This window comes from Spinacia oleracea, chromosome 4 (genome assembly GCF_020520425.1).
Source record: "Spinacia oleracea cultivar Varoflay chromosome 4, BTI_SOV_V1, whole genome shotgun sequence".
Taxonomy (NCBI): domain Eukaryota; kingdom Viridiplantae; phylum Streptophyta; class Magnoliopsida; order Caryophyllales; family Amaranthaceae; genus Spinacia; species Spinacia oleracea.
In genome coordinates, this window is record NC_079490.1 from 66576547 (window position 1) to 66648635 (window position 72089).

At 37.1% G+C, this 72089-nt stretch overlaps 2 protein-coding genes across 5 annotated transcripts; both read right to left on the reverse strand.

Moving 5' to 3' along the window:
* Positions 1–11291: 11291 nt before the first annotated feature.
* Positions 11292–36342, reverse strand: LOC110796193 (protein STRUBBELIG-RECEPTOR FAMILY 3). Of its 4 annotated transcripts, none has more exons than XM_022001220.2 (17): positions 36010–36342; positions 35425–35618; positions 34380–34509; positions 34214–34285; positions 33815–33880; positions 33569–33640; positions 33407–33478; positions 33250–33321; positions 33101–33166; positions 32940–33005; positions 31882–32387; positions 31351–31766; positions 30063–30334; positions 29598–29736; positions 13324–13460; positions 13075–13231; positions 11292–11996 (listed from the first exon to the last, which is right to left on the reverse strand). In XM_022001220.2, exons 2-17 carry the CDS (start codon positions 35543–35545, stop codon positions 11898–11900), a joined length of 2463 nt encoding a protein of 820 aa, XP_021856912.1. In that variant the 5' UTR covers positions 35546–35618; positions 36010–36342; the 3' UTR covers positions 11292–11897. The 4 variants fall into 4 exon arrangements, with proteins under 4 accessions (XP_021856912.1, XP_021856910.1, XP_021856913.1 ...); XM_022001218.2 differs by having other exon boundaries at positions 35425–35624; positions 36010–36341; XM_022001221.2 differs by lacking the exon at positions 33407–33478 and having other exon boundaries at positions 35425–35624.
* Positions 36343–53197: 16855 nt separating this feature from the next.
* On the reverse strand, positions 53198–56818 carry LOC110800029 (uncharacterized). The gene is made up of 9 exons (XM_056841811.1): positions 56549–56818; positions 56191–56442; positions 55973–56075; positions 55735–55852; positions 55486–55656; positions 55283–55390; positions 53803–53869; positions 53608–53709; positions 53198–53500 (listed from the first exon to the last, which is right to left on the reverse strand). Exons 1-9 carry the CDS (start codon positions 56816–56818, stop codon positions 53414–53416), a joined length of 1278 nt encoding a protein of 425 aa, XP_056697789.1. The 3' UTR covers positions 53198–53413.
* Positions 56819–72089: the final 15271 nt, after the last annotated feature.

Consider the following 72089-nt stretch of genomic DNA (forward strand, 5'->3'; position numbering starts at 1 on the left):
TGGTTCCACGCATTTTTCAATGAAGAACCATCAAGCCAGCAGATAGGTGATCTACCCAAGTTCAGTGAAGAACTTTAAACAACCCTGTTTTATTGCTTCTTAGGCAATAATTACTTTTACTTCAACTGCATAGGTTGCTAGTGATGCTTTGTTTGGATTTACCTATCCAAGCAGTTCATAGATATGTGGAAGACTCTCCAACTATATCTTAGAACATAGAAATTAATATTTTAATTTCCCACGCAACAACTCATGGTCTCCAATCCATGTTGCCATTTCAAAACACGATGCTCTATAGCTCGTCCTTATCAATGGTTAACTCCAAAGGGTCTTGCTTGATCCTTTGTCAGTGTTTATGCGTGTAGCATCAATATTTAGCGCATCTTTATTTCCTTGAATCAAGAACTATTCCTATGTACCTTTTCAGGTACCATAAGTATTCTTGGTCTCAATCTAGTTGATCTTCACTTAGATCAATAGAGATTGGTATATGTTCGTCATGCCTAAAGTCATACGATACGTTTTTGGCGATCCTCATATTATATCATACATGATAAATTCTTTTGCAGAATAATTCCCAATTGAATTCTATTCATGTAACTTTAGCTCATTCAATTTTAGTAGATACTGAATCCAGCTAAATTCTTTGACATATAATATAGGTTAAGAATCTCATTTAGACTCTTTGATGTTTAACTTAGTAAATGCTTATACATAGTTCAAACATTCTTTACTTAGATTTATTCACATGGGTCGAATATCTCCAATGGAGACTTTCGTGTTTGATTTAGTAAATGCCATTACTTAATCCAAAACAATATCATAAGATTTTTGTAAATAGATCTTAATACCCAGTATGTACTAAGTTTCGCCATGGTCCATCATTGATGAATTATTTCAAATCTAAGTCATTAGCATTTGAATGTTATTTCACAATAGAGAGATATGTGTGTAATACACATAGGACCAATTAAGTTTTAAGTACTCCCACTAAACTTCTTATATATCTATAAGAATCATGTACATTTTATGAAACTAAAATACTTATTAGCTTCACTAAAATACAGTTCCAACTCCCAATTGCTTGCTTAAATTTGTACTTAGATTTCGTAAGCTAGCTTTCTTTTCAAGCATTTATTTGGATCCACAAATTCTATGACATACCATGTACATATTGTATTCCATCATTTGATTGAGGAATACGTTTTGTCATCCAATTGCCATATGTACCAATATGCAATCATTGCTTGAATTATAGACTTAAGCATTACGATTTTGCATGAGGTTTCAACACAATCCATGCCATGAATTTGCTTGTAACCTTTAGCAACTAATCTAGCTTTGTGTGTGAACACAATTCCATGTTTGATGGTTTTTATCCTTAAAACAAACTTGCAACCAATAGGTGTGAAACTATTCTTGCAAATCAACAAAATTTCAATTTTGTCATCAAAACATTGAGTATGTTTTATGGCCTCTAACCATTTAAAATATTTGAGTCTATATATGGCCTCTAACCATTTTAGGGAATCTGGGTTTCGTCATAGCTTTCTTACAAGTCACAAACTCATTAATCTACATGATAATAGTTTGACTGCAAGTTGTAGGTTTCTTCACTATTTAATAGAAGAATCTCATAGTTTCATTGACCTGATCTCTATGTTTCTTCACTATCTAATAGAAGAATCTCATAGTTTCAGTGACTTGAATTCTATGCCTACTTGGGTATAGAACATCAAACAATAGAATATCAATAGCCACTTGAAAGTCCTTTGAATATTCTGTTCTCCTTGAAGCACTTGTAAAGTCTTCTAAGAGATGTCTATTCTCTAAAGCCACTTCTAAAGTCCTTAAAGAATAAGTTCGGATTTTCTAAAGCACTTCGAAAAGCCTCCGGAATGTCCGTTTATGTTTGTTGTTCGCCTCGAAAACTTTCGAGGTCTATTTTCTCCCACTTGTCATTTTGGAAACGAATCTCCAAAAGGACATTATTTCGAGCAAACAAACATTATGTTCTCAAAATTCGTGGTAGAAACAATACCCTTGTGCCTCATTTGAATAAATCATAATGAAACATATATCTATACTTGGGCCTTAGTTTGTCGAAATGACAAACACTAAGCTCCCACTGAGTTTTGCAACTCTCTAGATATATTTTATGAAAAGTTATTCTGAAATTACTTTTCAATAGCTTTGACGAATTTGGTTTAGTTTGGTGGTAGTTGAGCATTTTGTTTTAGAAATTATAGGAAAATTCTTTATGATTCATCTTTGATCGAATCAAGTACTAATTGACTTCGATTATTCCAACTAAGATATGCCATATCTTATGGACTAGATTGTGAAATTACAACACACAATCACTGATGATCATATTTGGTCTCAAGTAATCATCAACATGATCTAACCTAGATCTTTATGATTTCTTGCCAATTGGATTTTATACTTCTGAATCTTTGAACTAGCCAAACAGATTCAACTTATATCACATTTGAGTAAATAAACCTATATTCACTCAAATCCATGTGAAATAATAAAGTCATAAAATCTTTCTTTAGCTTTGAACTCTATCGTCTAGGCGTTCTAACAATAGTTCATATCTTTTGTTACTTTCAACAAGTAAGACTGGTTGTCTTAAAATGATCTAGAAATCAATCAACTTTCAAAAGTCTATTAAAATAGAGCTTTTGAATGTTAATTTGTTGATATGGTCTAAGCAACAATGCCAAAGATTAGTGGAACTCAAATCAAGGGGTCGATTTGAACCTAGTAAAGTTCTTTAAAGAGTTGTTTGTTTTAATCAAGCATATTGACTCAACCTGTAATTGACCATTTCATTCAAATAAACAAACAAACATTGTTTTTGTTTTTCTTGAATGTGAGTCTTTCTGTGTTTGAAAACAGAAATTTAGGTATGTTGATTATGGAACAAAATAGCCATTAAGTTCCAGCCTTTGAAAGGACTTAAAACAAACTTAGATGACCCTACAATTAATGTAGCAATGCCATGCTTCATTTCCCACTTGTAGGTCATTAGTGTATCCTAGCTTCCATTGTTTGAGTTATTACCGAAGTAAGAACCTCAAGCGGTATATGATACCAAGGAAGTTTGATTGCTAGGTCACTTCTCTTTAAACATAAATTTATAGGTAGAAACGGAATCGTAAATTCCTTTCATTTGTTCCTTTGTTTTCCTATTTCTTGTACCCTTTCTTATAGTCTTAAGAATTGAATTCTTTAGTGTTGACTTTTATACTTTGTTAGACATGTCCAATGTCACCAACAAGGTTCTTTTCCATTTTAATTTATGTTGAATATTCTGTTTCAACTAGATGATCTTACAAGAAGCTTCTAAAGTTCTCTAAGCATCGATCTATTCGAATGTCTAGGGACTAGACTCATTCGAGAATTAAATGGACAAAGATATTAGGTTGTTAACCATTGGTAATAGCTGAGCGTATTAAACTCAATGCTTTATGATCTCAAAACTACAGTGTATTTTGAATTCACAAGCACCAATTGGTTTGCCATTCGATTTTGATATTCGAAAACAACCATAAAAGTTGATATAAGAAACGTACATTTTAAATTGCTCACTTTCTCTCATTTCCGTGAATCGTTCTTGGATTCACTACCAATCGAGGAAATTTACTGTTACCTTTCTAAAAGGATTTATTGCAGTGCAAGATATTTAATTATAAACAATAATTAAAACATACATTGAAGCATGCAAAGTCTAAACATTTATCATGAATAATAACTTGAAATTAAAGCAACCATGCAATTCAAACAAGTTATTAGCATTTTATTCGATTTTATTGTTCCGGCAGGTGTGAATAAAATGATTCCAAGATCCTAAAATCATTGAAGAACTAAGCACAGTTTGTCGACTTAATCCTAGAACATCTTAGGTAAGCAAAAGCCTTTTGCTAATAGTCTAGAAACTATTCTTGGTTGATAGGTACGTCTAAGAACTTATTAGGTAAACCTATCGAATTTGCCACGACATAAAAGGACTCCTTACTTATATCGTTGAGTTTCACCAAAACTAACATGTACTCACAATTATTTGTGTACCTTGCCCCTTTAGGACCAATAAGTAACACCTCGCTGAGCGAAAACTATTACTAGATTGATGTAAAGGATATCCAAGCAAGTGTATATTTTGGCATGGCACCTTTTAACTCAATTTTTAAGTTTGGAACTTAAGGCTCTTACTATGTTGGTTAGATTTTAAGTGAACTAAAATCCTTAATCATGCAACATAATCAAGCCACAATCTTATGCATAATTAAGACATATTTAAAGCAATAAATAACTTAAAGCATGCATAAGATAAATGTGATCTAGTATGGCCCGACTTCATCTTGAAGCTTTAACTTCAAAGTCCGTCTTGAAAATCTCCGTGGGAGGCACCATTTTCTTCAAATAGGATAAGCTATAACTAATTACAACTATTTGATGGTACGTAGACCATATTTGAATTGAAAAATAACTTTGGTACTTTAGACCAATTACATTCAAATTAATGGTACGCAGACCATATTTTCTATCCTATTTGGGCCATACTAGTCACTTCATAACCTGCAAAACAGTACATATACAATATATACCATTCACCCATTCATTATCATGAATGGCCCACATAGCTGGTTAGTAAAACACATTATGCATCACGTAAACATTTGCAGCAATTAATCAAGGGCACCAATAATCTACCAATTATTCAGTCCTTATTAATTCTAATCGAGTTGTTTTAACCTTAAGGATTTGTAGACCTAATCAAGAGTTTATGACTAAAAAGCGCTCCCACTCAAACCAATAAATTCATATGCTTTACTAATTTTAAACATAAAATTGTATTTCTAGTCTAACCGGAAACATACAAATTTAATTAAAATTTAAAGCTCATATAAATTTATAATTGAATCCAAAAATTTAATTTAATTTCAGTCGCATTTAAATTAATTCATCATTTTAATTTTAGTAAAATAATTAGAATAAATTCCATTTATTATAATTATAATATTCAAAATTAAAATCCAAGAAATTAATTCAAATCATTAATTTTAAAATTAATTAAAATTACTCGAACTGAAATTTTCAAATTAAACATTCAAAACGATCTAATCGTAACGCAAACACCCTACGCGTTGCACGCCCATGGGCCGTACGCACACAGCCATTGCTGGCCATGTGCGCGCAGCCCATGCGCTCGTCGCATAGCTGCTGCTGTCCTATCGCAAGCCTCCGCACAGCGCCCCATCGCACGCGAGCTATCGCTCGCAGTGCGCGCGCGCGAGATCGCTCGCTGGGCGCGCTGGCTCGCTCGCTGTGCGCGCGAGCCATCGCTCGCTGGGGCGCGACATCGCTCGCTGGGCGGGCGACATCGCGCGCTGTGCGCGCGAGCCATCGCTCGCTGGCGCGAGCCATCGCTCGCTGGTGCGCGACATCGCTCGCTGGGCGCGCGACATCGCGCGCTGTGCGCGCGAGTGATGCTGGGCGCAACGCTCGTGGCACGCGAGCTTGCGCTCGCTGCGCGCGAGGCTGCGCGCTCTTGTGCGAGGCAGCGCGCGTTGTGGCGCAGCTCGCTTGCTGCCCACACGCGACTGCCTTGGCTCGCCCTTCGCCCATGCCCATTCGTTCATTGCTCGTGGCACACGACACAAGGCAGGGCTGCTGCCTTGTGCTCGTGCACTACGCTCTTGCTCATTGCATTCATGCCGCACGGGCGACGAGCTCCCTTGCTCGTCGTCGCATGCCCGCATTATACAACACCCCTTAAGGGTAACACGAAGCGTCCATTGCTTCGTGCGTGCAAGTTATATGAACGAATCGCATAAAAAATTTAAAATTTATATTTAAAATTAATGACAAATTAATAAATATTATTAATTTCATAATTTTAGGGCGAAAAAATCGAAAATTTATTATCCAATTGATTTCCGATTGATGTGGATTCAAGTCTAGGTCATAAAAATTTAAAATTTATCGTAAATTTACAATTTTTATGGTGGTTTTTAATCATAGGTTTCTAATTAAATTATAATTAATTATGAAAATCAAATTAATTCTAAATTATTCTAATTTTCAACAAATTAATCATAATTACAAATTAGATTGCATAATTAACAAGACTAGGCATTCAAACTTGTTAAACATATGCAGTAGGTCAATCAAAAATTCAAGATTTATCAACAAGAATCGCAAATATTTAATTTAACATCTTAAATTTACGAAATTTTGCATTCGAAAAACTAAAACCTTCGAAAAGTCATAGTTAGGCTTCGAATTTGAGAATTCTGGGTTCGGCAGAAAAATACTATTTTTGTCAAAATTTTAGAATGCCTTTTACATGCGGAATTGACACAAAAATCACTCAATTCGGATGAGTAATGAAGAAACTGCCGAAAAACTGCGTACGTATAATTAAATAAACGCAATTTGCAATTAATTAACAATTACGAAAATTAATCACCCCTTTTAATTCTTGCAAATTTGTAATATTTAACCATGTTCATGCAATTTAGATTATGAAAATAATAAGGGGCTCTGATACCACTGTTAGGTTATGATACATATGACACTACATAGATCATGCGGAAACAACCATTAACCCAGGACAACATATTATTTACACATAATCATATAGCATAATTTAGATGCATACTCTTTGTTGCGTGCCCTCCCTAGCTGCGCCCGAACCGAACAAGAACAAGTCTTTTAGGACTCCAAGTGTCGTCCCTCCGTAGATAGTCCACAGCACGTCCGGATCCGCCTTAAGATTGACCAACTAGAATCGCCCTTAAGGTACTAGAAAATTTCGGCACTTTTGAGCAAGATGTGTTTTAATTTTCTCTCAAAAACTCACTTTTGAATACTTTGAAAACTTGTGTATAAATTATGACCCCTAGGCCTTTATTTATAGAGTTATGGAAAAGGAATCGTAATCCTAGTAGGATACGAATTAATTGGAATTAGAATCCTACATGAATTCTATTTAATTAATTTATCCAATTAGGAATAGAAATTTAATCATACACTGACTCTTGTAGATTCAGGAATCACGCATGAGCACAAACTCACACACACACGGCAGCCACAAGGGCTGCCCATGCGCGTGCGAGCAGCAGCCCGCGCAGCACGGCCCACGCAGCCGTGGCCTCTTGGCGCGCGCTGGGCCTGCCTTGCGGTAGGCCTGGGCGCTGCTTTGGCTGGGCTTGTGGCGCGCATGCTTGCTGGGCGATGGCCCCGGCTTCGTGCTGGGCCTTCGTCCGGCAAGCCTCGTCCGATGCTAATTCGTACGATACGCTTCCGATTAAATTTCCAGTTCCGGAATTTATTTCCGATACGAACAATATTTAATATTTCCGATTCCGGAATTAATTTCCGTTTCGAACAAATATTTAATATTTCCGTTTCCGGAATTATTTTCCGATTCCGGTAATATTTCCGATTCTGACAATATTTCCGTTTCCGGCAATATTTCCGATTCTGGTAATATTTCCATTTCCAATAATATTTTCCGATACGTACCATGTTTCCGTTTCCGGCAACATCTACGACTTGGATAATATTCATATTTCCGATACGATCCATATTTCCGTTTCCGGCAATATCATCGTTTCCGGAGTATTCATTTCTTGCCTGTGACGATCTTAGCTCCCACTGAAACCAAGATCCGTCGGTTCCGAATATTCATAGATGGAGTATTTAATGCCATTAAATACTTGATCCGTTTACGTACTATTTGTGTGACCCTACGGGTTCAGTCAAGAGTAAGCTGTGGATTAATATCATTAATTCCACTTGAACTGAAGCGGCCTCTAGCTAGGCATTCAGCTCACTTGATCTCACTGAATTATTAACTTGTTAATTAATACTGAACCGCATTTATTAGACTTAACATAGAATGCATACTTGGACCAAGGGCATTATTTCCTTCAATTTATAGCGGTATGGAAAGGGAATCGAAATCCTATTCAGATACAAATTAATTAAACCTAGAATCCTACAAGAACTCTAATTTAATTAATTTATCAAATAGAATTAGGAATTTAATCATTAACCGAACTCTGCATGTTTTAGGAAACGTGCACGAACACAAACACTTGCACACACACGCACGGCAGCCACGATGGGCCCCATGCGTGCGCGCGAGCAGCAGCCCACTCAGCGCCCGCGCGCGCTGCGCGCTGCGCGTGCTGCGCGCTGCGCGTGCTGTGCGCGCTGTGCGCGCTGCGCGCTGCGCGCAGCCTGCTGGGCCTGGCCTTGCGCTGGGCCTGGCATGGCTGTTTGTGCGGCGCGCTTGGCTTGCTGGGCGATGGCCTGGCTTCGTGCTGGGCCTCGTCCGGCAGGCCTCGTCCGATGCTTATTCGTACGATGCGCTTCCGATTAAATTTTCCGATTCCGGAATTCATTTCCGATACGAACAATATTTAATATTTCCGATTCCGGAATTAATTTCCGTTTCGAACAAATATTTAATATTTCCGTTTCCGGAATTATTTTCCGATTCCGGTAATATTTCCGATTCTGACAATATTTCCGTTTCCGGCAATATTTCCGATTCTGGCAATATTTCCATTTCCGATAATATTTTCCGACACGTACCATGTTTCCGTTTCCGGCAACATCTACGACTTGGATAATATTTATATTTCCGATACGATCCATATTTCCGTTTCCGGCAATATCATCGTTTCCGGAGTATTCATTCCTTGCCTGTGACGATCTTAGCTCCCACTGAAACCAAGATCCGTCGGTTCCGAATATTCATAGATGGAGTATTTAATGCCATTAAATACTTGATCCGTTTACGTACTATTTGTGTGACCCTACGGGTTCAGTCAAGAGTAAGCTGTGGATTAATATCATTAATTCCACTTGAACTGAAGCGGCCTCTAGCTAGGCATTCAGCTCACTTGATCTCACTGAATTATTAACTTGTTAATTAATACTGAACCGCATTTATTAGACTTAACATAGAATGCATACTTGGACCAAGGGCATTATTTCCTTCACGCGTCCCCTTTTTCTGAAATACAAGTTAAAACGTGGCGTGCTAGTAGCTTTATGTTTTAATTTCAATTATCTTGCAAATTTTTTATTATCAATGTTTAGCCAATGTATTTTGAAAGCCATGATAATGAAAGTTTCTTTTGTTTCAGTCGCCCTAGATTTCAAACATCCATGGATATGTAAGAGGCTAACCTAAACGCGGGTTAATCGGACTATCAACAAATCCCAAAAAATCACCCCACTAAATAAAAGATGGGGGTTACCATCCTTAAAGTTAGAAGTTACTGATGGATACTTATAAATAAACCTCTAATTTATAAGTGATATTCCTAAGAAATAACCTCTAGAGATCACAAAGACATGGAGTTACTCAAAGGGATACGAGGCAAACGAATTGTATTTATCCCTGACCCTTCCAATGATCAAAAATTCGTAGAGATCAAAGGAAGCATTAAGTTCCCAGGCATATGTATCAACCACCATAAGTCCAAGGATATTCCAAAAGGCTACGAAGAGGAATTCGTGCAAGATTACCAAAGTGCTAGGTTTTATGTGTTCCAAAAACATTTGGGGGAAGTTCGAACGGTCGAATCAACTGACGATCAAGGTGTTGGACCAAGCGCTACAATACTGGGGCAACACCTTGATATTTTAAACACCCATATATTCACGCGAATGAACGACTGCGACAAAGACACAACCATCAGGGTATGCAAAGCTTGGGGTACAGAGTTGGTCAAATTTTGATACCTATCTCGCCCAATGCACGCGCTCATCAGGCGAACCGTTGTGGAAAGACACCCAATCTATAACATCGTCTACGTCCGCAACGAGAAAGACAAACTCGATGTCGTGCACTATGAATGCGCCTTCCAGCTACGGGACCAGTAGATAGAAAAACAAATGATCCCATGGGCAATGGCAATTGATCAACGGCCAAGAAGGTGAAATCGATCAGTTTGGACCACGAAGAAACAACAAGACTGTCAAGGTCACAGACTATGGAGATTTACTCAGAAGATTATAAGGCTCCTTCAACAATCATCCAGCAAAACTCAAACAGAGTCAAAGAGTCATCGTTGGTATACACCCAAATCGAGATGTAACTCTAAAAAAAATTCTCATAATTAGGTGTGGGAATCACATAACCCATATTCTGTTTGAGTCGAATTACTTTATTCACTAAGGGGGTAATTTGGATAAGTACGTTATGCTCCTTATCAAATTAGGGGGCATTTGTTGTATACATTTTTAGAGAAATTCTTAATAAGGGTATATGGTGGATTAAAAGCCCTAAAGTAACAAAGGGTCAGCGTTCAATCCCAGCCCAGTCAAGGTACAGGTCCAAGATCAAGAGGGAAGCGACCCAAGAAGGAGAAAACCCAATGGGAACGCGAAGCCCAAGAGAAGTATAACACCAGCGCCAGTTATAAAGAAGTTAAGGATGGCAGAAGATTCAAGGCTGACGTGGCCACGACTGAGTAACCTCCCCCTCTCTCTCGCCGTTCAAGCAGTTACAAGTTTAATCGTCCTCTCTCCTGCAAACCGTTGTTAACATCTCCATCAAGGGTATAAATAAGTTCAGAAACAACAATCAAAAGACATCAATTAACACACAAACAAGCATTTCTTAATTTCTTAGCTTTCCATAGCTTTTAGGCCTAGCGCTTAGCGAAGTCCCAGACTTAGTAGCATAGCAATAGTACGTCGCAATTTCCCTCATATATTGAAGCATTTTCGGTATTTAAGTTGTGAATTTTCTAAACATTCTACCATGGAGGTACGTTTCTTCATGATTTGATGTTTTTCCAGTTTTTATTATATATCAATCAACGATATTTGCTTAAACTTTGCGTGTTTTTTCACTTTTTTCACTTAAGCCTTTCATTACGCATTATCTCTGCCATAAAAAATTCTCGCGATTGGTGATTTCTTACAAATTATTCGTTCACGAGTGAGGTATCTACATAATAAGATCAACCGTCGTTTAAAGACAGTACGTCTAGATACCTTTATTCGCCCTACACAATAAGGTATTATTGCTTGTTCACGTACATCGTCAACTTATTTATTCTATAATATTTGCGATCATTTTTTTCCATCTTATCCCATTCCTCATAACAATTACATCATTTCTCTTTCACTTTACCCACTATTACCCATCAATTTATTACATCTCTCTTACTTTTTCCAACTTTTTTTTTTCCTTTCGCTCCACTCCTCGAAACAAGAGTCTACCGTAAATGGACACAACAAAAAAACAGAGGGAATATAACAAATCACTGTAGATAAGCATTTATTTTAGAAATAACACAAGTATTACTCTGATGGGGAACAATGATGATACACCAATTTATACTTGCAACAAATGCCACTCAAAACTAAAAGAATGGAGTCAAATGAATAAAACGTTTCCGCAGCACAAGAACGTGGTATCGTACAGAACTATGGTAACAAAAATACATTATGGACAAACTCATACCATCGGACTGGGTCTAATACACTTTATACCTTGTTATTCCTCAAATGATAAGATCACTGGATTGAGCTGCATAAAGAATCTCCGGTGGCCAATTTACTGATCATCAAATTATGACAATTTATTGACTTGAAGAAGACATACCATAGCAGCAGGGGTCACAACTCACAATAAGTAGTCTACTGCATCGAATAAATAGAGCATCTAATGGGATGTACAGTTGCAGTTTTCGTGATATCTATCTAATGGGATGTACAGCATCGAATAAATGTTGCAGTTGGCTGTGGATTCCTGCAGATAAATTGATTTTAAAAATCTCCATGTCCTCCAATTAGACATCAAAACTTCGCACATTTCCCATTCTAACCTAAGTTTCTCATTATCATCATATGTAGACTTAATCTCCATATGGACTCTTGGTGGGAGAACCTCTTTGTAACAGGTGTTGAAGATCTTGCACGACTTCAGACATTAGCGGCCTAAACTCGGGTTGACTCTGCAAAATGGCCAACTCATTCTTGTAAACTTGAAAGAAATAGATACTAAGCAAAAAAGTAATATGAACAAACCAAGACGCACAAATGCCACCAATTACACCATTTGTAGTTTGATCTAAATTGTGGAAGTGATGTAACGTTAGATTTTGGCAAAAAAAAACTTGCCCAATGTTCACATATATCTGCAGAACTAGGAGTACAATTAGTATTTAGCTCTGATGCATCACTGAGAGCAACACATACCAACATCCTAGTAATATCAAACCATCTAAGCTCATCTCATTGGTTGACCAAGCGAGGATCCAAGGACAACCTCCAAATACATTCCAAACAGAAATCCAAAAAATAATATACTTTTTTTAGAAAGTTGTGCCTTATATCCCAGAGTTTATTTGTTCTGGATACTATTCATTATGTACTTGGACTATAACTCTTTCCTACTACCTCCGTTCCTAAATGATCTTTACGGTTACTATTTGCACGGTAATTAAGGAATTTTGGTGAACATGTAATGGTGGAGTAACAAATGGAAAATGAGTGGCTATAAATTGTCCAACAATGTGAGTGGGTGAAAACTAATATTAAAGTATTGTGAGTGGGTAAGTTATGGTGGGCCAAATAAGAGTAAAAATGGAATAAAGTAGGAGTGTAAAGAACTTTCAGGAACGGACTAAAACGGAAAGCGTAAAGAACTTTTAGGAACGGAGGTAGTAGAAGATAAAAAATTGTAACTCTAACAATCTTGATGTTTTTAGCTATTCCCAAAACACCAAGTATCCAGTGTTATAATAGATAGAGGAGAAACAAGGGTGAGAAGCCCACTAACAGAGCCCAAGTGAAGTTTCATCCTAAAACCGAGTAACCTACTTAGGTTAGAAATTGGCACTTTGCTCATATTTCAATGTGGGATAGATAACACTCATTCTAGCTCCTCTTTTAAAGGACATAATTTAAATATCCTCTTTTCACATCCCACCATATGAAAATATAAAAAGTATGGTTAGTCCAACTCCTACAAAAGGAGAGCTGACAACATGAAGTCACAAGCAAAGAGAAAGCGGAGGGAGTATTATTTACCTGAACACATCGTGAAATAATATCAGCAAAGTGTGACAAGGATTTAGTAGGATATTTCCTATTGAGAGAAGGATCCACCATTCTCTGTAAAGCATCAATATCATGCAGCTGAGGAACTGCCCACCTCACCAAAAATTGTTCCCCTCGAACCCGTGTCCTGGAGGTAAATTTTAGTTCAATAAACAAAATATTTGCCAAAAAAGGATGAGTATATAAAAAAAAGAGTTATTGAGCTATGGCCTCTCTAACCTGTCATAAGACATTCGACCCGTCAAAAGTTCTAACATAACCACTCCAAAGCTGTAAACATCGCTTTGGGAAGTATATATCCCCAACTCAAATTCTGGAGCGCCATAACCATATGCCGATAGCAGGTGCCCTGACAACTGAAAGTGAACATCACTTGAGTACAAGCTTACAGTAAAATATGCATAATATACAACAGTTCTATCCTAAGTAGCCAATGCAAATAAATAATGCTTATTCTTATTGAGACTTCTTTACTCAGATATCCAAATTTTTACCAATACAGTGAATAACATCCTAGTTCATCTTTATCATGTTTGGTATAAAGAGGACGCATAATATGCTACCATAAAAATATCAGAATCAAGGAAGAGAAAGTTCCCCACATTACTCAAGGAAAGAAGGGGAAAAAATAGAAAAGCAGAAAAGGTGAAGATAGAAAAGAAAATGAACAATAGAGCATGATGTGGACAGGGATAGAGAAATGTCATCTTTGGGGGTGAAAGCATAATTTTAAAGTGGTGTTAGATAATGGAGCAGATACAAGGATGCATGATAGTCCACTAGACAATGTTGAAAATTTTCCAACTATGGTCCAGATCAACTTCTTTTGACGAAAAAATTGTGAACACAAAGAGTGAAGAAAAAAAGAGCACATGTACAGAATAGCATGGCTGTGCCTAGGGACCTGCAGATGTAGGGGGGTGAAACTAGAGAACCAGTAACAAACACGAGTACCGATGAGTAATACCGTAATCAGTGCTGCCTTCCACTGTTTTTAAGACTCTTTTTGTTTCTTCTTTATGCCGGTTTTTTGGGATCGAATAACCTAGTTCTGGTGTTAATTTATGATGTTTGATGACAAAAAAAAACATTTTGAAATCCAATTCAAGACTAGACACATGGACATGTGTCACTTGATCCTGTGTTTAGACACTTCTGAGGAGTCATGTCTTGTTACAGGAAGAGGCACCCTCTTCACTGTAATGGCAGATAGATGAGTTCAGAGGAATTCAGTAAGAATGAGAGAGAGATAGGAGAGAGACAGAATATGGGATGACAGAGAAGTAGATTATTGACATGTGCTGTACAATAAATATTGTACACGGAAGTAAAGTTAACTTAAAATGCTTAAAAGTTACACTTATATATGTAAGGGTTTTTTGCCAAAAATGATCTTTTATAAACGTTTTTTTGCGAGAAAGGACCTTTTATGACGAAATTGGTGAAATGGGACCTAAAACATAAATTTTTTTGTTGATTGGGACCTTTTACCGGTTTCATGGAGTTGACCCAAGATTCCGGCAACGACTTTGACACGTGGCAACCGGAGAATGCCACGTGTCCATTTAATGATTAAAAAAAAATTGCCCAAAATCGATTTTTTTTTTGCCCCAAATCGAACTTGATTTTTTTGCCCCAAATCGATTTTTTTTTGCCCCAAATCGATTTTTTTATTTTTTGCCCCAAATCGTTTTTTTTTTTGCCCCAATTCTCCCTCCAAAATCCCAACTGCCTTAAAGTTCGTCACTGAAATTGTCTGCCACGAATTGTTATTCATAGCCACACGAATCAGGTTTGCTATTTTTCCCCCTCAAATTCCTCCTCAATTGTTCTAATTTTGCGTCGAAAAAATTAGGGTTCTTCGCAAAATTGGGGCAAAAAAAAAATCGATATTTTTTTTTTGGGCAATTTTTTTTTTTGGGCAAAAAATGGACACGTGACATTCTCCGGTTGCCACGTGTCAAAGTCGTTGCCGGAATCTTGGGTCAACTCCATGAAACCGGTAAAAGGTCCCAATCAACAAAAAAATTTATGTTTTAGGTCCCATTTCACCAATTTCGTCATAAAAGGTCCTTTCTCGCAAAAAAAACGTTTATAAAAGGTCCTTTTTGGCAAAAAATCCTATATGTAAAACTAATCTATTTTTGGTGATAAAAAAAATTCATTTTAATAAAAAAAATCTTCAAAATCACTAATAATATATTACATTATTCATAACCATTTAACATGTTCACCTATCATTTATGTTTTTAATAATATAAAAGTTTCAAAAAACAAGGTAAAGTTACAGAAAACCGGATAAAAAGTTATCCTGGTGTACAATAAATGTATTGTACACCTTGTGCGTGCAAGACCTTTTGGAAGTAGATTATTTTTATTTCATTGAATACCCATTACACAAGGGGAGATCATCTATTTAAACAATCTACTGGTTATTGACAGCTACGCTAAGCTAAGCTAAGCTAAGTAGCCAACTAACTGATAACAACAGAATTCATTTCTGTTTTATCCCTCCAAATAAAATCAGTTATTATAGTCAATGTAGAAAGTCAACATTACTAAATGACCCTTATCATACCACTCCCCTTGAAAAAGACTTGTCTCAAGTCTGTAATAGAACTGATCAAGGAATAGGAAAAGCAGGAAATCTTTTCCCAAAATCTTATGCTCCTTCCCAACTAGCCTCATGACAGCTCTCCCACTGCACCAAATATTGAACTTCGGACTTGTATTGGAACTTGAAAGTGCATTTATTCAGGTAGAATCACCAAGTCTGCCTCGGGTCCTTGTAGCCATACAGGAACTTGTGTTGCACAAGGTAGAGTACTACATAATTTCTTGAGCTGAGACACATGGAACCCATTGTGGATCAAACTGCTGGAAGGGAGTTTGATCTTGTAAGCAACTTTACCAATGGCAGCTTTTATCTGAAAAGGTCCATAGTACTTAGGAGCCAGTTTCTTGCCCCTAGATTGACTGTAGACTATCTGCAAGGTGCTTTAACAACACCCAATCTCCAAAAGTCCTGTCAGTTCTGTGTTTGTCAGAGACTTGATGAGAGTAAGCATGCTCTCTATTCTTGTCACACTCCTATCAACAGCCTCACTAGAAGATTCTCTGGCTAGATAGGGTAAAGTACTAAAGTGTAGAGAAGGTGGTTGATTGTAGACCAATTCATAGGGAGTAAGCTGAATGGCAGTGTGAAAATGTGGAAAATGTGTATTGTACCACCATTCTGCCAATGGAAGCCACATACTCCATTCTTTTGGTATCTCTCCACACATACACCTTAAGTATGTCTCCAAACACCTGGCCATCGGTCTCATGATGGTAGGCTGAAGACAACAGAAACTCTGTCCCATGTAATGAAAACAATCCTTTCCAGAATTTACTCAAGAATATAGCATCCATGTCACTTGGCCAGCCATGCAACTTGAATACGTCGTCTAGATAGGCGGACTAAGCAACTGAGCAACTTGTATAACTTCGTAGGGGTGTGACAATGGCATGAAGTGAACATACTTACTGTGTCTGTCTACAACCACGAAAATAAACTCTTTACCATTTGACTTAGGTAACCCTCCAATAAAATCCATGGAAATGTCCATCCATTCCTCTTCAGGGATAGGTAATGGTTGCAACTTGCAACAACCCTGGTTGGTTTTGCTGATGTGTCATACTTGACACATAGGACATTTCCTCACAAATTATCTTAACATCTCTAGTCATACCCTTCCAGTAGAACAAACTCTCCAGTTTTCTCACCCTACATGAGTGACCACATTCAAGTAGGGCACAATGCCAAGTAAGCAACTTATTTCTCAAATTCTCATTTGGTCCAATCACCAATATGTCTTTCTTTCTCAATGACCATCCTGTATTCTGAATGTTAACATCAGTAACATAGCTAGCTTTGATTAACTTGACTAAATCAGAAGAAACCACAGACACAGCCATACACAAGATTTCTGAACCTTATACTCTTGATAGAGCATTTGCACCTACATTTTCCTTTCCACTCTTACATTGGATCTCATAATCAAATCCCATTAATTTGGACAACCAAAATTGCAGGGGGTTGAGATTTCCTGCTGTAAACCACTTGAGGTTTTTTCTGGTCTGTTCTTATTATAAAATGTCAAGCAACCAAATACTGCTCCCATTTTTGAACTGCAAACACTATGGCCACCAATTCTTGTTTTCACAGTCCAACCTCTGTCACTCAGGACCTTAAGGACCTAAAGACGTGCTGATGATGGCTAAAGGATGACCTTGTTGCATCAACACAACACCAATACAACACCAATACCAGTGTTTGGAAACATCTGTTTCCGAGACAAAAGGTTGAGAGAACTAAGACAGGTGCAGAAGTCAGAGCTGACTTTAAGAGATTCAAAAGCCACTTGTGCTCTGTGATTCCATGCAAAATTTTTAGGAATGGACAAATTTTCTACAATAACCGGCTAATCCCAAGAAACTCTTCAACTCCGTAATAGAACTAAGAATAAGGCAGCTAAAAACAACAGCTATCTTCATCGGGTCAGTTTCCACCCCTTAGCAGACATGAAATGCCCTATATTTACTCACCTTATCAGTAGCAACGGTACATTTCCTATATTTTGTTGCCATCAAATGTTAGTTGCATGAAGCCGAAGACCTCTTCTAGGTGTTTCAGGTTGCTGTTATAGACCAGAATATTTCCTATATTTTGTTGCCATCAAATGTTAGTTGCATGAAGCCGAAGACCTCTTCTAGGTGTTTCAGGTTGCTGTTATAGACCAGAATATCATCAAAGAACACTAACACACACTTTCTAAGTAATAGCCTAAAGATATCATTCATCCACCCTTGAAAGGAAGTTGGAGCATTGGTAACACCAAATGGCATCACTAGGAACTCATAGTTTCCCTTGTGAGTTTTAAAAGAAGCTTTGAATACATCACATTGTGAACTCTAAGCTGATGATAAGCTTTTCTTAAATCCAATTTAGTAAAGACCTTAGCACCTACTAATTCATCAACAACAGGGATAGGAAACTTGTCTTTCACATTCCTTCTGTCTGTTCAGTTCCCTATAATCTAAACACATCCTCCAAGTTTCATCCTAAGCTTTGAATACATCATCATTGTGAACTCTAAGCTGATGAAACCTTTTCTTAAATCCAATTTAGTAAAGACCTTAGCACCTACTAATTCATCAATAACAGGGATAGTAAACTTGTCTTTCACATTCCTTCTGTCTGTTCAGTTCCCTATAATCAACACACATCCTCCAAGTTTCATCCTTCTTTATGTTTAGTTCCCTATAATCTACACACATCCTCCAAGTTTCATCCTTCTTTCCACCAACACCACAGGAGAAGCAAAAGGACTTGAACTATTTTGAATGATACCTCTTTCAAACATTTCTGGAATCAACTTCTCAATAATGTCTCTGTTTGAGAGGATACCTATATGGTCTAATTATTAACAGACACATTTCCAGTGATACCCTATGATCCAACACTACCCTATGTGGAGGTAATGCAGTAGGATCTTCAAAGACCTTACTTTACTTCTGCTTCAGAACATCAATCTCAACTCAGAACAATTGGAAGAATCTAGAGATTGTAATGATACAATATCATACTAGTAGACACCACACTAGTATTCATCGTTTAGCAACAAACACAAGTAAGCTGCTCCCTCTAGCATTTTCACTGATGGACTACCCTCAATCACCCTGATTTCTTAGGTGGCATTCCTTTCCGCTTATACTTCTCACCATCAATCATAAACTTCATCAGCAACTTCTTAAAATCCCAACATATGGATCCTAACCCCAAACACCATGTCACAAGACCCTAAAGAGATTAACATCACATTGAACTGCTTCCCTTGCATACTCCTAAGTTAAGGCTTCACATTTGTGTTGACAAAAAATGTGATTCTCATCAGCTACAATTACAGCTTAGGTATTTTTAGACTCAATCTTACTCCCTAACTCAGTGGCCATTACCAAGTGGGTACTTCTAAAGTCAATGAGATGTGTATAGGGAAACCATTCACCATGCCCATAACCCTCATGGTTTGAAAGGTCTGATCACCTGACAAGGCAAGACTTAAATAATTGGCTCAGTCTTATCTTCCATATTCATGAAACTATCATTATCCTCATTTAAATCACTGACCCATCAATCTCGGTGATGTGGCATAAAACCGTTTGTCCAGGTAGGACCACTTGTGTCTTGACACGTGGCACCACCAAAAATGGGCCTACTCAAGCCCCCTTTACAAGCAGCCCACGGGCGGAACTCGAGATGGGTTGAAAGGTTAGTAAAAGCCCAAAACCTAGAGGCCTGCTAAGCCCTCTACGGGTTTTGATGACAAAGGACACATGTCCCTTCTAAAATAGCCGGCCAATCAGATACTTAGTTTTAAAAAGCGCGAAGCGCACCGAAGCGCACAAGGGCCCTGGAGCTTAAGCACAAAGCGAAAGCGCACGCTTTTCGTAGGCGAAGCGCACCTTAAGTGCCAAAAACCTATAAAATCATTTTTTGAACATATTTTGTACTTAAAACAACATGATACTTATATTATAAATGCATAACTTAACAAAGGGAAGCATAATTCATTATTAGACACCAAACCGGAATACCTCCAAGAGGCTAAAGTACTAACCAAAGACTTAGAGTAAGTCACTGGCTAACAAAAGTCACAACCAGCATAAAACAAATAAGTACAAAGACGGGAAAAGAAAACAAAAAGTGTAAAAAAAATTAAAAAGACAAAATTTAAAAAACAGAATAAACAAACCTGAATAAAAAAGAATAAAAAACTCAATAAGAAAACTAAATAAAACACTAAATGTCAAGAAAGCAGAATAAAACTTATCCTAAAAAAGGCAGAATTAAAAAAAAAAAATAAAAAAAAAAGAGCCAAAACGCACAATCCCTTAAACGCACAACTCCTCAAACAGAATAACGCTCATCTTAAAATCTAAAACAGTACATAAACGCACAGCCCCCAACAAATAAAAAATAAAAAATAAATAAACAAATAAACGAATCTGGAGTTTGGAGAGACGAAAAAAGATTGAAGAGGAGAAGATCAGAGATGAGAAAAATCGAAAAAAAAATAAGAAGATAGAGAAGATCAGAGAAGGTGGGAAATCGAAAAAGAAGATAGAGAAGATGAATGAAAAAATGGAAAATAGGGGTAAAAAAAAGAGAAATCGGAAGAACAATTAAAGTACCTGGAGATGCGGAAATTTACGGCGAGGAAGGTGGCTTGATGGCTGGAGAAATCCAGCAGCAAGGTGGCTGGACAGCTAGGGTTTCTCTCCAAAACCCCCCAAAATCGGGGCTTTCTCTCTCCTAAAACCAGTATTCTGCCCGTTAATCACAACGAATCCCGTTAAAAATGGGTCACGTGATACTCACGTGGTTATTTATTTATTTCAAAACAGTTAGTTTTCTTCCTCTGCGCCCATAACACATAAAGCGTGCGCTTCTACCGAAGCGCGCTTCCACAAAAAGCACACAAAGCGCGTGCACCCTGTATATCGCTAGCCTTTTCCTTCCTTGCGCGATCCCAGCTGCGCCCCAGATCACTCCATGCTTTTAGCGCTTGCTAAAACTAAGATTAGATAGCTAGGTTTCGGGTACAAATCCCAAAACCCTAGCCCTATAAATACTCCAATTCCCAAGGAGAAAGGATAGTCAATTCATTCTCACCTAACATTCTTATTCTTGTTCTGCTCTGCCTTCTCTCTAGAACTTTATCTCTCTAGCAAATACTTACTTAAGCATCAGAGGGAATATTCATACGGGGATATACTTATTTGGCAGGTTGTCAGAAGATCGGTACAGCGCACACCAGATAACGCCTTTGAAGGGTGAACACGTCAGCACCAAGAAAAATCTCACATCATTTGGCGCCATCTGCGGGGAGGTACGGTAGCATGGCAGTAGCATGGCAGAAGGTGAGCAACAAGACGAGGGTTTAGTGGCTACTACACCTATTGGCATAACGATAGACTTGCCTGTCTTAGTAAGATCGGCATAGTAAGATCGGCAGATGCTAGTCGGACTTCAACAAGACATCGCCGCAAAATGGCAGATATAGATGCAACACTCTCTAGAAGAAATGTGGAGAACCTTAGGACGCAAAGCCGACCCAGAATCAAGATGTTTGACGCAAAGGACGCCTGGATCCAATGCCTGGAGATCAGAAGACCAACTTGTCGCGAAACCCTGGCCGGCCAGTAAGCTTAGCGGAAGACCAAATGGTAATCACCACAACTCTCAGGACCCTCACGACCAAATTACCGTCTGGAGCATGAGGAATTCCAAAATCCCCCCTTGATGACGGATCATCCCTTTGAGCCGCTTAGTCTTCATGTAGCAGAAGGGCGACTAGGGAGTATAAGATGACGCGCGCTATTCCCATAATGATGGGGAACTCTACTCCCTTCTGTGTAAGCATCATGTCCGCACCAAAGGAGCCTAAAATAAAAGCACCAACAATCAACGCCTATGATGGCACCACCAATCCCGATATACACCTAGTAGCATATCGACACCACATGTATGTGCAGGAAACAAATGAGACAACATGGTGCAAATACTTCCCGGCCACACTCAAAGGGGTATCGTCCAAATGGTTTGAAAGGCTGCGGTGGATCTATCACTTCATTTGGGGAATTGGAGTTTCTCTTCTCCTCTCGATTTATGGCTCACAAAGAAGAGAAGAAAGCAAGCATGCATTTAGGACGTATGTAGCAAGGAAGCGACGAGTCCATGAGAAGCTGTGTAAAACGCTTCAATTTGGGGCCGGCCAAATCCCAGACATACCGGATGGCGTAGCTTTTGATAATTTCGTCAGGGGATTGAAGAAAGGATCCTTTAAATTTGACCTGGTAAAAAAGAATGCTTGAACAATCCTTCAAATTTTACCTGGTCAAAAAGAATGCTAGAACAATGGCAGATGTTTTGGACGAGGCCGAGGCATTTATACACCACCGAAATATGCAGTGTCTCAAAAGATCAAAAGACTACTGATCTCAGTAGCACAACAAAAGATAAAGGAGACAGAAAAGTAGCAATCAGTAAGGAACGAAATAGGAAGATGGCGGCACAAGGACAAAAGAGAGAACGTCCCGTTGATAAAGTGTGGTTTGAATACAACACTGACCTTTGCACTATCCTTATGGACGTAGGCAGTAGGATGGAAATCGATCGTCCTTTTCCTATGAAGTCACCCGTCGAAAGCAGAGACTCAAAATTATTTTGTCAATTCCACGGCGACATAGGACATGAACAGAAGGATTGCCGAAATTCGAGAAGGGCTCTCGACGGCCTAGCTGCCGAGGGTTTCTTGAAACAAAACCACCAAGGGGGCATTGGTGATTACAATAGAGATCGCAAAAAATCTCTGACACTGGTGTACGAGGACGAGGGAACCTTCTCTAATGGAGGATTTGTAGCCGTTATTTCAGGTGGGCTAGTGTCTGGAGGACCAACGAATTCGAGGACGTAAGAATTACGCACGAGGACTAAGTCGAGCAATGTTGTCCAGTACTCCAGTCAAGAAAGCTTCCCTCAGATAGAAATTTCCGCAACGGACCAGCAGAGATTAGCTGCACCATATGATGACGACCTGCTGTTCATTGAGCTGAAGATCGCCAATTTAAGGGTGCAAAGAGTCCTGATAAATACCGGAAGTTCGACCGACATAATCAGTTTTCAATGTTTAGAACAGCTGCAATACAACCCAAAGACCATCAAGGATGTCCACTACCCTATAGTTAGTTTCAGAGGTAGTATCATTCATCCTGTGGGCGTCAAGATGGGGGATTCTCCGCTGCAACAGGAAGGCCGAGTTCGTTTTATCATTGTGAAAAATCTCACGGCATTCAACATAATTCTTGGTCGTCCAACATTAAACAGTATCAAGGTCGTGGTTATCCCTCATTTAATGCTGATAAAATCTGTATGTAGTAATGGGAGCATCGACACTATCTATGGTAATCAACAGTTGGCTAGAGATTGCTATCTCACCACACTTGATCCTGCGGCATGGGGATTGGACGCCAAAGAGGCTAGCCGCAAGCACAGAGGCCGAGAGAAGAAGAGGAAAGGAACAGAATCCATGAGATTGTCCGCAGCTCATAATGTCATAATGCTAACAGACGTCCGGAACCTGTTGGGGCACATTATGATGTGGTCTTAGATCTAAAAAGGCTTGAGCGTATAGTTCCAATAGGAATTCCTCCTGACGACCCGTTGGAGGCAAAATTGGTGCATTTGTTACGATAGTGCGAAGACATATTTGCCTTCATTGTTGATGAAATGCCCGGGATCGATCCAGTTGTCACCGTACACAAGTTGAATATGGACGAGTATGAATCGATTCATCAGAAGAAAAGAAATAATGGTGAGGTCAGAAATCAAGCAGCAGCTGCAGTAGCTTATGGACGCAGGTTTTATTCAGCCAAACCAATATCCTCATGGGTTGCAAATTTTGTCCTCGTCCCCAAACCTAACAGGACATGGAGAATGTGTGTCGATTATACAGATCTTAGCTTGCCCGAAAGACGGATTGTCTATGTGGACGGTTCTTCCACACATTACGGGTGTGGTGCAGGAATTATCTGTCACTCACCCAAGGGGGACACCTACGAGTATGCTATGCTTCAAGCGTCAAACAATGAAGCCGAATATGAGGCATTACCATGTGGCATTCAAATGTGTAAAGCAGCAGGGACAGAGGAAATTATGGCACTGTTAATCAAATCATCAAAGGAAAAACCCCCACATCATTTGGCGTCGTCTCCATGACGTCCGATTTCCCCCTTTGACCTTCTCCTTCTTCTTCTCTTCGATAGCCCGAAGAGTTTATTTATGAAACACCTAGGTCAGCCACTTGGGCATATCTACCATACCCTTAGACGAGTCGCTTAACTTGTCCCTGGCTTCAGCTAAAAGAAAAATAAATAGTTAGCATCATAATAGGATATAAGGAGAAACGAGAAGAAATAAGAAAATCATCTCTGGGCATATACGAACACAAGCCCACGGCCGAGAGAAAAACCTTGTCATCAAATTAATCAGAATGGGGCAACCAGCTATTGCACCCACACCTTGGTTATAGAACCCAAGTTGTATGACTTAGCCGCAATAAGGAGGAAATCTGACTCCAGTCTTCTTCCCGCGATATTGGTGGTAGAACCTCCTTCTTTGAGGTATAGCGAGGACCCCAGTCCATCGGTTCATACGCTCAGACATCTCCTTATTTGGTGTATACATGACGACCCACTTCTTGCGCCAAAAATGCCACTTGGACGCCTTACCAACCACCGTCTGATACTGCCCTGTTGTTGCTGAAGGTAAGCCATCCCTCTGCAGCGCCTGGACACTTGGCAAGGGTCACAAGCTTGACGAAGGCTTGGAAAGAGGGGACTATGCCCTTGAGCTCGCATTTAGCAATAAAGCCAAAAATGCTAGCCCAAGAATTAGGCGTCATCTGATTGAGGCCTATATTATAGTCGTCAAGCAACTCTATAACAAAGGGATGTGGGGGGAATCTAAGCCCCAATTTCAAGGTAGAGGCATACACAGCAAATTCGCCTTCCACCAACCCCTTGTAGAGCAGAGTATACTCTCCGGCATACGGAAGTCAAAATCCTCCCCAATGTTCAGGCTATCCCTATATTCAGCCCCATTATTCGCCAAGTATTCCTGCTCCGATGGTAGGAGATGGGCCTCCTCACTTTTTCTCTCAGACGCCCTTGGACCTACAGTTCCCTCGTCCCTCACTTGGGCAGACGATTCGCCCTTACTCGTCTACAGCGCTAGACGTCCCTGCCTTGTCGGCCTCTCTTTGATTTGAAGTCCCTTCACCATATTGTGGACCATGTTCGTCCAAATGATCTAACAAATATAGGGGTGTTCATACCCAACCCGGTACAAAATAAGCGGGTATTAAACTGCTTTTTATAGATTTCCAGGTCAGGTGGAAGATAACCGAGTCGGGTCATGGGCCGCTTTTTTTTATATACGGGTACCCGGATACCCGCAACTTATACCTTGTAGTCTTGACAAGTTCCTTTTTTCAAAAAATTGCATATGTTGTGTAACTGGGTAGGGTTTGGGTAACCCAACCGCACAACTCCTCTCCCTTCATTTCTCACTGCCTCCCATAATTGAAGCAGCCATGTAAGAGCATCCAAAGGAGCAACCAGATTTGTTTGCAGAGAAGATTGTTGACAAGATCACCTATAATGTGAGATCTACTGCTACATACCTCAGGTAATTCATGCGAAATATTGATGGCGGATTTTTTTTAGAGCACTAAGAATTTGTCAATTTGATTGGTTATATTTCTATATTGTAATATTTTGGGGGTCTGTATTTCTAAATTTAAAATTTGTTATCCCTCCATTGAACATATTAATTATTTAGAACTCTATAACTTAGAAACGCATATCCTATTTTATGTAATTAGTATTTTGGCCAACTAATCATTCTTGGGTTTTGTCTTGGTGTTGTGGTCATTGAGATTAGAGAAAGTTAGTAAGCTTGTGCAATTTGAATAACTTTTGTGTTCTACCAGCAATTTTTTTGAAGAGTTTCTGGATTACTCATTATAATGTAAAAATATCAGATGGAGTTAAAATCCGGGTACCAAATCGAGTACCCGCTTTTCGCGGGTCATGTCATGGGTTAGAACTTTCTATTACCCGCTAATGCGGGTACCCGAAAAGCCGGGTACCCGGTTATAAACAACCCTAAACAAATGTGTGGTTGATGCTTCCTCTAAACGCACCATGACGACCTGCATACGGGAAGGCGAAGATCTGGCTCAGGATGTAGGGCGTCACCCCACAAATAAGGAGCAGTTGACAAAATACCGCCGTCCGCCCGTCCCACAAACTAGAACGGCCTGTCGCGCTGACTAAGAAATACAAAACTACAAAAACAAGATTTCTTTTTAAAACCTTTTCGGTCAAAAGAAGAAGTGTATCCCTGCTTCCAATATCCTCCAATGAAGAGTTGAAGATCCTCAAGGACAAAATCAAGAACCAGAAGATGATGGTTTGATTCTAGCAGAGTAGCAGTGGTCAAGGGTGGCCTGAAATTGCCTCACTGGTGGTTGAAAGACGTTAGAAATCGCTCAATAGAACACTCTCAGAATTCACTTCAAAGTTAAAGAAGTGACAAGTGAAGAAGTAGTCATAGAGGGGTAAGAATAAAAGCCAAAGGCCACGTGTAAGTTTGCATGAGGACGTAAAATCGGTACTACGTCAACAAGGGTAAAACTAAAAGACAAAACTCCCAAAATACCCTTCTTGAGGGGAAAATGATGTGGCATAAAACTGTTTGTCCAGGTAATTAGACACGTGGCACCACCGAAAATGGACCTACTGAAGCCTACGGGCGGAACTCAAGATGGGTTGAAAGGTTAGTAAAAGCCCAAAACCTAGAGGCCCGCTAAGCCCTCTGCGGGTTTTGATGACAAAGGACACATGTCCCTTCTAGAATAGCAATAGCTAAGTTTTGGGTACAACTCCCAAAAACCTAGCCCCTTAAATACTCCAATTCCCAAAGGAGAAAGGAAATTCAATTCATTCTCACCTAACATTCCTATTCTGCTATGCCTTCTCTCTAAAACTTTCTCTCTCTAGCAAATACTTACTGAAGCATCGAAGGAAATATTCCTACGGGAACATTCTTATTTTGCAGGTTGTCAGAAGATCGGTCCAACGCATACCAAACACCTCATTTGAAGGGTGAACACGTCAGCACCACCCCACATCAATTGGGGTTCCTTAAAATTGCATCATTGATTCCTATCATAACGCTGGTCACAATAGTAAGATAGTCCTTTTACACAGTGTTCTTGGTACCAATCTTCTCTTCCCTAACATCTGCAAGTATATACTTATAAGGTCTCTTTTGGTTTGTACTTGGTTTGTTCACGGGATTAGACAAGAGTGGGGGTTTTTAAGTTAATTGGCATTTAAGGACTCTTCTTTGTACCTTGCATACTCTACTTCTTCAGATACTGTTATTGCCTTAAGGCCTTAAGACCACTGACAAAACTGTCCAGTAAATAATAATCATGTAGAATATAATTCTGTTGCAGCATTAATGATCTTAAATCCTCAAACTCATCAATATAGCTCATTAGCCCCCAATGGAAACCAGTTTGATGTAACCTATTGAACTTCTCCACAACATTACAACCAATTTCATCTTTAAACCTTGCTGAAAAATCAACAATGCGATCTGACCAATCCACATTCCTCCCAATGTATAAAAAGGCTCAAGGCGCAACAAGGCGATTTGGAGTTCCCAGCGCCTTAGGCGCGCCTCGGTGCGCCTCGGTGCGCCTCATTGAAGTGAGGCGCCCTAATAAAAAGTTAAAAAAAAAGTGAAAAAATGGTGTGTGCCTTCGTAAGTGCGCCTTTTTTGCGCCTTTTTGCGCCTTGGTGCGCCTTTTTGCGCCTTAGGTGCGCCTCATCGAAATCGCCTCGCCTAGACAATAAAAGGCAATGGTTCCAATCGCCTTGCGCCTCAGAGCCTAGGCGCGCCTTTTTATACACTGATTCCTCCTAACAGATAAGTAAGCTAAACACCCATTTTTAGCTTTTCAATCATGTTTAGGCTAAAAACTTTCTGCTCTACATCAATTTTACACAGTTTAAAGTAATTATTGCATTTCTTTATCTAAATTCTGGGATTTGTTCCATCAAACTTAGGGAACTCTTAGGTACATACCTTTGAATTCTAGTTGGATTGACTCCCTCATCTTATGATCCAGCACCCTTTGAGGAAGAAGAATTTGAAATCCTCTTGTCTTCAACCTTCCATCCATTCATTTCTTGCAGATATATCATCACATCCCTTCAGGTATCTTGCAGTCTAGACTTTTTGTTCACTTTTTGTTCAGTCCATTTCTCTTCCTGCACCCTCAATTGGTCCTCCATAGCTCCTCCATAGCTAACACTTTTCTCGTGATCACAGGAGCCAGTGTTTGAAAGATTGAAGAGAGAACAAAGGGTATTCAAGGATAAGTGGAAATTGTACAACAATTTTCAGTGTGACAATTTGTCAAACACTTGGAGTGCAGAGGCTTATATTGTAGCTCTAACAATGGCAGAAACAAGAGTTTCAAGTAGCAACTCCTCTACAGCTGTGATACCAATGTTACAGGAAGATTGTAATGGCAAATAGACGAGTTCAGAGTTGCTCAGTAAGAGTGAGAGAGATAGGAGAGAAACAGAATATGGGATGAGAGAGAAGTAGATTAAGTTTACTTCATTGAATACCCATTACAAAAGGGAAAATCATATATTTATACAATTGACAGCTAAGCTAAGCTAACTAACTGATTACAACATAATTCATTTCTGTATTAAAAGTCTGTGTCAGTTATAAAAGTCAAAGTGAAAAAGACAACATTACTAAATGACCCTTATCACTGTTTTTATCCCAGAATTTCAGCCTCTTTCCTCTTGTTCCATTAATGCCTACCACATATGGATAGTAACGGGCAATTGATATTAGCTCTGACATATCCCAAAAAAGGATCTGTTAAGTTCATTTGCACGAGAGGACAAGTATCAACTATAGGAAAGTGCCAAGTGTAGCCCAGATTTATGGTTTTCAAAGCCAACATTGTGTTCCTCCAAGCAGACAAAACACATAATGAGTTCATAAAAAATTAATTGCCACAGGATTCCACCTTAACTTATAAGATGGAGATATCTAGATAATATTTTTGGAAAGGGATGATTAACAAATCAAACAACATTCAGCAGATCCCACATACAGTATCATTCTCATGGAAAACAATTAAGACGCCACTTAACTAAACTTGAAGAATAAAAAAAATTGTTACACCTCATGCTTGACAATTATTTCGAAGTTTCAAACTGTAAAATGGAGAGAAGATGGTTTCAAAAGATTCAGAATCAAGGTGGGAAAGGTAGTTCGTGAAAGGGTTGTATATACAATCATTCCACTTCGAACGATGCAAGATATGATAATAATAAGTAACTCGGAGAATCAGCTCATAGAAGTTTCTACGGCATATGACAGAAAACAAGGCTTCTGGGAATTTTCAATGTGCAATTGGTTACACCTTGAACAGGGTGCAACCGTGCAACCGAGGTTATTTCTCTGACCATGTGTTTGGATCTTGTGAGCACATGTGCGTAAAGATAGCTTTAGTTGTACCTTGCAAGTACAACCGGTTGTATGGTGAGAATTCTCAAGGTTTCGAAGTCTAAAATAATCACCAATACAAATTGTATGGGCTAAGCTTCGCAAGCAGCAGAATACAATTATACTGTCTGCAAGCATCTTTGAAATGTTGTCGGACTTTGTACTAAGACGTGAATATCTTGTTCTAATTGAACAATACCAAAAGAAGAAGAATTTTGAACCGCATAAGAAAAAGAAAACACCCAGAAGAATCATGAAGACGATTTCCAGTGTATTCTCTTACCTGGCTGACAGAACCGGATGCTATCAAAGATGCCAAGCCACAATCAGAGACCCGCACTTGCAGTTCATCATCAAGCAAAATGTTCCCAGATTTGAAGTTTCTGTGCACAACAGGCGGTTCACAGACCTCATGCAGATACCTGAAATTAGATATCAACGAGAATAGTCCTCATAAATAACAAAGTATGAAAAATGCTTTAAAGTGGATCCTGAAAAAATGGCTGAGAAAAAACCCTACAAAATAAAGCTTGAATTATATTACCAAAGCTAAGTGATAGGATCCTAGTCATATCAAAAAGTCCCAAACAGACAGTAGAAAATTTCCGTCCCACAAACAAAACACTAAATGCTAGGCTAACCAGCAAAGTTATTATTTGACTGAATGGTAAAGTGGAATTATCACCAATAAGAATCTGATAAGATTTCAGGACCATATTAAGCCAACCAGAGACACTAATCTACTTACTCCAAGGCTCTTGCTGTTCCGAGTGTCATCTGTATCCGCATATTCCAAGAGAGCTTCTTCCGGTATTCATCATCTGAGTGAAGTGACTCCTGCAGAGTCCCATTACTACAGTACTCGTAAATCAAGAGGCGCTGGCTGTGCTCTGAGCAATATCCCACCAGCTCCACGACATTAACATGCCGAATTCTGTCAATGTCATTTACAAGCTCAAGAAACTCGTGGTCTTTCAGGCGGCTAGAAATACCCTTGTCAAGTTTCTTGACTGCCAGTAGCTGCATACCAAACCACATATATCATGTTAACACGCTCACATGAAAAATTCAAACAAGCTGAGCACCACCCTCCCACCCATCTGACAGACATACATTGTCAAACCGCCACATCACCCTCCACAAGCTGCAAAATACATACATATGTACACACATGCAGAAACATATATACACACTAGCACATAGGAAGAAAGATTTTTTTTGAAATTCAAATGCAATGGCCCTTTCACCATGTACATAAATTCAATCCATTGCGCACCATACTCTACCCATAAAGTAGTCAGCCAGTTTTGCTGCAATTACTAGCTCAATGCCTCAATCGTTCATCAAATGTTACTTTCAAAAAAATCCATCAAAGATAAACTTAAGTGATGTAACAAAGTTTTTATATTTACAATCAACACCAGGTATGAACCTTATTCCAACTACAATATTTATCATAATCTGTCACTGAAAGCATGCACACCAACATACGCTATTACTATTACTCATTGAAAATTTCAAGTCTCGCTTCTCTGGTAATATACTTCCATGCACAGCTTATGGAGAATACAGTTTTCGGAATAAATTAACCCATATCGTCATGTTTTGAAAAAGTAGTTTAAATGGTAATATTGAAACAGCAAGAAAATGATTTTCATAACCGCAAGCCACTGCACATGTTTTGATCCAGGGACCTCAAATGCAGTTTGGAAAGGAATGATCAGCAAATAAGTTAGAGCATAAAGTTATCACTGCTAAATACCTACACAAATACAGCCACCAGCACTGATCATCATATTACAAGGAACGTAGCCCCTTTTTTTCTGAAAAGTGCAGCCATGCAGATACCACAGACAGTAACACAGTATGCACTTAAAATATAATGAATAGAACTGTAGTAAAAGGCAGACCAAGTAAGAAGACCATTGTCAGCAGATGATCAAATGAGAGTTCCTTCTTCAGACTTCCATGTTCCATGTAAAAGTCTAGAGAAGAAAATATCTAATGGTTCCTTTGGTCATGGTAGAAAACCATACCTTTCCATTAGGGAGCTCTGCCCGATATACAGTTCCAAGCATGCCACTTCCTAGTAGATTATCTTGCGAAAAGCTGTTAGTATACTGCTGAAGTGAAGCAATTGTGAAAGACTTCACTGACGTCATGGGAAGAGGTCTTGTGGACGGCTTTGCACTAACATATCCTGTTGACGGGATGGGCTTCACAATGACTTTCTCAGAAGAAAAAGGTAGAGGTGGTGGTGGTGGCGGTGGTGGTGGGGGATTGATCATAAAATCAATATCACTAAAGCTCATATCGCTGTCAAGCTTCCTTAAAGGGACTGTTGATCTTTGAGAATAAATCTCCCCTTCACTTTGCTGTTTTGCAATTGCAGCAGTTGTCCTAACTCCTGCTCGTGACTCATCTTTAATCTCCACAACAGCATCTTTTTGAGCTGACCATGGAATTTCAGAATTCTTTGATAAGAGTAATATAACTAGCAACTACATTAGAAAACTATGGCATTCTTTAGGAGATATAGATAGACAAACAACAAGATGTTGGGTTACCTTTTTCAGCCAGATTGTTAGGTTGTCGTGATGGTCCATTATGGAGAGGGGGGTATTCTCTTGGACCCATATATGGTTGGATTTCGTGTCTCTTTGTAGTTCGGTAATAGTCTTTACTTCTGCTAAAACACCATGGTAAGCATAGCAAAAGTGCCAAGACCAAGATTATAAACCCAATCACCGAAGCAATCGATATCCCAACTATCCTTTTCGTTTTCGAGGATTGTGTTTTCTTTACAGTATTTGAATCTTGATGTGTTGAAGGTGAAGCTGCATGAGTTCTAGGTCTTTGTCCAGAACCAGAAGTTGTGCTAGAATTGGAAGACGCTGTGCCAGAACTTTGAGAAGTGCTATTGGAAGAAATTGTGCCAGAACTGGGAGAAGTTGTGCCTGAACGGGGTGGTGTCTGAGTTGGCCCCCCTGGAAAAAAAGGTGAAGGTGGCGTAGAGGGAGCTGGCGGAGCTGACACTGGGGCGGCAGAGGTGTTAAAAAGATTCCCATCACTCCTGCATGAATAATATAATATTGCCATGATTAGGCTAGAAAACCCTAGTATACATGAGTTGTAAGCACTGGCTTTGTTACAAATAGACAATACCATTTCACAAAAATCACGATCTTTAGTAAACAGAAGTAACTGCTAATCTACCATACATAGTGACTGAACAAAAGAAATGCTGATTGCTGACTGAAAAATTACAGAATAGATGTTGACATGTTATTCAAATAAACTGGGATTTGCAATATTTCATCACAACGGTGACGGCAGCCTTGGCGAGTATTTAGGATTCACTAAGACAAATTCACGTTGTCAAAACTTATCAACTAGACAACTATTCGCTTTTATTTTCTTGAGCAACAGCTCTACTTTTAAAAAGCTAGCAAAACTCAAGTGCAATGGTGACTATTAATTGTAAAATATATACTGCATAGCATTTTATGCTATAACAGCATTTGTAAGATATATCAACACAAGCTAATTGGCCAAAGTTGAAGAAAAGATTGAAAACACAACAATAAGCTTGCAGAACAGAAAAGGCTAGATTTAGAGCTCTCACTTGAAACTGGGAATACTCAGCAACTTGTCAGGTATAGGTCCAGAGAATTGGTTGTTCGCTATATTCCTATTCCAAAGGGAAAAAAAGAGCAAGTTAACTATCAGAAAGTAAATGACAAGTTGATGCTTACTTTGTTTCAAAAGAGAAAATAGGAAGAGTACAAGTCTTGCAGTGGAAGATCCTGAAGAACATCAAGTGTCCCAGACAGCTGATTGTCCTGCAAGTGTCTGAACGAATAGAGTTGGTTTCACTACTAACACAAAGTGAACGGAAAAGAAATCTAAAGTTTCAAGAAGAGGGGGGAACCCACAGGCTTACTAGAGAAGACAAACTCTCCATTGAAGGAGGCAGTTCTCCGCTGAAACCGTTGTGAGCCAAGTCTCTGCAGAAGAAAGCATTTCAATCCTCAATTGCCAATGGAACAGTGGAATAAAAAAAAAAGCTAATAAAATCAGACGGCACATTACATGCTGGTCAAAGCTGAAGGAGATAGAAAGCCATCTGGTAGTTCTCCAGTAAGATTGTTGTCATTAACTTTCCTATACAACATAATTTTTTGAGCAAATAGAAGATGATGCCTTCAGGGGAAAACATACATCTCAAAAAAGGAAGAACAAGAAAGAACATACAATGTAGTAAGAGCAGGAAGAGTGGATATAGTGCTCGGGATGCTTCCAGTCAAATTATTATCTGAAATTAAACTGGCATGGTAACGACTATCAATTTTTGCATCACAGATTGCACAGTTTAGGAGTTGAAGAACAAGATACAAATAGCAACAAACCAGGAAAAAAAATATAATAATAATAATTAAACAAATAAATAAATAAATAAAAACCGCATCTCTTTCTAGAAAATATTTGAAGGGTACATACAATGTCACCAAGGAAGCTGGTAAACTTGAAGGAACACTTCCACCAATATGGTTGTTGCTCAGATCTCTGTACAAAGAACAATTCCATGATCAGCTCAAAAAAGAAAGATAAAAGCTCAATACAGCCAAATGAACACAATATGCATAGTGTATGAGGACAAAACTCATCAAATTTTATTATAAAAGCATATAACCCAAAGACCATGCTCTGAAGAAAAAAAGCAAAACTCTACAAATTATTTTAGGCAAATAGGAACATAGTTATCATTATGCAGCTTGGGGAAATGAAAGAGCAAGCTGTGGAAGAATTACACAAGGACTATGAAAATTCTTAAAAATGAAAGCACAGTCATAAACAGGATCAAGTAACACATCCATACAACAAAGAGATAGATCTTACATTGATTGAATAGATGTAAATAATCCTATGCTGTCCCCCAGTTCACCGCCCAAATCGGCACCAACGAGACTTCTGTAAATAAATAATTAGAACCAAAATTATGAAGACTGAGGAGATGACATTCCTTACAAGACATAATATTGGTATAAAGAAAAGTTGTCTGTACATTGAAATTATGTTTGAAGTATCGCATAGAACGCCTTGCCAAGCGTCACCACATGGATCTCCCGCAGCAGCAACCCACCCAGGGAGTTTCGGAGAACCCAACGCAGCATATAAGCTGTTAATTGCAGCAACTATGTTGAAACAACATATTGAGACTTATAATTAGAAATATGCACGCTTGTTTAGCATTCAAAATATAGAGCCAAAAGCATAGAGATTATAATTCCAAATGTAAAAATGAAGCTGATATAGATGTAGTCAAGATTGATCGATATCTTATTAGTGTTGTTGGGTACAATGTAAAACACGATTTACACCTCAGTAAACTAGCTAGTTGAAAATTTTTAGGGAAGAAAATATCAATTTGATAAATAAGATCCATTCAAACACCTAGATAGGGCCATAGCTAATACTGTTCCGTCAGATGCTCTTGCTGGACTAGCAATTGAATCCATCCAATGCTGTCACATAGTAATTTACTCAAATAGCCAAGAATACACCACAGCCCCGAGGTAACAGCTATCTGTGTTTATCATTTATCCATCAAAATGGTACCAAACTATTTCATTTGTAGTAATGCTTAATAATACTCACTGTGTAAAACCTTCTTTATATTGTTTATAAAATTTGCGGCATCCTTTATAGCTATTTTATGAACAATAGTGGCATGAGATTAAAAAAATATGGATCACATATATGTTTAACGGAACCTTAAGGAAAACCGACAAAATGAAATCACAGAAATACAATTTTAATCGGTTATCTCTATGGCAACGAATTTAAAGTGTAGACCTATGGCTCCCTGATTTTTGTTGTTCCCTTATCTTTTTTCTATTAATTTGCTTTAGAAGAAACTGACATCACCAATTCCAGTGGCAAGTAGAAATGACCAGGCAAACAATCTACTTATCGCATTCCATGTGGTGTTAGTAATTTTACACTTGACACAATATAGTCTACTTGGTTTCACAAAACATTAAACGCCAAGAAAACCATTGAAAATTGGAAATTGATGGATGAATTGAATTGCTAGGATTATGACTTACCATCAGTGGGATTTGTGGCCCCGTTGGCGAAATGCAACATAAAAATGAACACAAAAACAAAGGAAACATCAGCCCACATCCTTACACCTGGGCAGTTCATCATAAGTAGCTTCCAACCCATTCATCCAATGCTGAACTCTTTGTTAATCAATCAAATCCACAAATCTGAATAAAATGTAGCATCGACTTCCCATCTGTCACTTCACAGTAAACATAAGCATAAAAAATATGCCTCAACTCTAATTAAATAGCAAATTCAACTCAACATCAATATTTCATCTTCTTATTAACAGTTTTTTAGCAGAATTACCCCCAAAAATACACCTAATTATCAGTAAATTCTCAAATTCAACAACCCCCGTAATTTCTGAGTTAACACACTCACAAAAATGTTATGAGAAATACAGATCAAATCAGACACTAAAAAATTAAAAACAAATTAAACTAACAACCTTCAAAAATAATTAGAAGGGGAAACCTCTTTGACTTAAAACATACCATAATTTGCAAATTCAATAAAATTAGCAAAGAGAGAGAGAGACAGTAATATCTCCTAGAGAGAGAAAGCAAATCAAGTGGACATACCCAGCAAAAACAAGTGATAAAAATGCAGATTCTCAACAAACCAGACAAATTCTATTACGTTTTTTCCTCAGCTACAAGCTCAAAGCAACAAGTGCATCAGTGACGAGAGAGAAAGGTAAAAAAAAAAAAGCTCAATCTAGAGAGAGAATAAGAAGGAAAAAGAGGAGAGAGAAAGCATTGACAGAGCTGGAAAGACAGAAGAAAGTTAGAGAGAGAAAGAGTGAGAGGTTAGAATTGAGAGAGAGAAAGAAGAGAAGCTGCACTGAAAGTCTGAAACTGTCTCTCTGTAATTGCCAAAGAAAAAAGCACCATGAATTTCACAACATTTTTTATTTTATTTTTCTGGTTTTCTTAAATTAAATAATTAAGTGTAAAAAAAGACTTCTTTTGAAGTACTTCTTGAGTAAAGCAGTAGGCTAAAGGAATTTGACAACTTTTTCCCTCAAAAAAACAATAAAATATTCACATAAAAAGAAGGGAAAAGGAAGTTTAGATGATATAATTGGAGTTATCATGTTTTTAGGTGCTCGTGGAATATGAGGAACTATTGCTTCTTCCAGTTGCTATTGGAGCGCGTGTGTTGTTTTCATTCATGTTTTGGGGTGTCATGACTAATGAGGTGGAAATAGAAGAAGATTAGGCAATCAATGTTGGTACTTATCCTTAGGGTTTTATAAGCTCAGAATATTTGCACGAATGAGGTGTACAATAAATTTACAAAATGTCTTATATACACAATGTGTACAACAAATTTATTGTACCAATATAACTTTTATCCAGTTTTCTATAATTTTACTTAGTTTTCTCTAACTGTTATATTATTAAAACAAAGTTAATATATAAACATTTTAAAATGTTAAATGATTAATTTTATACTACCTCTGTTTCAAAAAGATCTTTACAGTTACTATTTGCACGGACTCCAATGCAATATTTAACTACTAATATATTCAATTTCGTATGGGAAAAAATTATAAAAATTTGATATTCTGAAAATACATTCCGAGACCAATTTAACAAGATCTTACATGTAACGTTTTGATGTATATAATGGTGAGAATTTACGGTCAAAGTTTTTATACTTTGGACACATTTTCCAAAGCGTAAAGAACTTTATGAAACGGAGGTAGTACATTATTAGCGATTTTGAAGAAATATTTTTTATTAAAATGAAAAATTTTATTACTAAAAAGTAGATAACTTTTACATATATAAGGGTAACTTTTAAACATTTTACGTCAACTTTAATTTCGGTGTACAATATTTATCGTACACCCCATGTAAATAAGAATTTGTGATAAATTTATTGTACATCCAAAAATCTTTTATCCAATTTTTTATAATTTCACCTACTTTTTTGGAACTCTTAATATTTTTTGATTAACTTATCATTCATTTGTTCTTATTTACATGATACAATTAGGTTTTGAACATTATTTACACAAGCTCATTTGACTTCCTTTTGTGGTTTATACTTAAGAAAAAAATCATTGTCCTGTGGGTTTTATTAGATTTGTCTCAATAAATATCTTTTAAATGTCATTTTTTTATAATTTTTTGTTATACATAATTGGAGATATTAATGTTTGAAATCGTGTATTGTCAAACGTGCCTAAATAATTGTGTCATCTAAAAAAGAATGGGAAGTATATTATATACTCCCTCCGTCCCATAATAGTCGTTACACTCTCATGTGCACACAGTTTAATGCGATAAGTAGTAGTGTGGTTATCAATTATTATTTTATTAAAAAGTAGATGTGATGGAAGTTAATGGGGTATTTTAATATTAGAGGAAATATAATGTATGATATTTTTATATCGAAGGAAAGGAGAGTTGAAATTAAAACATTTGTGTGGTGGGCCAAAGTGAGAAAGAGACGTCTATTAAAATATAATAAAACTTTTTCTAAAATGGGTTGGAAAAAAAGTGTAACGAGTTATCTGTGACGGATGAAAAAGGAAAGTGTAACGAATATTCTGGGACAGAGGGAGTAAAAATAGTTGATAGATAACATTTTAAAAGGGTTAAAGATTAGTTTTATACATTACTCCGTATTATTGATTTTCAAGAAACTTTTTATTAAAATGAAAAAATTTATCATTAAAAATTAGTTAGAATTAAGGAAACGCTTGGGTCTAAAGTTTTTAGTTTTTCCACCTTTTGGGGCCTAAGTTTTTTTTTCACTTTTTAGGGTCGAGCTTCAGTTTCAAGTAATTTAACTCACCCTTAACTCATCCTTAACCATACTTCAAATAAAAATTATGAAAAAATAATTTTAATTACCAAAAAAGTCAAATACTACCTCCGTATTTAATTAAAAGACACACTTTCTATCATCATCCATATTTAATTGAAAGACCACTTTCCTTTTTTGGCATGTCATGGTCTCTACTTCCAATTACATTAATTTTTCTCTCGTTGTGGTTCTCACACTCACTTACATCATTTTTTTTACTAAATTAAATAATTCATCAATTATTCCATTTTCGTCTTATTTTAATAAATTCAACACACTCTCCTAAAACTACATGCCCAGTCAAAAATCTCTTTAATTAAATATGGAGGGAGTACTAAATATAATATTTTAGAACACTATTTAACAATCAATTTCTCTCAAAGAAGAAATAAAAATATAAAGAAAAATTCTCTCTGAAAATTATTCTTCTCTCATTCCATTGCTTACCTCGTCCCCTATCGGAAATTTAGGAGCTCACCTCATCAGAGTTTTCACGTCACAAAGTTTTTTTTTTTGCAAGTACTCTTTTTTTCGTATTTAAGGAAACACTTGAGGTCTAAGTTATTAAGTTTTTTACCGTTTGGAGTCCAACTTATTTTTTCACCGTTTGGGGTATAGTATGTATTTTCCAGCCAAATTTAACTAATTGGCACTTAAAAATATAAATCTTTGGCTCAAAACTTAGACCCCTTAGTTAAGAAAATAAGCTCCCCCATATCTTGTCCCTTTAACTTTGTAGGTTAATCTTGTTCATTCATATGTTTGACTAAAATATTAAAAATATACACTTTTTAAAATTATGATTAAAAAACTATTTGTCACTTTTTTCAATAGGAACTTTTATTTAATTGATATATGAATTATAGCTCCAAACTACATAAAATCTTCACTAAATTTGTATGAATAATGTTAATGCATTATCTGGAAAATCTTTTGCTATTAGCAATAGCAACATTAGAGTAAATGAATATCATATGATAGAAAATACACAACAAAATAAACGAATTCGGACAAGGAAATTCACGAAAAAAGAGTACTCGCTGGAAAAAAAATCGCGACGCGAAACTCTGATGAGGTGTGCTCCTAAACTTCCGACAGGGGAAGAGGTAAGCAATGGAGTGAGAGAAGAGAAATTATTTTAGAGTGATTTTTTCTTTATATTTTTTTTAGGGGAATGGACTGTTAAATTGCGTTATAAATATTATATTTAATATTTGACTTTTTTTTGGTAATTAAAATAATTTTCATAATTCTTATGTTAATGGTTAAGGATGATGGGTTAAGGGTGAGTTAAATTACTTTAAAACTGAAGCTAGACCCATAAAGGTGAAAGAAAAAAACTTAGACCCCAAAAGGTGAAAAAACTAAAAACTTAGACCCCCATACATTTTCTTAACTCTTTTACATATATAAGGGTAAATTTTAAGCATTTTTAGTTAACATTTACTTTGGTGCACATTATTTATTGTGCAACACTTGTAAATAAGAATTTTTGTTATATGGTAGTCTCCTTTTATTTTGTCAGCATTATTCTATTTTTTTCTCCTTTTAAATTTACTGTTTAAAAATTGCTCCCTTCTTCTCAATTTACTTGAACAACATTTCTTATAAAACCATCTCAAATTACTTTCATTATTCTATAAGAACAACTCCACTAATGAGGGAAAAAACCTTTACGAATTATTTATGGTAAGTAAAATTTAGTTCACGGTCCCCCGTCAATGAGGAAAAAAGCAAAATGAAATCACTAAGTTTTTTTTAAAAAAATTACCCACTCGAGGAAAAAAATACAATTGGCTTTAGTGCCAAAATGGGCCCCACGTGCGCATTGGTGGTGCAGCAAAATGATTGAATTGGCAGAAAATACAACAAATGCAACTGAAAAATAATTAAAACTAAATAAATTGGTGAAGCTGACTGAGAGCGTCAACGACTCCAATGGAAATCGCATGGGCCAACAACTTGAAAAGAAAATTAGCTATTAAACTAATATAGCCCTTACAACTTGAAAAGAAAAAGTTTCCATGGAACAGCAAAATGACTAAGAAGAAGTTGAAAGCTTAGCAAATGTGACGTCGACCTACGAGTGGGAAATGGAACAAGGATTGTTGCATTAGCTGTAGGATCTTATAGTTTTTCATTACCCCCTAGGCTAGTTTTGGAACTGGAAGAGTGTTTCCACGTTCATAGTATAACTAAGAACATCTTTTCTCTATCTTGCTTAGATGCTAAAGGATTTGAAATTAAAATATAATACAATAGGTGCTCTTTTTTTTTGAAAAGATGTTTTATGGATCTGTGCAATTAATCAATGGACATTACTTGTTTGATCTAGATAAACAAGTTTATAACGTAACATAAGTACTAAAAAGGCCAAAACAAGAGATTTCGATCTCAATTATCCGTGGCATTGTCAATTAGGCCACATTACATGAAATGCATGGAAAAGCTCCAAAAGAAGGAATTCTAGAGCCATTTGACTTAAGGATTTGGTAACTGCATATCATGTTTACTTGGCAAAATGACAAATAAACTTTACATTAAAGTTGGAGGAAGAGCAAGTGATTAATTAGGCCTCATTCATACTGATGTATGTGGCCCAATCAGTTCAAATGCTAGAGGTGGTTTCAGCCACTTTATTACTTCACAGATGACTTCACTAGATATGGTTATGTCTACCTTAATGAAGCGTAATTCTTTACCAAATTCAAGGAGCTTCAGAATGATGTAGAGAATTAACTAAGAAAAAAGATATAAGCAATATAGTCTGACAGAGGTGGTGAATATCTGAGCTATGAATTTGATGACTATCTGAAAGATTGTAGAATCTTATAAGAATTTACTACTCCTGGATTAACGCAATGGAATAGTGTGTCTGAACGGAGAAATAGACTTTGCTTGACCTGGTTCAATCAATGATGGGTCAGGCCGAACTTTCTATAGAATTTTGGGGACATAAACTCAACACATCAACACTCACACTAAATAGAGCTTTGTCGAAAGTTGTCGAAAAGACTCCATATGAGTTATGGACTAGAAAGCCTCCAAAGATGTATTTTCTTAAGATTTGGGGTTGTGAAGTATATGTCAAAAGATTAAATTCTGACAAACTTCAACTGAAATCTGACAAATATATCCTTGTGGGATACTTGCAGGGGGCTGATTTTCTCCCTTTACGGTCATGGAGTTTCCGGGAAAAAACGATTTTGAAATGCAAGTTTTAATTACTTAGCCAAATTTGTTTTAAAATGGCCAACCACACCAAACTTTGACTAATTTATCAAGAAGCATGATTGACAACAATTACTTGATTTTTTACAATCTCACCCTCAAGGGGACCCAACTACGGAATCATGCTAAATGATGCTAATTACATTAGAAAATCAAAATTCAACACAATTGACGCCCATACGGCTTTGAACATTGAATTTCGAAAGGAAAAACCACCAAACATTTAAGGGTCAGTTTGTAAAGACCGTGACTCTTGGATAAGGCAATATAATAAAAAAAACAGAATGGAGATCCGAATTAAGGAACGAGGCACTTATTTAAATTGATTTTGACATGGAAAAATCAATACAAGGATCGTTTTTGTATAGAAAATTCTAGCATGATACTAATTAGGTGGGTGCGCATGCATATTCGGAACATCTAATTCTAGAAATTGGCGATCGCTCCGCATTAATCAAATTAATGGAAACTTAGACCGGTTTGCCAAAAATAAACTTGTTAAGCGTGATCTAATTTTTGTGGGTCTTGTATTAGCGTGGAAAGGTGATGAAATCAACACTACTACAAAAACACCTTTTCGTGTCGCCTCTAAATTGCCTTTAGTGTCGCCTGTGGTGCTGAAGGAAATAATGCCCTTGGTCCAAGTATGCATTATATGTTAAGTCTAATAAGTGCGATTCAGTATTAATTAACAAGTTAATAATTCAGTGAGATCAAGTGAGCTGAATGCCTAGCTAGAGGCCGCTTCAGTTCAAGTGGAATTAATGATATTAATCCACAGCTTACTCTTGACTGAACCCGTAGGGTCACACAAATAGTACGTAAACGGATCAAGTATTTAATGGCATTAAATACTCTATCTATGGATATTCGGAATCGACGGATCTTGGTTTCAGTGGGAGCTGATATCGTCACAAGCAATAAATGAATACTCCGGAAACGATGATATTGCCGGAAACGGAAATATGGATCGTATCGGAAATATAAATATTATCCAAGTCGTAGATGTTGCCGGAAACGGAAACATGGTACGTATCGGAAAATATTATCGGAAATGGAAATATTGCCGGAATCGGAAATATTGCCGGAAACGGAAATATTGTCAGAATCGGAAATATTATCGGAATCGGAAAATAGTTCCGGAAACGGAAATATTAAATATTTGTTCGAAACGGAAATTAATTCCGGAATCGGAAATATTAAATATTGTTCGTATCGGAAATGAATTCCGGAACCGGGAATTTAATCGGAAGCGTATCGTACGAATAAGCATCGGACGAGGCCTGCCGGACGAGGGCCCAGCACGAAGCCAGGCCATCGCCCAGCAAGCCAAGCGCGCCACACGAACAGCCAAGGCCACGCCAGGCCCAACGCAAGGCCAGGCCCAGCAGGCCATGGCAGCGCGCGCAGCACGCGCAGCGATGGGCTGCGAGCTGTGCTGCTGCTCGCGTGGGCTTGGGGCTCGCGTGGGCCGAGCGGCCGTGTGGGCTGCGCGCGGGCATGGCCTGGACGCTCGTGGGTCATGCTCGTGTAGAGTTTGTGTTCACATACGAAACCTAAATTGTGTAGGATTTGTTTGATGATTAAATTCCTAATCCTAAAAGGATAAATATTAATTAATTAGAGTCCTACTAGGATTCTAGTTTAACTAATTAGTATCCTAATAGGATTCCAGTTCCTTTTCCATACCTCTATAAATAAGGGCCTAGGGTCATTATTTGCAGGAACGATTGAAGTATTCAAAGGGTAAGTTTTTGAAATAAAATTAGCCATACACTTGCAAACACTAGCCGAAAATCCTAGCAACCTTAAGGGCGATTCTAGTTGGTCTAACTTGAGGCGGATCCGGACGTACTGTGGACTATCTACGGAGGGACGACATTTGGAGTCCTAAAGACTTGTTCTTGTTCGGTTCGGGCGCGGCTAGGGAAGGCACGCTACAACATGTATGCATCTATTCTATGCTAAATGATTATGTGTAAATAATATGCTTTCCTGGCTTTATGGTTTTTCCGCATGATTTATGAATTGTCATATGTATCATAACCTAACAGTGGTATCACGAGCCTCTTATTATTTTCATAATCTAAATTGCATGAACATGGTTAAATATTACAAATTTGCAAGAATTAAAAAGGGGTGATTAATTTTCGTAATTGTTTAATTAATTGCAAATTGCGTTTATTTAATTATACGTACGCAGTTTTTCGGCAGTTTCTTCGTTACTCATCCAAATCGAGTGATTTTTGTGTCAATTCCGCATGTAAAAGGCATTCTAAAATTTTGACAAAATTAATATTTTTCGGCCGAACCCAAAATTCTCAAATTCGAAGCCTAACTATGACTTTTCGGAGGTTTTAGTCTTTCGAAATGCAAAATTTCGTAAATTTAAGATGTTAAATTAAATATTTGCGATTCTTGTTGATAAATCTTGAATTTTTGATTGGCCTACTGTATATGTTTAACAAGTTTGAATGCCTAGCCTTGTTAATTATGCAATCTAATTTGTAATTATGATTAATTTGTTGAAAATTGGAATAATTTAGAATTAATTTGATTTTCATAATTAGTTATAATTTAATTAGATACCTATGATTAAAAACCACCATAAAAATTGTAAATTTATGTTAAATTTTAAATTTTTATGACCTAGACTTGAATCCATGTTAATCGGAAATCAATTAAATAATAAATTTTCGATTTTTCGCCCTAAAATTATGAAATTAATATTATTTATTAATTTGTCATTAATTTTGAATATAAATTTTTACTTTTTTATGCGATTCGCTCATATAACTTGCACGCACAAAGCAATGGACGCTACGTGTTACCCTTAAGAGGTGTTGTATAGTGCGGGCATGCGACGACGAGCAAGGGAGCTCGTCGCCCATGCGGTACGAATGCAGCGAGCAAGGGCATGGTGCATGAGCACAAGGCAGCAGCCCTGCCTTGTATCGTGGGCTGTGAGCAATGGGCGCATGGGCAAGGGTGAGAGCAAGGCACGAGCAGTCGCGTGAGGGCAGCAAGCGTGATGCGCCACAATGCGCACTGCCTCGCGCAAGCGTGCGGAGCTTCGCGCGCAGCGAGCGCAAGCGACGTGCGACGAGCGCTGCGCCCAGCGATGGCGTGCAGTGTGCTTGTTGCGACGTGCGACGAGCGCTGCGCCCAGCGATGGCGTGCAGCGTGCTTGTTGCGACGTGCGACAAGCGCTGCGCCCAGCGATGGCGAGCAGCGTGCTCGTTGCGACGTGCGACGAGCGCTGCGCCCAGCGATGGGCTGCGGCAGCATGCTTGTTGCGTCGAGCGCTGGCGCGCGCAGCGAGCACTGGCTCGCGTGTTCGATTGATGCCTTGCGATGGGGAGCAGCAGCGATGTGACGTAGCGCATGGGCTGCGCGCACATTGCCAGCGATGGCTGTGTGCGTATGGCCCATGGGCGTGCGTTGCGTGGGGTTGTTGCATTGCGATTAGATCGTTTTGAAATTTTAATTTGAGATTTTCAGTTTACGTAATTTTAATTAATTTTAAAATTAATAATTTAAATTATTTTCTTGGATTTTAATTTTGAATATTGTAATTATAATAAATTTTATTTATTCTAATTATTTTACTAAAATTAAAATCATGAATTAATTTAAATACGACTGAAATTAAATTAAATTTATGGATTCAATTATAAATTTATATGAGCTTTAAATTTTAATTAAATTTGTATGTTTCCGGTTAGACTAGAAATACATTTTTATGTTTAAAATTAGTAAAGCATATGAATTTATTGGTTTAAGTGGGAGCCCTTTTTAGTCATAAACTCTTGATTAGGTCTACAAATCCTTAAGGTTAAAACAACTTGATTAGAATTAATAAGGACTGAATAATTTGTAGATTATTGGTGCCCTTGATTAATTGCTGCAAATGTTTATGTGATGCATAATGTGTTTTACTAACCAGCTATGTGGGCCATTCATGATAATGAATGGGTGAATGGTATATATTGTATATGTACTGTTTTGCAGGTTATGAAGTGACTAGTATGGCCCAAATAGGATAGAAAATACGGTCTGCGTACCATTAATTTGAATGTAATTGGTCTAAAGTACCAAAGTTGTTTTTCAATTCAAATATGGTCTGCGTACCATCAAATAGTTGTAATTAGTTTTAATTATAGCTTATCCTATTTGAAGAAAATGGTGCCTCCCACGGAGATTTTCAAGACGGACTTTGAAGTTAAAGCTTCAAGATGAAGTCGGGCCATACTAGATCACATTTATCTTATGCATGCTTTAAGTTATTTATTGCTTTAAATATGTCTTAAATATGCATGAGATCAAAGCTTGATTATGTTGCATGATTAAGGATTTTAGTTCACTTAAAATCTAACCAGCATAGTAAGAGCCTTAAGTTCCAAACTTAAAAATTGAGTTAAAAGGTGCCATGCCAAAATATACACTTGCTTGGATATCCTTTACATCAATCTAGTAATAGTTTTCGCTCAGCGAGGTGTTACTTATTGGTCCTAAAGGGGCAAGGTACACAAATAATTGTGAGTACATGTTAGTTTTGGTGAAACTCAACGATATAAGTAAGGAGTCCTTTTATGTCGTGGCAAAATCGATAGGTTTACCTAATAAGTCCTTAGATGTACCTATCAACCAAGAATAGTTTCTAGACTATTAGCAAAAGGCTTTTGCTTACCTAAAGTGTTTTAGAATTAAGTCGACAAACTGTGCTTAATTCTTCAATGATTTTAGGATCTTGGAATCATTTTATTCACACCTGCCGGAACAATAAATTCGAATAAAATGCTAATAACTTGTTGAAATTGCATGATTGCTTTAATTTTCAAGTTATTACTCATAATAAATGTTTAGACTTTGCATGCTTCAATAAATGTTTTAATTATTGTTTATAATTAAATATCTTGCACTGCAATAAATCCTTTTAGAAAGGTAACAGTAAATTTCCTCGATTGGTAGTGAATCCAAGAACGATTCACGGAAATGAGAGAAAATGAGCAATTTAAAATGTACGTTTCTTATATCGACTTTTATGGTTGTTTTCGAATATCAAAATCGAATGGCAAACCAGTTGGTGCTTGTGAATTCAAAATACAATGTAGTTTTGAGTTTATAAAGCATTGACTTTAAACACTCAGCCTTACCAATGGTTAACAACCTAATATCTTTGTCCATTTATTTCTCGAATGAGTCTAGTCCCTAGACATTCGAATAGATTGATGCTTAGAGAACTTTAGAAGCTTCTGGTAAGATCATCTAGTTGAAACAGAATATTCAACATAAATAAAATGGTAAGAACTCTGTTGGAATGACATCGGACATGTCTAACAAAGTATAAAAGTCAACACTATAGAATTCAATTCTTAAGACTATAAGAAAGGGTACAAGAAATAGGAAAACAAGGAACAAATGAAAGGAATTTACGATTCCGTTTCTACCTATAAGTTTATGTTTAAAGAGAAGTGACCTAGCAATCAAACTTCCTTGGTATCATATACCGCTTGACGTTCTTACTTCGGTAATAACTCAAACAATGGAAGCTAGGGTACACTAATGACCTACAAGTGGGAAATGAAGCATGGTAATGCTACATTATTTGTAGGGTCATCTAGTTTGTTTTAAGTCCTTTCAAAGGCTGGAACTTAATGACTATTTTGTTCCATAATCAACATACCTAAATTTCTGTTTTCAAACACAGAAAGACTCACATTCAAGAAAAACAAAAACAATGTTTGTTTGTTTATTTGAATGAAATGGTCAATTACAGGTTGAGTCAATATGCTTGATTAAAACAAACAACTCTTTAAAGAACTTTACTAGGTTCAAATCAACCCCTTGATTTGAGTTCCACTAATCTTTGGCATTGTTGCTTAGACCATATCAACAAGTTAACATTCAAAAGCTCTATTTTAATGGACTTTTGAAAGTTGGTTGATTTCTAGATCAATTTAAGACAAGATAGTCTTACTTGTTGAAAGTAACAAAGAATATGAACTATTGTTAGAACGCCTAGACAATAGAGTTCAAAGCCAAAGAACGGTTTTATGACTTTATTATTTCACATAGATTTGAGTGAATATAGGTTTATTTACACAATGTGATATAAGTTTGAATCTGTTTGGCTAGTTCAAAGATTCAGAAGTATAAATCCCACTTGGCAAGAAATCATAAAGATCTAGGTTAGATCATGTTGATGATTACTTAAGTCAAGAATGATCATCAATGATTGTGTGTTGTAATTTCACAATCTAGGTCCATAAGATATGGCATATCTTAGTTGGAATAATCGAAGTCAATTAGTACTTGATTCGATCAATGATGGATCATAAAGACTTTTCCTATAATTTCTAAAACAAAATGCTCAACTACCACCAAACTAAACCAAATTCGTCAAAGCTATTGAAAAGTAATTTCAAAATATCTTTTCATAATATATCTAAAGAGTTCCTAAACTCAGTGGGAGCTTAGTGTTTGTTATTCAACAAACTGAGGCCCCAAGTATAGATATATGTTTCATTATGATTTATTCAAATGAGACACAAGGGTATTGTTTCTACCACGAATTTTTGAGAACATAATGTTTGTTTGCTCGAAATGATGTCCTTTTGGAGATTCGTTTCCAAAATGACAAGTGGGAGAAAATAGACCTCGAAAGTCTTCGAGGCAAACAACAAACATAGACGGACATTCCGGAGGATTTTCGAAGTTCTTTAGAAAATCCGAACACGTATTCTTTAAGGACTTTAAAGGTGGCTTTAAAGAATAGACATCTCTTAGAAGACTTTACAAGTGCTTCAAGGAGAACAGAATATTCAAAGGACTTTCAAGTGGCTATTGATATTCTATTGTTTGATGTTCTATACCCAAGTAGGCATAGAGTTCAAGTCACTGAAACTATGAGATTCTTCTATTAGATAGTGAAGAAACATGGAGTTCAGGTCACTGAAGCTATGCTATTCTTCTATTAGATAGTAAAGAAACCTACAACTTGCAGTCAAACTATTAATGAGTTTGTGACCTGTAAGAAAGCTATGACGAAACCCAGATTCCCTAAAATGGTTAGAGGCCATATATAGACCCAAATGTTTTAAATGGTTAGAGGCCATAAAACATACTCAATGTTTTGATGACAAAATTGAAATTTTGTTGATTTGCAAGAATAGTTTCACACCTATTGGTTGCAAGTTTGTTTTAAGGATAAAAACCATCAAACATGAAATTGTGTTCACACACAAAGCTAGATTAGTTGCTAAAGGTTACAAGCAAATTCATGGCATGGATTGTGTTGAAACCTTATGCATAATCTTAATGCTCAAGTCTATAAATCAAGCAATAATTACATATTGGTACATATGACTATTGGATGACAAAACGTATTCCTCAATCAAATGTTGGAAGAAACTATGTACATGGTATGTCATAGGATTTGTGGATCCAAATAAATGCTTGAAAAGGAAAGCTAGCTTATGAAATCTAAGTACAGATTTAAGCAAGCAATTGGGAATTAGAAATGTATTTTAGTGAAGCTAATAAGTATTTTAGTTTCATAAAATGTACATGATTCTTATAGATATATAAGAAGTTTAGTGGGAGTACATAAAAACTTAATTGGTCCTGTGTGTATCACACACATATCTCTCTATTGTGAAATAACATTCAAATGCTAATGACTTAGATTTGAAATTATTCATCAATGATGGACCAAGGCGAAGCATAGTACATACTGGGTATTAAGATCTATTTACAAAGATCTTATATTAATGTTTTGGATTAAGTAATGGCATTTACTAAATCAAACACGAAAGACTCCATTGGAGATATTCGACCCATGTGAATAAATCTAAGTAAAGAATGTTTGAACTATGTATAAGCATTTACTAAGTTAAACATCAAAGGATCTAAGTGAGATTCTTAACCTATATTATATGTCAAAGAATTTAGCTGGATTCAGTATCTACTGAAATTGAATGAGCTAATGTTACATGAATAGAATTCAATTGGGAATTATTGTGCAAAAGAATTTATCATGTATGATATAATATGAGGATCGCCAAAACGTATCGTATGGCTTTAGGCATGACGAACATATACCAATCTCTATTGATCTAAGTGAAGATCAACTAGATTGAGATCAAGAATACTTATGGTACTTGAAAAGGTACATAGGAATAGTTCTTGATTCAAGGAAATAAAGATATGCTAAACTTTGATGCTACACGCATAAACACTGGCAAAGGATCAAGCAAGATCCCTTTGGAGTTAACCATTGGCAAGGACGAGCTATAGAGCATCGTGTTTTGAAAATGGCAACATGGATTGGAGACCATGAGTTGTTGCGTGGGAAATTAAATATTAATTTCTATGTTCTAAGATACAGGTGGAAAGTCTTCCACATATCTGTGAACTGCTTGGATAAGTAAATCCAACCAAAGCATCACTAGCAACCTAAATAATTGAAGTAGAAGTACTTATTGCCTAAGAAGCAATAAAACAGAGTTGTTTGTATTAATGAGTTCTTCATTGAACTTAGGTAGATCACATGTCTGTTGACTTGATGATTCTTCATTGAAAAATGCGTAGAACCACTCTTGTAGCTGGACAGACTAGATCACAAAATAAACAAACTCAAAAGATCTTATCATCATATCTCGAAGAACATTCGATGAAAAGGATATTAAGATTGGCAAAGCATGATAACTAAACCTATGCAACAAGTGAGAAGCAACACTCACATTGTAGCACTGGAAATCAAGCATAGCTTTGAATTCCATGAACAGTTTTAAAGATGGGTTTGAGGCCCATGGTTGTAAAACATTGGGGTTGAACATTTATCATATATGAAATGTATTTTCATATTCCATTTAATCTTGGTTTAGTATTAAATGATGAGTCCCTTCAATTTGACGATATATTCAAGATAGACTGTCAGGACCAGTCTTGTGACTAAGAAATGTCTATCAAGTGAACTTGAATGTCAAAAGTTGAAAATGGTCCCTGGTCGGAATTTTCTATAAAATTGGACGCATAGAAAACGTTAGACGACTAGAATGCAAGATGACTAGTAGTTATGTTTCTTGAACTATGTGGACATGGCAATGTCATAATCATTTGCATAGATACTTACTTTGGGAAGACTAGTATCGGACAGACCTATGAAACTTTACTGTAAGAGATGAAAATCTGTCATAAGTAAATTTCATTAAAATTATTAGACACTAAATCCTCAATACCTGAGTGATTTGAGATTACTTGTTTGAGAACTGGTTACTTTGACGTTGACCAACCGTCGCACCGTAAAAGGAGGCTATAAAGGCAACGCTCAGGTAATCACCTATCAAACGAAGTCTAATCTCAAGATCGCAAGATTGGGATTGTCCTCCCATAAATCGGGATGAGATGCTTAAAAGTTGTACAAGGCCACTCGGAGAGCTAGAAACTGTGAAATGCATGGCCGTGCTCGGATGAATCATAGGCTATGATTATCTGTTTATTTGATCAGTTGAACTCTGAAACCGAGGAACACCTCTGGACATAGTAAGGATGACAACTCTTACCTTATGTTCAAGAGCAAGCATCGAGCGACAAAGGAATTAGGAAATGCACACTTGTCCCTAAGGACAAGTGGGAGACTGAAGGAAATAATGCCCTTGGTCCAAGTATGCATTCTATGTTAAGTCTAATAAGTGCGGTTCAGTATTAATTAACAAGTTAATAATTCAGTGAGATCAAGTGAGCTGAATGCCTAGCTAGAGGCCGCTTCAGTTCAAGTGGAATTAATGATATTAATCCACAGCTTACTCTTGACTGAACCCGTAGGGTCACACAAATAGTACGTAAACGGATCAAGTATTTAATGGCATTAAATACTCTATCTATGGATATTCGGAATCGACGGATCTTGGTTTCAGTGGGAGCTGAGATCGTCACAAGCAAGAAATGAATACTCCGAAAACGATGATATTGCCGGAAACGGAAATATGGATCGTATCGAAAATATAAATATTATCCAAGTCGTAGATGTTGCCGGAAACGGAAACATGGTACGTATCGGAAAATATTATCGGAAATGGAAATATTGCCGGAATCGAAAATATTGCCGGAAACGGAAATATTGTCAGAATCGGAAATATTATCGGAATCGGAAAATAGTTCCGGAAACGGAAATATTAAATATTTGTTCGAAACGGAAATTAATTCCGGAATCGGAAATATTAAATATTGTTCGTATCGGAAATGAATTCCGGAACTGGGGATTTAATCGGAAGCGTATCGCACGAATAAGCATCGGACGAGGCCTGCCGGACGAGGGCCCAGCACGAAGCCAGGCCATCGCCCAGCAAGCCAAGCGCGCCACACGAACAGCCAAGGCCACGCCAGGCCCAGCGCAAGGCCAGGCCCAGCAGGCCATGGCAGCGCGCGCAGCACGCGCAGCGATGGGCTGCGAGCTGTGCTGCTGCTCGCGTGGGCTTGCGGCTCGCGTGGGCCGAGCGGCCGTGTGGGCTGTGCGCGGGCATGGCCTGCACGCTCGTGGGTCATGCTCGTGTAGAGTTTGTGTTCACATACGAAACCTAAATTGTGTAGGATTTGTTTGATGATTAAATTCCTAATCCTAAAAGGATAAATATTATTTAATTAGAGTCCTACTAGGATTCTAGTTTAACTAATTAGTATCCTAATAGGATTCCAGTTCCTTTTCCATACCTCTATAAATAAGGGCCTAGGGTCATTATTTGCAGGAACGATTGAAGTATTCAAAGGGTAAGTTTTTGAAATAAAATTAGCCATACACTTGCAAACACTAGCCGAAAATCCTAACGACCTTAAGGGCGATTCTAGTTGGTCTAACTTGAGGCGGATCCGGACGTACTGTGGACTATCTACGGAGGGACGACATTTGGAGTCCTAAAGACTTGTTCTTGTTCGGTTCGGGCGCAGCTAGGGAAGGCACGCTACAACATGTATGCATCTATTCTATGCTAAATGATTATGTGTAAATAATATGCTTTCCTGGCTTTATGGTTTTTCCGCATGATTTATGAATTGTCATATGTATCATAACCTAACAGGTGCGACTCTGAAGCTAGGGACTCTAAAACTTTTTGGTGTTTTGGAGTCGCCCCTTTGAGGCGACACGAATATTATTATATGTGTCGCCTGTTACGGAAGAGGCGACACTGAAGATATATTTTTCAAAAAACTTAATTTTATTAATTAATCTTTCCGAGTCGCCTAAGAGGCGACACGAAAGGTACTTTTTAATTATTTTAAAAGAATTAATTAACCTTTAATGTCGCCTCTAATCTATATAGGCGACACAGAAAATAATTTCCGGAATTATTTTTTTAATTTTTTAATTATACGAGTCGCCTCTAAAGTTTATAGGCGACACAAAAACATATTTTTCGGAAATTTTTATTAAATTTGTTAATAATCGAGTCGCCTAATATACTAAGAGGCGACACTAAAGATGTTTTGCACAATTATTTTTATTAAGCTAATTACCTTTAGAGTCGCCTCTTAATGTTATAGGCGACACGAAAAGTATTTTTCGAATTATTTTTTTAAATTTTTTATCCATTTTGAGTCGCCTATTATACCAAAAGGCGACACTGAAAGTATTATTTTTTTTTTAAAAATATATTAATTGACCATAAGGAGTCGCATGTAATTATAGGAGGCGACAGCTAAAGTGTGTATTATGTTTTTATTTTTTTTTTATTTTTTTTTTATTTTGTTCTCGCTAATTTAAATTATTTCTACGTACGTATTAAATTCAAAAAAATAATAAATAGAGCTGAGATTTGCATAATTGCGAAAATATTTTTGTATTAATTCAAACAAGAAAGTTGGTTCAACGTACAATTGTAAATAATTGTATTCCAAAAAATAACCTAATTTCTATCTCTGAAAACTAGAAAATGACTACAAACAACTACTAATAAAATATCTACTCCATTTTTCTCGAACATCATCGATCTCCTCTTGAGTGTACGGGTTTGGAGAAAATATCTGTACTTCAACAAATTAATGTATTAATTAGTAAAGTTTGGATAAAAGCTAGCGCATGTATAGTAACCGCTGAGATAAAATAATAACAAAAATAAATGTACACGTACCTCTTCCACATTACTAATACTTTGTAATCCAAGTAAAACTATTTGATGCATGTACTTCATGACGTAATAGCCACATTCAAGCATTTCCGGTTCACGAGAACACTAAGATACAAATATAATACACATTAAATTAATGAATAACATATATATGAATAAATGACGATAAAAATAATAATCAAACTAATTAAATCTTACTATAATTTCTTTCCATCTCATAGACTTTCGAGATCCTTTGTTGTTGGCTTGCCAAGTCCGATAACTCCTAAACATGAAAACAATTGTTCCAAGTATTATTAGTTGTAGACACTTGAAACACGGTTAATCACTTGCGTGGCATGTATCAGTCATTTGAAGACTCTTGAAACTGAACAGATACATCAGATACATGCATAATTAAAGGACAGCTCCATTTACACCACTTCGTTATTTTCTCCTGGTAAAGTGTTATGTATATTTATCTGAACTGGGGTAGCTGTATCTGAACAGACGTGACTATTGAAACGTAGAGACACACATTTGAAATTTATATTTTCTGAAACTTGTTCGTGTAAGGTGAAAAGATAAATTATTAATATGGTTGGGGTCTGAAACAGGCCAAGTTGATGCAATCCGTTTAGTATCCTAGTCACTGCCAAAGCATTACAAAGTTGGGAACCTGGGTTGCGTTATCTACTCAAAGAAAGGTATAGTATCCTAGTCACTGCCAAAGCATTTCAAGCCTATTGCATTTCAAGCCTAGTCACTGCCAAAGCATAACAAGTAAATTAAAGGACATCAGCCACATTCAAGCTGCAACCTCCCAAGCATAACAAGCCAAACTATGAATCTATGCTTGGGCATAGTAAACCGATTCCAGACCAACTAATTGATCCAATGCATTTTTTATATTGTCCAGATAACATTGTTAGTGTCATATACATTAATACCAGTTTTCATTATTAAGTTACAACCTTATTACAGCCTTGAAATATTGTGCATCATACTGTTCTTTGGTTCAAAAAGCGTCTTGAGGCTCACAAATCATCACTTTCCTCACAATAATTAACAAAAGCATCTGATGGTCTGCATTGAGATTGAACTGATTCTGGCAGGTACTGCAAGTTCTAAATGTAAATTTGTGTTTTCCTTTGTGTTCTGGGTACAGGCAGACGAAAGAATATCTACCATAACCTAATTCAGCTGTGTTCAGGAAAATGTGGGTCGTTCTCCTTTACTCAAACACACTCTGAAACCAATATAGAAGAACAAGACACAAAGTGATTATCCAATGGAAACCATTACCTTGTGTTCTCACTTAATCAGAAGAAATTTCTTCATGACATGATTAGCCATTCTAACAAACAGCCAAACATCAATCATAACTCACAAAACCAATGTGTAAATTTCCTAAAACCCTGATTCGTCAAGTATGCTGTAAAGATTATAGACTTATAGTGCAGTTATAGTAAAGCATTTCTGGTTTTGTTTATAGTGCTGGTGTGATGCTGGTGTGATGCTGGTGTAAAGGTTATTGCGATGCTGGTTTTGTTTCAACAGTTATCCCACAGGCCGGACAACACAGCTAACATTCATATTATAGCCAACATAAAAACAGCAGTAAAATGACAGGACTTTGACAGTAGTAAAACCAGTTTAAGAAAGAGAACAGAGAAGTTTATTCTAATGTAAAACTTACATAGATATATTTCCTTTTACTTGCATGCTATCTAATCCAACTCCTGCTGAAGCGAACAAGAAATCTTCTCCTCTTTGAAGGCAAAGTAGTATCAACATCCAATGAGATCTTCACAAAAAAAATATGTATTTTCAAATGATATTTTGCAAAAGAAAAAATTTAGATTTACGATATTGAGCACAATAACAACTTAGAACACTTACTTTTGATGGAAGGGGATGAGTATAAATTGCTTCTTACTTTGCTTGGATATTGAATGAGTCAAATAGCTTGTAACCGTCGCAGATCGACGTATTACCATAGAAAGCTTTTTCGGACAAAAAAACCCGATCTCACCCTGAGTTTTGTTCATCTTGCAATGGTTGTGCAAAAATCTACACCAATTGTTTATTAATAATTATTATTCTACGTGGATACCGATGTTTAACAAAGTTATAAATATATATATTTACCTTATCCAAATATGTACACATGATGTACTTAGATAGCTCATGTTAAGCAAATTCTTGAGATCTTCACCAACGACATAAGCAGTGAAACTTTCTTGCGCGGGAATAAAAAATACGTCATCTTCAAAATCAACATCAATAGTGAAGTCACACTCTAGATTTTTGTACAGGTTGTACAACTCCTTACAACTTTGGGGCAACGCCAAGTAGGTGGCATTAGAAACTAGAAAAATTGGGATACCTTCATCATCATTCCCCTTCTCGCGACATCTAACTGCTGACCCAAGTTCATTACCCTCGTGCTTTTTTTCAATCTTATTCTTTGCAGGTTCTTGGGTGACTTTCTAATTTTTCAAGAAAAAAATAGAAAATTAAACAAATTATGAGTGTAGTATATATGCATTATGCGTGTAGCATATATGTATTATGATCTGTTTATAAAATAAGTTTGAAAGTTACCTCTTTTGACAATTTGACTTGTTTTTTAGGCCATTGAGCCCAACTCCCTTCTACTTGATCCCCTAGTACATCATGTCCGAAAAAGGGTAAAGGTAGAGGTGTATGTTCCTCTCCATCAAGTACGTGAACGATAGTGACTTTGACATGATATGCGAGTAATGGGACATTATGAATAAGCTCCCCTGGTTGACTTTGGCATAATATCCCTGTTGCCACATTTCGGTAACCAAGATTATCATCAAGGACCATAAGCTCACAAGGAAGTTCGTCATGTAGGTAGATTTTTTCAAAGCTTGGGATCAATTATAAATACAATTACGATATCAATTTATGCATAATAAATAAAGTGGGTAAATACCTTAGATGTGTTTGTGAATGGGTCAGGATCAGCACGATCAATCTGATCAATATCAGTCGGCTTATCAGTACTAACTAGCTGATCAATATCAGTCGGCTTATCAGTACTAACTAGCTGATGAATATCAGTCGGCTTATTAGTACTAACTAGCTGATCAATAACATCGACTGACTGGCAACTACTAAGGTTATGCAGGGGCATATCCACCTCAACATCAGTAGGAACTTTTACACCACAAGATTTGAGTATGTCAAGGGCAACAACTCTCATTTCAGCTCTTGTTTGGTCCCTTACTTGTTATGTGATAAGACGAGCAAATGTTTCCACTTGCGCATATGTAAATACTCCTTCATTTTGACAACTTCGCTTCTTCCTTTTAAAAATTGAGGTAATAGTTGCTCTCCCTCCAACTCCCCTAACATGTCCACCGTGCTCTGCATTCCCAAGCGCTTCAGTCAAGATATCATGGCTTCTAACATATTTGAACTCGCCTGACTTTTCTTTTTCCATCAGTTCATACTATTTCAAAGTAAGAAAATCAAATGATTAATAATGCATAACTAAATCCTTATTGAAAAAATACATTATATTTATTTATTAAACGAAATGAGATACTTACTATAAAATCTACTATCGCTTGAGTCTTTTTGTTTGTGATCCTACCCGTCTTGTCTTTTCTTCCCTCGATCCAGCTCTCATGACGAGGTCTCGGAGTCAATGTGGGTTTCTCAGATGATGAACCTGACAAAAGGGACTGTTTAATCTGCTCTTTGATGTATTGATTTTCTCTTGTTGCATATCCACCACTACCCAAATGATGGGGGTGCTCGTTTCTAGCTTGGTTTTCTCTATTTCTTGCACTTATAGCCTGTAAAAGAAGATGGTCAAAAAGACGCATGGCTTACACGATACAAAAAAGTAATCAATATAAAATTTAAAAACATGCAGGCAACAGTAGACAATTTTTTTGTGGTCTACTGCAGTTTTTGTTTTGGCATGTTGGGTTATAGTGCTGCTATTATAGATTTATAGTTGTGTTTCAATTTGTTGTTCTTTGGTTGTATAGGTGGTGTTGGTTGCTGAAGTCTGTTGTTACTTTTCTTCAGGACCAGAGTTGACCTCTAATGCTATACTGTTTCTTGCCGTTTCAGCAAGCTTGATGTTATTTTTTCAAGGTAATTCTGCAGGCTGGTCAGTGAAGCAGGCAAGGGAAGTGTTAGAGTTCCGGTGCTGCAGTGCTTTAAGGTGTCAATTCTGGTCATAGTTGACCAGCGTTGACTTTGTAGTTCTTAGGTTTTCTTTTCTTAGTTGAGCCAGTTTTTGCTCGGCTTTTGTTTTGTTTGTAGGAGTCTAGTTTTTTATTTTGTTTTGTCCTGTAGGAGTCTAGTTTTTTACGGCAATGGAACATGGTTCAATTTTTAGCTTTTCTTTCCTCTATTCCTTGGCTAACTACTCTGATAGCTGCTAACTGTGTGGTATGCATTCTGAATAAGTGGAGCACCTCTTCTTTAGGGCCCGTTCGGTGCCATTTTATGTTTTCAGTTTTTAGTTTTTAAAAAACTGAAAACTGGTTTTAGTTTTGGATTTTTGTTTTATTAAAACTGTTTAGTTTTTGGTTTCAGCTTTTTTAAAAACTGGTACTCTTATCCTTTGATGCATTTTTTAGACTCTAGTTTCAACTCTTGAATATATACCACACGCACTTGGACAAGAGTCACAACTCACAAGACACATCCCACAGAGAACAAATTATCAGTGAGAAACAAAAAGTGAGCTCCTGAGCTTATACCCAAGCAATGAATAGCAAGAAACATAAATTGAAATAGTTCAAACACCAGTGAGAAACAAAAAGTTAAATACTCAGATTATCAAATCATATACTCAAAGGATAATCCGCATCTACTGTACAATTCAATCAGGTAGAAAATCATAATCTCCAAAAAAAAATACTCAAAGATTTGGCTAATTCACCAAAATAATTAATATGAGTGATAAATAGAAAAATGTCTATACTCGAAGATTATTGAACCAGAGATTTAAAAATCTGTCTCCTTTGATAATTTTTAATTCATGATTGCAGACGGAAGAGAAAGAAATAGAGGGGTAAGGGGCGAAACTGAAACAAAAAAAAGTTACACAAAAGAGATAGCAGAAGAAGAAGGGGCACATTAAAAGCACAGAAAAGAGAAGAAGCCATGCCGGGAGCTCTGGAAGGAGAAATATCTAGACCAAGGACTCAAGGAGGGAAGGAAGATGAACCAGCCACGCGAATAAAGAAAACCCAAAACTGAAACAATGAAACAACGGGACCTTAGCTGTGGGTTTTCTGCTCAGGTGTGGGGGAAAGTTTTGTCTTTGTTGCAGTTTCATAGAGCTCCTGAGGGGTTTTCAGCTGAGTTAACTTGGATCACTAAGGTCTGTAAGAAAGGGGGAAAAAGGTAGAAGCTGATAGTGCCTTTCTTTGCTGAAACAGTGTACTCTATATGGTTTAATAGGAATGATAAGGTTTACAACAATCATTGTAAGCAGCCTGCTGATTTGTTTAAAGCAATTCAGTTTCAAGTTGCAGCCAGAGTGTCTAATGAGCTTAACTCCTTCTTGTTATATTTAAGCTGTTAGGTTTGGGTGTGTTCTGTTGGTTGTTGGGCTTTTGTGGTTCTGTGGTTAGTTGTAACTGATAGGCTAACTTGACATTGCAGATTCTGCAGGACAGATGCAGGGCAAATGCAAATGAAATGAGCTACGGGTTATGCTAGGAGCTAACTGGATCAGACCAGAATCTTCCCTATACTAGCAACATGTCGTCCAGCCTTCAACGGCCTCAGCTAAAAAGGCAATAACTGAAAAAATATATTAACGATGCTCCTGCAGTAAACATAAACCCAGCAACACCTAATTGGATTCCTGTTTGCCAGTACTGAGACTTAACTGTATCTGAAACTAAACCATCAAAACGTATATACTTTGAAGTATTGTTCTGGTACTCCACAAACACGCAGGTATGTGGCATGCAGCACAGGAGGTTGAAAATTACCAGAAGCATTCAAAGTACAGGGCTAAAAATGAGTTATGAATCTTATACCAAAACATTCTTACTGAGAACCCAAACCAAATTACTAGCACGACTACATTAATATGAAGAATACTAAAGCCAGTTCATCAGCACTTGAGCAGTATCACAATCTCATGGCAAGGTTCTACATTAAACCCTAAAAAAAGCATGCAAGGAAATTCGAAAACATTACTACAAGTTTCTGAAACTTAGCAAAAATAAGCAACAGGTATGCAACATATTACTTAGCTGATATTTTCCCCCTAAGTTAGCAACTGAAGCCTAACTTGTCACACAACTCCTTTAATGCAGCACCGTCATATCAAAGCTAAGCATTTCAATCCTAATGACTCATTCAATGCTTTTCACAAATCAAGGATTTTCATTCCGTCATATCAAACAAAGTAAAGTGCATCTCACAAATATAAAACTAAAAGTCACCTTAAATTCATCACTTTCACGTTGTCTTTTAAACTCTTTCCAATCATCCTCGTCAATGCCCACATACAGATCCCATGGTGGGTCATCCACTACATTTTTTTTTTCTTTTTTTTGACAACGGGTCCTCCACTGCATCTTTCTCTTTCTCTTCACTTGTGAAGTATTCTCGTGTCAATCTTGTTTTGAATTCTTTCCACCTTTTGTTGCAATCCTTAAGTACTGCTTCTTTCTTATCATCATCACACATGAACATTTTCTGTTTGTTTTAACTGATTTGTTAAGGAATTCATTTTAACAACAAAAAAAAAATTGCATTTGTTAGAATTAATTTACATCTACATTTAAATTATTTACCTTAACAGCAGTCCACAATTTTTCCTTAGTATCTTCTGCAACCTGACTCCAATCTGCAATGGTGATCTTTACCTTAGCACGTGCCATATACCCGGTGTAGGCTGTGTATCTATTCTTGAACTCTCCGATTGCACAATTATGCTCATTCCATTGTAGAGGAAATGGTCCATAATCTTTTTCAATGATATACTTGGCTGTTGAAGGCCCTCTGGTGGTCTTTTGACTTGACTTTTTTGGATTCTCATTGTTAGCAGGAGAGCCATTGTCATTTTCAGAAGCCATACCAACAAACCTGACCATTATAGAGATTGTTAGAGAAGAAATATTAGCACATAGATATCAGTAGTATCTTTCACAAGAACGAGGTCACAAAATTCAGATCCTAAACCAAACATCTATTGAATCTGAAACAACAAACCAGAACATCAACTGTAACAAGCTCTAAATTGTAAATTGTAACAAGCTTTAAGTTTTTATTCCTAAATATTACAACTACCTTTCTCTCTTATTTCCTGTTCTTGCGTGAATCTGAAACAACAAACCAGAACATCAACTGCACCAAATAAAGTTAGAAGTGCAAGACAAGGAGACAGCAGCAACAACATTGGCAGGAGGGAACGACCTCACTTAGTGGAAACGGCCTTATGGCTCACTAATGCATTTTGTCTCTGTCAATTAGTTTTAATTTCTTTTGTCTCATATTTGAATTTTGTCTATAAAAGAGAAAGGGAGAGAAGAAGGAAAACATCTTGGAAGTAATTGGTGGGAGAGTGAGACCTCTTGAAAGTCTCTAAATTGTAACAAGCTTTAAGTTTTTATTCCTAAATATTACAACTACCTCTCTCTTATTTCCTGTTCTTGCGTGAATCTGAAACAACAAACCAGAACATCAACTGCACCAAACAAAAACAACAGTGCAGCCTTACAACCTATCAAATCCCCTAGACACAACAGAAGACACCACTGCACCAGAACATCAACAGAAACAACAATGCAGCCTCACAACCTATCAAATCCCCTACGAAACAATAAAACAGGAAATTTCTGGTAACTCAGAGCAGGGAATTAAAATGGTAAAAACAGGCTGTTTCACATATGCAGATATGAAAAAAGTAACATTCAAATTAAGTTAAAACAGAAATTTTAAACTAAGCTTCAATATTCAATCACACCAATCAAACAAATATTAGCTGGTAACTGATAAGTATCGCAAAAACAACTAGCATAGAACAGAAAAACAAGCAACTACTTAATATAAAAAAATCGGCACCAAAATAACCAAACCAAAATTACAGCAGCCTTAGCCTTATCCCCTTCACCGACTTTCAGTTTTTTCAGTTATTTGTAGTCGAATCTGGGACAACCCATACACCTTCATTGTGATCACCTCGCAAATGATGATCTGTTGAATCGTCTACTTGCACGGGTGTGTTTTGAAACATAGAAAAAACAGGGATTTCATCAACTTGGTCATGCTCATCTTCATTTGGTACAAGATCAGCAACTGCAACACCATGCTTTTTTCCTTGAATAACTACTGACTTTGAAGTGTCAGCCAGATCTATCATATAAAATACTTGCTTTGCTTGAGAGGCCATGATGAATGGCTCATCACAATGACCCGGTTTATTGAAATTCACGACCGTGTATCCCATGTCATCTATGTTCACACCTTTGCCTATATCCACCCAGTTGCACTTAAACACAGGCACCCTAAACTGAACGAAATCAAGTTCAAAGATATCCTCAGTCATGCCATAATAGTTCATCTTTGCATGTTGTGGATTACTATCCTTGGCACTAGAAAAATGTAAAGCTGATGCCACTAAAGACACACCACTATTCTGCGTAGTACTACTAGCATCCCTCCTCTTAGTGTTAAAACAATATCCATTTATATCATAACCTTCATAGGATACAACATTTGCATCTGGACCAAACGCTAACCATCTAATGTCTTCACTAACATCATTTGGTGTTTGTTTTAAATCACGATCCACTTTCTCTTGGAACCATCTGATGAAAGATCGATTGTGTTCGTCTCTCAAAATTTTTTCACCTCTACCATGATATTCTTGCCTAATCAGATTCATATGGTCTGCCAAATATGGTTGCACCTCATCAACTTGTTGTAAGATGTAGAGGTAAGCTTGATCAACTATTTCACGACTTAAGTTTAGCACTTTACGACCAACTGTACCAATACCTTGTACTCTCTCCTTATTTTGACGAGGCTTTGGAAGTCCTAGTGTTTCTAACTCTTCCAAATGCTCGATGCAATATCTAAGGACCTCATCAGTTAGATATCCCTCAACTATGCTGCCTTATGGACAAGATCGATTCCTCACATAACCTTTCAAATCACCCATATTGCGCTCAAACGGATACATGTACCTTAAATACACCGGCCCACAAAGTTTGACCTCTCTCACCAAATGAACAACCAGATGCACCATGATGTCGAAAAAGGAGGGCGGAAAATACATTTCAAGTTGACACAATGTGACAATGAGTTGTGATTGCAAAGAGTCTAATTTACCAGGATCAAGTACCCGCGAACATATAGCTTTGAAAAACAAACAAAGTCTTATTATAGCTTGTCGTACTTGTTTGGGTAAAATCGACCTAATTGCAATCGGCAATATCTCTTGCATTAAAGTATGACAATCATGAGACTTCAATCCAACTAATTTCAAATCTTTCAATGACACGAGGTTTGGAATGTTCGACGAATATCCAGATGGAACTTTCACATTATGTAAGGACTCGCATAATACTTTTTTCTCCTTCTTAGATAAAGTATAACAAGCTGGAGGTAGGTAATATCGCTTTCCCTTTTTTGTAGGTTTCAATTCAAGGCGTATTCCCATCTTGACCATGTCATTTCTAGCCTTCTCTCCATCTTTAGTCTTCCCTGGCATGTTCAGAAGCGTTCCGATCAAACTATCAAATACATTTTTCTCAACATGCATCACATCAATACAATGCCTTACACTAAGATGTTCCCAATATGGCAAGATCTAAAACGCATACCTCTTTTTATAACATAACTTGTCACCAAGAGACTTGTAGGGTTTGCCGAAAACACAATTGATGTCCTTTACACGTTCATAAACTTGTTTCCCAGTAAGAGGCTTAGGAGGAGATCTATGTTCTGGTTCTCCATTAAAAGCCTTGCGAAGCCGACGATAAGGGTGATTGCGAGGTAGAAATACTCGTTGAAATGGGTATACAACCTTCTTGCTACTCTTCAATTGAACAGCTTTGGTATCATCTTCACAAATAGGACAAGCTTTGTATCCCTTGACAACATGGCCAGATAAATTCCCATACGCAGGAAAGTCATTAATTGTGCAGAAGATCATAGCACGCAAAGTAAATGTTTCCTTACGATATTCATCATACACACGCTCACCTTCATCCCACAACTTCTTCAAATCCTCAATCAGTGGTGCCAAGTACACATCTATGTCATTTCCAGGTTGTTTAGGCCCAGATATCAAAATTGACAACATAATGTATTTGCGCTTCATGCACAACCAAGGTGGTAAATTGTAATTCACCAACAGAACTGGCCAAGTGCTATGCTGACTACTCATGTTACCAAATGGGTTGATTCCATCTGTACATAAGCCTAGCCTTAAATTCGTTGTTTCACGACTAAAATTCGGAAAAGTAGTATCAATATGTTTCCATTGAGGGGAATCAGCAGCATGCCGAAGCATTCCATCTTTATTTCGCCCGTCTGCATGCCATGTCAAATTTTCTGCATCTTTAGCATTAGCGAACAAGCGTTTGAGCCTAGGCACTACAGGTAGGTACCACATTACCTTAGCAGGTTCATTGGTGTTTTCACCGTTGCTCTTCACCTTATATCACGATGTCCCACAAGTTGGACATTCATGCAAATCATTATAATCCTTTCGATACAATACGCAATCATTAGGGCAAGCATGTATTTTCTCAGCATCCAAACCCATCGGACACAACATCTTCTTAGTCGCATAAGTAGAACTCGGAAGCGTGTTACCTTCGGGAAACATATCTTTCAATTTTACCATCAATTTTGAGTAATGATAATCAGTCCACCCGGCTTCCGCTTTCAGTTCAAATAATTCTAGTACACCTGTTAATCGAGTGTACTTACTGCACCCTGGATACAAAGGTGTCTCGCCGTCAGTCAACAAACTTTCGTAATAAGGTGGCCCCTCTGTGAGATTCTCCTCCGTATCGTGCAACATCTCATCAAACACCTCATCAAGCACCTCATTTTCATTACCATGGTGAGTATTTAAGTCCTCTGCATGGTCTTCGTAGCTATGATTCTCAGTACCCGTTTCCCCTTCACCATGCCATATCCAATCAGTATAATTTTTGGAAAAACCATTCCAAAAAATATGAGCTCGTAATTCATCTTCTGTAGACACCTTACGCATGTTACCACAACTCTTACAAGGATAACATATTTTTTCTCCTTCCTTTTTCCGTGTAAGTACAATACGAATGAACTCCTCAACCCCTTGACGAAACTCAGGGGTAGTACGCTTATGTGAAATCCAACTTTTGTCCATATCTAACCAATGAATATGTCATATATATTAATTTCAACTACGTATACACGTGTACTAACTCAAATAAAATCATGCATTGTTATATGAACCATGTGAGCCAAAGCCAACAGATAGAATTTCTATGGCAATTCAAGACGAATGATTGCGATTTTGAACACCCTTACACTATTCTATGGCAATGCAAGACGACTGATTGTGCTTGCAGTTTTGAACCCCCAAGGTCAATTTTTAAGCATTTAGAATCTCCTGGTTAATGTTGCCTCTTAAATTAATTCAAAATCAGTGTTATCTAAGTAATCGTTAATTCATTGTATCTAAAGGACAATGAAGAACTGTCAACCACGAGATCGAAGTAAATAATCATCAACATACCTATATTCTTTGTACACAACTGCTAGCAATCATCAACAAACCTATTGTGCCATTGACTACTGTAATTCTTTTATTTTTTATTTTTTCCTGAACTATTGTAAAGCTTTCCACCAACAGAACTTCACTCCCATAAACGTTCCTTCCCCCCTCCCCCCACATACGAAGAACGTCCAATTTAAATCCCCCTAATGGCAGTGTACGAACCTGCTTACTGTTCTATTTTAATTCATGCCCTTATTACTACCAAAAACAAAAAACCAACTTAATCATATGAATCCAATAATTTTTAGAACATATGAATTCAATAATCCAAAAATAAAGACCATTCTGATAATAAAAGATCAAATATAATAACATACACACACATAAATGAGATTTCTAAGATTAATACTTCAAATTAAAATAAAACGCCCAATTAATCATATGAATTCAATAATTTTCACAACATATGAATTCAATAATCCAAAAAAAACGTATGATTAATTACCTTTCAATGTTGTGTTTGGGCAATGATGAACCAGACGATGATTTCCTTGCGAATTGGGGTGATGATGGATTCCCCTTGCTCAATGACTGATCTTAAGAGACGCGCGGTGAGACTGGAAAGATTACCAGAGGTTTTGGGGAGGAAATTGGTGGGATGGATTGCGTTAGAACTGAATTGTGAGAAGCAGAGAAGATTGTGAGAGGTGGTTTTATTTTTTTTCACGGAGCAAAGAGGAGTGCCGTGCAGGTCGTACACTCTCCTAATCTTTAGGAAACTTTTAGTTATTGTTTTGGGGAAATTTTAGGAAATTATTCCTCCAAAAGATTTGGAAGGTGTATTTTTATATTTTTTGATGTAATGTTTGAAAGTTGGATCATAATTTTTACATTATTTAATAATTCTTTTATAATTAGGAGAGATATGATATATATATTTTATTTTTTAGATTAGGTTTTCGGGTTTAACCTCGAGATTTCATTTATTTAATTAGTTTTTCTAATTGTAATGTACGCTTAAATTCTAATATAGTGTTGCTTGTTTTATTATTTCGTTTTAATATATATATTAAAATTTTCTAAGTATTCAACTTTTAAGAAAAAAAATTAAAAAAAATTAATTAGGGAAAGGTGTCGCCTGTTATATGTGCGACACCAAAACTTTTAGAGTCCCATTTTATATCTAAGGTGACACTAACGGTTTTCATTTGGTTTTAAAAAAAAAAAAATAGGTGTCGCCTGTTATTAATTGTCGACACCAAAACTTTTAGAGTCTCGCTTTAAAACGCAGCCGACACTGAAAGTATCTAATTCGAATTTTTAAAAAACATTAAAATGAATATTAAGAAGAAAAAGGTGTCGCCTCAAATTAATGTGCGACACCAAAACTTTTAGAGTCCCATTTTAAAACACAGGCGACACGCTAGCCTCTTTGAAAATCTACTAGCAACTTTCTGTGTCGCCTGTTATATAAAATGGGACTCTAAATGTTTTGGTGTCGCACATTAATTTTAGGTGACACTAAAAGGGCGACTTATAAAGGTGTTTTGTAGTAGTGCAAGTAAAGAAAACATCACAAAAATCCAAACCCATTAAAACACAAGGAGTGGCCAACAATATCCTTGTGCATACTGTTTTGGGTGATAAAAGTGTGAAATTCACTATTCATAAGCAAAATAGATTTAATACCTTTGTAAGCTCTATCTTTGATGGGCAAGTTGGTGTAGGGTTCAAACCCTATACAAAACATTACCACCCACTCCCCCCCCCCCCCCCTTTATCATTTCCTTTTGTCCAGCATTTTCCAGCGTTCTTTCTCAATTTTTACTTCTTTTCCAGCATTCTTTCTCAATTTTTACTTTTTTCCTTTCTCTCTCTTCTTCCTCGATCTTTCCTCCCTCCAACTTTCTCTCTTCTCTCTCTCTCTCTCTCCTTCCTTCGACCTTTCTTTCTTCTCTATTTTACCTTTCACGGCATCAACTTCAAGTTTTTGGAACTTCTCCTTCCTCCCTTGTCTTCCACTTCTGATCTTCCACATCTAAGTCCATGTTTTGGATATCTGAACTTGAAGAGAAGAGGGAGGAGGAACCGATGTGGAGACTTTCTCATGGATCCCAGCAGAATTTTAATTATTATGATCTGATATGATCTGATCTACGATTACTCTTCACGGACTAAGCCCCTCGACGTTGGTGCCGGAGTTGACGGATAAGGTTTTCGATGAATCTGATACTACAATGACGACTAGGATTTTTTTTATAAATCTTCTACTGCGGCTATGGTTCTTGAAGAAAATATCAAAGGTGAGTATCTCTCTTTCTTTTCTTACTCTGTGAATTCTTGCTTATTTTTGTATTTGATCCGATTTTACTCTCTTATAATAATTTTGATTGATTTTTATTTCTATTTGTGATCGGAGAATCTGATTAATAGAGGAGGCTGAGAGAATGAAGAGGCTCAAGTTTGAGGAGAGAGAAAGGCAATTTCTACAAGCGTTAGAGATGGAGAAGAAGAGGCGGGAGGAAGAAGAGGAAGAACAACGCAAACATAAAGAAGAATCTCAGAGAAGGCTTGTTAGTATTCTTTGCATTTTGTTATGTTAAGCTGTTGATTTAATTTCTCTTGAATTTAAGATTTAGTAGAGAGTAATATTAAATGAATTCGAATGTACATTATATTTTTGAGAATTTGGGTTACATAGTGACTGGATTTTCTGGTATGATCTTTTTGCTTGTACTTGAGAGATGATTAACCAATTTCTTGATTGGCATAATTGTTAGTTCAGTAGGAACACTTGACACGAGGGGGGTGAATTGTTTCTTGGGAACTTGAGTAAGTTTCTTGCGGAATTTAAACAATAAAGAGACTGAGAACAATAAGCGGAGAAAGATATAAAACTGAGGAACCTTCTTGATCCTAATCAAGAAGAACCTCACAACTCTTTTGTATTAATGCAATAACTCTATTACAATAGACTCTTTAACTCGAGTTCCTCTCGAACACGAGTTCCCCACAGCAATCCCCTTCGATTACTGTGCTACTCTTTCTCTCTCTGACTTAACTCTAAGTCGCTCCTTTTCTCTTTGACTTAACTCTAAGTCGCTCTTTCTCTCTTTGACTAAACTCTTAGTCGCCTTTCTCTCTTTGACTTAACTCTAAGTCACTCAAGGATCACTCAACCCTTAAACCCAAAATATAATATGATAGATAGATTCTAGTACATAATAAAGCTTATAGTAATAAGGAACTCAAGGAACACTCTATTTTGCAAACTGATTCTTTTAAAACGTTTACGCTCTTTAAGATAGGATTTGTAGAAATCACTTGTGTTTTGAAAAGCCAAAACTCTTCTCCTTTTATAGGAGAGTTTTACCTAAGGTTGGGTACCCATGTTCTCCTCAACTACCCACTAACTGTTACTGCTCAGTAACATGGGCATAGTGGAGAGAAACAGGGGAGACCAAATCAAAACACTAAATGCACGTTTAAACAGAAATACGTGGGAGAGTTTTAAGGATCATGGAAAATCTTTTGCTTGAGAAACAAGAAGAATGAAAACAGAATCCTATGTTTACATTTATTAATTAAATTCATTTTATTTATTAACAAAGATTTTCCAACTTAAAACTCTTTTATAATTACAGTTAATATATTTCAATTTAAAACGTACCAAAATACTTAGGTTCCTTTTGTTCCAAATTACGTATAAATAATATTAAATACTTACATAAATCCTAAACATAAACTCATATGTTGTAGTCTTCATGTTGCACCTTTAGAAGCTTCACTCGAAGTCTTCCCAATTTGTTCCTTCTCTGGAACATCGATGATCCACATAATCTATGAGGATCTTGCCTTAGGAACTCGCCTTGTAAACTTGCTAGATGATTAATTCTTCAACGTAGTGTCTGACATGGATCAAGTGACTTGCATATATGCCACGTTGCTTAGTTTATCCAACTTAGGATCTCCTTAATTTAGCATTATCCCTCTAAGGATCTCGGAACCTATTATGCAACATAACTTAACCAATTGTCAGGAGTTTGATTTGTCATCATCAAAACTTTAAGGTCAACAATATTCCCCCTTTTTGGTGATGACAACAAAAGCAAACTTTCACTAAATGCAATAATAATCAATTAGCATAAATATAAAGCAATAAATTAAATAAAGTATTTTTATAAAATTAATCTAAACTTCCTAAATGAAATTAAGGAAAATTGAAATTAATTTTATTAAACGAAAATAAAATTAAAAACGAGAAATAAAATTTTATAAACTTACATCGAGAAGAGAATAGTGAGACGGACTCAAGTGATCAATTTAAGTTAAGTTTGCATTCATTTCCCCCTGTTGGCATTAATAAAAAGTAGAAAAATACAGTAATAATATATACCGATTATAGCGCCCTCCGATCAACGGTTGGCAAACTAAGCTAGCCTCAAAGTTAAGTTCAAACGTACTAAATTCGAATATAAAACATAATAATTAACAAGCCAAGTTTTTAGAGATACGATCTTGTAGGAGTTCCACGGAAATAAAAGAATAAAAATCGTATGTTTCCCAACAGAGGGTGACATACCAAAAAAAATATAAAAAAAAATAAAAGAAAAAGTTCCAAAAAAAATCAAAAGCATAATGTAACACAAATGGATAGGATCAGGAAAGATGGCTTAGGTATGTAGCAAGTGTAGGTTGTTCCTTTCTCAATTTCTACTGCGTCCATTCATTCTTCCACTTTCTCATCATCATTCTCATTTTCATAAGATATATCAACAAACAACAGAGAACGTTTCACCTTAGGAACCACTTTGTTAACCCTTTCATACTTTTTTTTTTGGTCATCCCTTTAATATAACTCATCACCCATAAAATCCTTAATATGAAATGCAAACCTCCTTAGCCAAACCTGCATCCCTTACCAAAGAACCCGATTTGTTATAATTTCCCCCTGAGAACAAGCATATCCCTTTTTTCGGTTATTGGAAGAACCCCACCACACGAGCGCCGTTGCCTCGTTGCGGGTCGGTGGTGGGCCTCATCAACTTTCGCAGCTAGTACGAGAGGTAGATTTGTGGTAGGCGTCGGGTTTAGGCTGGGCGTGGGTTGGTCAGAGGGGTCGTGGTGTGGGAGTCCGACGATGGGCGTGAACAGGTGTGAGGGAAACGGTTCTCGATGTGGTTGTTCGCGGACGGGTGTGGGCGATTGTCGAGAGTGGTGTGGCAGTTGTCGGCGTCGAAGGCTGGATCGGACGGCACCATAGGGACTGGGCTGAAAGAGGGTCGTTGATTGATGGTTGTTTGAGGGCGGTTGGGTCGTGGATGAAACTGGTTGGGCTGTTATGTGCGGCCGGGCTCGTTGGTTGGCCGAGTCAGGTCCGGTCAATTGGCTGGGCGACTTGGCCGGTGGTCATGGCCTGCCGAGTCAGGCCGCCGCTAGTGGTGGTTGGTGTTTCAATTTTGGGGATTTTTTATTTTTAGGGTTTGAATTTGGGGTTTTTTGATTTTTAGGGTTTTTTGTGGTGTTTGAATTGGTGAGATGTGAATTAATGGTGGCCTTGGGTATGAGAGATCCATAGCTGTGATCCATTAGCTTTTAATTTTTGGAAAATATGAAATTTGATGGAAATAAATAAAAAAAAATTTGTGGAAAAATAAAATAAATAAAAGATGAAAAATTGTAACAGAAAAAATATATCCATGATCCTTTTATTTTAGTGGAACTGTTTGAATTACGTATCTCATATTACTGACTAATTAAATACACATTTTAATTCTAAATTTTTGGTTGTTCCTTAACGATGGTAAACTTCAGTTATGCTTTACGCACATGTATTTATAATGGTAGACAATAGTTATGCATAAATCTATAAAAGTCATACCTCGTGAGGAACTGTCCTGCTTACTTATCCTAGCTTGATCATCCCTAGATCCAATCTCATTTTCCCATGCTTCTCTCTGCTTACTTACTTTGCAAGATCCTTGCAAAAACTTTCATTAGTTGTACCAAACAGTAAATTATCAATGTAAATTTGTACAACTAGTGAGTCAGATCCTTTTGATTTTAAAAATAGAATTTTATCAATTGTTCCTCGTTTAAAATCATTTTGTAAAAGAAACTTGGATAATCTCTCGTACCACGATCTAGGAGCCTGCTTTAACCCATAAAGAGCTTTGTCAAGCTTATAGATGTGGTTCGGAAATTTGGGATTCTCAAAACCGGGAGATTGTTTCACATAGACGTCTTCTTCAAGAAAACCATTTAAAAAGGCACATTTGACGTCCATCTGATACAACTTAAATCCCATGAAGGCTGCAAAAGCAATTAGAATTCGAATAGCTTCTAATCTAGCAACAGGTGCAAAAGTTTCTTCGAAATCAATACCTTCTTGTTGATTGTAGCCTTTGACTACTAACCTTGCCTTGTTCCTGATGATTGTTGCATGTTCATCGAGCTTGTTCCTGAACACCCACTTCAAACCTATGACCTTCTGATTCTTTGGTTTGGGTTTCAGATGCCACACCTTGTTCCTTTGGAACTCATTTAACTCATCTTGCATGGCAGTGATCCAATCAGCATCTTCCAATGCTTTAGTGTGGTTCCTTGGTTTGATTGTTGAGAGAAATGCATGAAAAGCACAAAAGTTCCTTAGTTGAGACCTTGTTTGAGTTCCTTTCCTTATTTCACTGATGATCAGATCCATTGGGTGAGAACTTTGATGTTTCCGGGGCTAAGGTTGAAATTGTGCCACTGGAATATCTAAGGTCTC

Bases quoted from the DNA above. Each gene is read 5' to 3' on its own strand.
- LOC110800029 (XM_056841811.1), bottom strand. From the start codon at position 56,818: ATGAGAGTTGTTGCCCTTGACATACTCAAATCTTGTGGTGTAAAAGTT. The intron at 56,443-56,548 runs GTATTTACCCAC...CTTCCTTGTGAG, and splicing joins CATTCACAAACACATCTAAG to CTTATGGTCCTTGATGATAA. The intron at 53,501-53,607 runs GTACGTGTACAT...GTTGAAGTACAG, and splicing joins GTATTAGTAATGTGGAAGAG to ATATTTTCTCCAAACCCGTA.
- LOC110796193 (XM_022001220.2), bottom strand. From the start codon at position 35,545: ATGGGTTGGAAGCTACTTATGATGAACTGCCCAGGTGTAAGGATGTGG. The intron at 30,335-31,350 runs GTATGGTTTTCT...TTTGGTATGCAG, and splicing joins CAGAGCTCCCTAATGGAAAG to CTACTGGCAGTCAAGAAACT. The intron at 29,737-30,062 runs GTAAGTAGATTA...ATCTAATTTCAG, and splicing joins GGAACAGCAAGAGCCTTGGA to GTATCTGCATGAGGTCTGTG.